The sequence below is a fragment of the Hyperoodon ampullatus genome, assembly GCF_949752795.1.
Source record: "Hyperoodon ampullatus genome assembly, chromosome: 10".
Taxonomy (NCBI): domain Eukaryota; kingdom Metazoa; phylum Chordata; class Mammalia; order Artiodactyla; family Ziphiidae; genus Hyperoodon; species Hyperoodon ampullatus.
Window position 1 is genome coordinate 72,710,267 of NC_136923.1, and position 71,675 is coordinate 72,781,941.

General features: G+C 49.1%; 2 protein-coding genes across 2 annotated transcripts; both read right to left on the bottom strand.

Moving 5' to 3' along the window:
- Positions 1 to 7,976: 7,976 nt before the first annotated feature.
- On the bottom strand, positions 7,977 to 15,428 carry LOC307059075 (trem-like transcript 2 protein; the record flags this gene model as incomplete). Its single annotated transcript, XM_079712782.1, has 5 exons — positions 7,977 to 8,071; positions 8,356 to 8,462; positions 9,540 to 9,960; positions 12,719 to 13,039; positions 15,368 to 15,428. 5 exons carry the CDS (start codon positions 15,426 to 15,428, stop codon positions 7,977 to 7,979), a joined length of 1,005 nt encoding a protein of 334 aa, XP_079568908.1.
- A 17,527-nt stretch (positions 15,429 to 32,955) lies between these two features.
- Positions 32,956 to 39,079, bottom strand: TREM1 (triggering receptor expressed on myeloid cells 1; the record flags this gene model as incomplete). The annotated part of the gene is given in 9 exon segments (XM_079712642.1): positions 32,956 to 32,982; positions 33,121 to 33,234; positions 33,238 to 33,323; positions 34,587 to 34,594; positions 34,596 to 34,654; positions 34,658 to 34,803; positions 34,806 to 34,940; positions 37,968 to 38,026; positions 38,943 to 39,079. Coding segments are annotated over 9 exon segments (771 nt in total).
- Between the last annotated feature and the right edge of the window lie 32,596 nt (positions 39,080 to 71,675).

A 71,675-nucleotide genomic window follows, 5' to 3' on the forward strand; every position in this document is an offset into this window, starting at 1 on the left:
CTCCAGGCCATGTGGGCAGAAGGGTGATGTCCTGCCACATCATGGGAAAGATTACTTGGAACTGCAGATTCATCACTTCTCCAGGGTGACGTAAAAGCTCATCGAATCCAGCTGCCAACCAGATGCTAGAGCCCCCTGGGCAAAATCCCAGTGAGTCACGCAGCCTCTGCTGCAATCTCACTGCCTCCTGCTCAGACAGCTCGTTTGGGAATGTTTTTATTAGACAGGACCTTGCTTGCCCTCAGCCATAATGAGATGTCCGCCTTGCCCATAGGACCTGTGTCATGGCCAGAAATGGAGTGAGGGGTTGGAGAGGAGAAGGGAGGGTGGTCTGAGGTCTGGTGGGCAGGTGTGTAAGGATGAGGTCTTCCTCCAGGAGGAAGGCGGGGTGAGTGGCTCTCACTTGTGCCACCTCTGCTGTCATCATCCCCCTGGAAACCATCAGGCGGGGTTAGAGAAGAAATCTGGTCATGGGTGGTGGTAACCGCAGAGTGTGCCCTTTCCCTAGACCCCTGCGGCTCCGGGATAGCTCCCCTGCTTGTATTGAAAGGTAGAGAAGGGCTGGAATGGGGAGGAGGAGAAAGAAGCAGCCCTGATCACATGCCTGGCACTGGGCCCTCTGAGTCCATGATCTCATTTAATCTTCACAACAACCCTGTCAAATGGTGGTTCCCAACTGGGAGAGGTTGTGTCCCCCAAGACAAACTTGCCAATGTCTGGAGACATTTTTGGTTGCCACAACTGTGCGGTCTAGGGGTATTTGTGCTATTGCGATCTAACGGGTAGAGGCCAGGGATGCTGCTAAATATCCTACGATGTACAGGATGGGCCCTCACAACAAAGAAATGTTCAGAATCATATCCAAATGTCAATAGTGCCAAAGGTAAGAGCCCCAGATGAAGGTGGGAATGTTATTGGTCCCATTTTGCAGATGAGAAAACTGAGGCTCAAAGAGGTGAAGTGACCGGAAGTGAACTGTCGGACTCCATTTCATCCCAAGAGCCAGGTATCTGTGGGAATGTGGTAGTTGGAGGCATTTGGCACAGTCAGCAGTGTGTGGGAGGAAATGAAGGGCTGAGAGGACAGGGGTGAGGGGACAGTGCCTGTCAATGACAGGGCTGATGGCACCAGTGGTCCTTCTGGTGCTCCTGGTGGTGAGCAGTGTTGAAGCTGGAGGAGGTGACAGGGAGGGGAGCATTCCTATCTATTTGCCCCACACTCCAGGGCTCCCCACTTCTAGCCCCCAGGCCTGGGTAAGAGGAGGCCACACATGGCCCTGCAGATGAATGGAGGTGTTATGCTCAGTAGTGTTGGATTTCCTTCACTGTGAAGTGCCACAATTTTAGATTAGGCATCACACTGCCACTTGTATATTGGATGTGTTCTATAGTCTCTTCTGTTTTCATTTGAACATGTCATACACTTTCAATGTTTAATGGCTCCCTCCACCCTCCCAACCTGTGTTGTCTCCCCTGGATAAATTCCTGCTCATCCAACAAGGCCCAGGTGGTGTCACCTCCTCTGGGGAGTCACCCAGGAGAGTCCAAACCCTGGCTTTCTCCATCAACCTGTTCCTCTCTTCACTGGACCTCCACCCAACATGCTTCTATGATGTTACCTACCACCCTGCATCATAATTCTTTATTTACTTGTCTGTCTTCCTGGCTGGGCTGTGGGCTCCTCCAGCTGAGGATGGGGTCTCAAGGTTTTTGATTCCCCTCCCGGAGCCTAGCCCCATGCCCTACATGGAGAAGGAAATGAGCCAAGGCTTGGGCAGTGAATGACCCAGCCGCTGATCTGGGTCCTCAGGCATCCAAACGGCTGGACAGGCTCCCATAGGGCAGGAGTCTGGGAAGGTGTCATTCAAGCCCTGACCATTGCAGAGAATGCAGGGGATGCTTTGCAACTCTGAAGTTTGCAGGAGGAATACTGAGGGCCTTGGGTTAGGGATGACCCCAAAGTTCCCATTCTGACATGTAAGGTCTCTTACTATCAGGGGCCAGTCCAGGCCCTCTGGGGCCTCGGCTGCTACGCCTCTCAGCTCCACCCCCAGGGCCTCATGTCTGCCTCACTACCTGGCTGTCTCCTGTCTGTCCACATTTTTTTTTTTTTTTTTTTTTTTTTTTTGCGGTACGCGGGCCTCTCACTGTTGTGGCCTCTCCTGTTGCGGAGCACAGGCTCCGGACGCACAGGCTCAGCGGCCATGGCTCACGGGCCCAGCTGCTCCGCGGCATGTGGGATCTTCCCGGACCGGGGCACGAACCCGTGTCCCCTGCATCAGCAGGCAGACTCTCAACCACTGCACCACCAGGGAAGCCCCTGTCCACATTTCTTGACCCTCACCCAGTTACCTGTGACCCATCTCGAGCACAGCCCTTTGAGAGAAAGTTGGGGGTCAGGGTCGGGGTAGGGATGCCTGGGAATGGACCAATAAGCCAGTCTTGTTCAAGCCTGAGGAAGCTCTGCAGCCATCACACATCAATGGAGGAGTCCTGTTGGTAGCAACAAAAAGGCCCAGAGAAATGTGTGTGACGGGAAAAGAAGAACCTACCGAAAGCTAGCAGGCCTGAATTCTGGTGCTGGTTCTGCCCCCGACCAACCAAAGACCTTGCGGAAGGGGCCCTAGTTTTCAGCTATGAAACAGTTGAAGGAAGTGATTTTTAGGGTCCTTTCCAGCCCTAACATCTTGTGATTCAGGAAGTCTGAGAGTCACACAAAAGGAGGAAAGGAACTCACCCTGGGATACACCAGACAGATGGTTCTGAGACCAGAGTTCCTGGAAGACTCATAGATTCCACACCAATAGAACCCCCAGTCCTTTGCCCTGAGTTCAGCCATGATGAAGAAGCCCAAGCTGAGGTCATCCTGGCTAGAGAATCAAAGCTACTGGGGCTTGTCCAGAGCCTGGAACGGTGGTTAATACAGTACAACTATGTGTTGATATTTCCCTGCGTGGGTTTTCATCTTTAAGCCTTGCTGAGGTGGATACCAGCATCTCACAGAGTTGTCTTGTCCTCTAGTTTACACAGCAACTCTGGCTTCTGTTCCCAGGAGCCTGAGAATAAACCCTCAGGTCAGGGAGCCCCGCAAACCGCCACTGCAGGGCTGTGAGATGAGGGCTTCCCCCCTGCAGGGGGCCACCCTCTGTATGTCTACACTCAGAATGAGCCCCAGAGCCGGCCTCTGGCCACAGTGCCACCCTGTCCCTGCCCTCTCCTCCCCATAGCCCCCCTCATACCTATCTCACTTAGCCATCTCCCCCTCCTCTTGTGCTGCTCCCTCTGCCCTCCTCTCCTGCCCCTCATCTGAGGCCAAGAGCACCAGCAGGACAGGTGGCAGCAGGTATGTGGCCTCCCAGGCCATGGGCCCTCTTCTTGAGTTGGGATGCGGGGAGGGAAGCAAGGGAGCAGGGAGGCCCCTGAGGAGAGAAACCCAGAGCCAGGGGGATTCAGCCCATCCACCAAAGCCTGCCTGGACAAGAGGGGAAGACCTTGGCCTATAGGTGGGACCCTCAGCTGCAGGTGCTACATCTGAGACTAGATCGAGGCTCCAGGGGACTCTGGCTCTCTTGTGCCCAGCCTCTTCCCCGTCAGCCTGTCTCCCTCCCTCTGGGGTGGAGAAAGCCATAAAAGCCCAGGAGGAAACCATGGTGAAACTGTAATACAGAAGAACAAATCTGACTCCATATTGGACCTGTTTCTTTTACTTTCACCTTTGTATTCTATTGCTTTTGCTTGGAATTAAGAATGTTGTCTATAGGTTTTCCCTGGTGGCACAGTGGTTGAGAGTCCTTCTGCCAATGCAGGGGACACGGGTTCGTGCCCCAGTCCAGGAGGATCCTACATGCCACGGAGCGGCTGGGCCCGTGAGCCATCGCCGCTGAGCCTGCGCGTCCGGAGCCTGTGCTCCACAACGGGAGAGGCCACAACAGTGAGAGGCTGGGGTACCGCAAAAAAAAAAAAAAAAAAAAAAAAAAAAAGAATGTTGTCTATAGCCTGAAATATACATAATAGCCCATTCTCAAGGCTCTGACCTTTAAAGGTATAACACTTTTCCATTCATATAGAGATACAAAGGTGCACAACAGAGAACCACATTTGTCTTGGAGATTTACAGGAACATGGTGACCTGACCTGCGAGGACACCTACAAGAACAAAGGATTATCACATCCCCTCCAGGGTCTGGCTGGCACCAAGAAGTTTGCAGCCACCAGCCACACCCCCTCCCCTTTTAGTGTAAAGCAAGCCTGAATTCTAACTCGGCTAGGATGGTTCTTCGAGACACTAATCCACCATCTTCTCTGTCTGCTGGCTTTCCAAATGAAATCGCTCTTCCTTGTCCCAACAACTTGTCTCTCCATGGATTGGCCTGTCGTATCGCAAGGAGTACAAGCTTGGACTTGGTAACAAATTAAGAACCTATCTTTCCTCCTTCTTTCTCCCTTCTCTCCTACCACTTCCTCCCAAGCCTCAACTTTCTCCTCCCCACCGAAGAAAAGCAGGGGCTAAAGGTGAATGACAGAGTTAGGGGACACTTCCAAGGTCCCCAGGGGTCAGGAACTTCCCACCCAGGCCTGCCTGGGAATTGGGAAGTTCCGTGGGGACTGAGGGAAGAGGGGAAGGGAGATGGAGAGTCATTTCCAGGGATGGAGGTGCAGGGAGGGTCCCTGGCAAGGGTGGGAGAGAACAAAGCTGGGGGCAGGAACATCAGAGGGGAGGGGAAGGGGGAGATGGGTGCAGAAGGAGGGGGAGGGAGAGAGGAGGAGAAAGGATCTCTGCCCCTCAGGTCATCCCTGTGGCCCAGCTCCCAGCCTGCCGTAGTCACTCCATAGTGTTTGTTGAAAGGCCACACTAATCAAACACATTTTTAAAAATTGTCTTTATATGAGCTACAGAAGAACAATTGTCACAGGCCGTTTATGGTTAATAGAGAAACAATAAAGAGAAGAGACAACCCTGTCAACAAGCAGAGGGGCCGATTGGGCTTGTGGGTAGCAGACTCTGAGGCAGCGATTAGCACCAGGAAGTTTAAAGTGCTCGGGGACCAGGCTGGGGAAGAGAAGGGCAGGGGAAGCAGGACAGGCAGGAGAAGTGAGGCTGCCCTTGGGCCACAGGAAGCTCAGGTCACTTTGGGAGCCATTCTGGAGATGGGATACTCTTTAGAACTTGCCAAGGTGGCAGGGGGTGCCGGGGCTTCAGACCCCCTGCGTCAATCGGTGGGGGTAGGGGGGCTGCCCTGGGAAGGGTCTGCCCCAGGCGCGAGGCTGCCTTCCGCCCTCACTACTCCCAGCACAGGGGCAAGAAGCCCATCAGCCCGAAGGAGGAGCCGGGCTGCACAGAGCGGCGTCCAGCCCCGCAGGGTGATGCAGAGTGAAAAGCACATTTGCAGCCATTGGGACTGTGAACCTCAGGCTTGCCTGCTGGCCTCACAGCAAGAACACGTGTGTCCTGTGGGATCAGAGCAGGGCTCACAGAGTGAACATCCCGTGGGTGCTGGGCTTCCTGTATTCGTTCCTTCCCTTGGCCACGACAGGAAGCCCTTCGCAGGTATGTCCCGTAGTCTCAGTCCATTGCTCAGGAAGGATCCTCGTCTCGTCCACCAAAGGCAATGGCAGCCCTGGCCTGACACCCGCCCCTGCCCTGCACCTGCCCGCCCTGGATCTGCTGGGGATCTGGATACCCCTGGTAGCTCCGGGGAGAAGGGCAAACAGAAGGAGGATGTAAGGGGCCAGGGTTTGGGTAAAATGTCCTGGAGCCTGGAGGTCCAAAGAAGCCACCCTGGCCCATAAGAGCTGGGAAGCTGGGTACAGAGTCTCCACCTCCTTCTCAGCACCCTGTGTCCTTCCTTACCATGGATTCACATGGGAGCAGGCTCCACGGGTGGGAGGTGTGCCTGGTTCCAGGAGCCCCTCATCCTGGGCAAATAAGGATGGTCAGGCCACCTAACAGCTACCCAGCATGACATCAGGTAACAAAGGCCTCTGCCTGGGCCCAGACCCACCTCCTGGCACCAGACCATGTCCCCCTACACCCTCCCTAGCCCCTTCCCATCAAGTATAAAACAGAGAAATAGGATCCGATGGTTTTAAAAGTAGAATGTGACAAGCATTAGACCTGGAGAAGAACTGGAGGACCAAGCAGCATGAGGCTTTTACTCAGTGTATGAGGTTCGTGTTAATTCATTTTATCCTGAAAACAGTCTTGAGAGGTAGGAATTAGTGTCCCCTTGCACAAGAGAGGAAAAATGAGGCCCAATACGGTTAGTGACTTGCACAGGGTCCCACAGTGACAAGTGGCATCCCTGGGTCCCGGTCCTGAGCCTCTGCACCCACTAACATCCCGCTCTCCGCCAGGGCAGGGTTGTCAGCATGTGGTTTTAGGGTGGAGAATAAACACCATCCTAGTTACACACCGGGATCAGGAGGACGGTTATCACCGTGTGTGTGTGTGTGTGTGTGTGTGTGTGTGTGTGTGTGTGTGTGTGTGTGTGTGTGTCCTGGCACCAGGCCTGTCTGTTCCTCAGTCTGAGTCTCCCCTCTAGTGCCTTCTCCTGGACATAGGAAAGAGGTGCTGCCTCCCTGCTGTCCCCCAGGATTGCCCCCTGCCCCTTCCTCTCTCCCCACTTCCATCCTGCAGTGGCACCTGCAGGCTGGCTGCCCACCAAGGCCCCAGCTGTGTCACTCCCCTGACTATGACATTTGATCTCTCACCTGGGAGGGCTATGTCCCACGGCCAAGGGTGGAGAGGCCACATCTCCCCCCCCAGTCTCTCATTCCAGTGGCTCCAGGCTGGTGGATACCCCTCCCTAGGGGAGGAATCCAGTCCATAGTCTTCAGCCTTCGCCGCAGAAGAAGCCAACTCTGAGGCACAAGCCAGTGAGTCAGGGGCAGACGCCCCCGGCCACTGGGCCCCTGGCCCAGGCTCCTTGGCTCCATTCTCCCTGCCCCTCCCGGCCCAGGCAGTCCTCCAGGCTGTGGTCAGCTCTGAGTTGTCTTTGCTGTGTCACCAGTGGGTCCTCTCTTCCCAGGGGACAATGAGTCCCCAGAGCGAAGGTGACCCCCCTTTCTCTGAGCCATGGCCTCCCCTCCAGTGGACCCTCAAGGGCCCCCTGTTCTCTTCAGGAGCTCAGACCCGGAGCCAGGGTGTGGGAACTGGGGGAGAGAGCCCTGATCAGCCTCTGCATGCAAGTCTAGGGACAGGCTGGTCCTGCGGGTGAGGGGCTCTCAGCTGCCTGGTCACAGCTTTCCCTGGAGGGGCCGGCCAGCAGGCAGCAGCAGCGGGAGTGTGGGCTCTGCTGGCTCCCGGGACTCGACCGTCAAGCAGCCACAGTCAGGTCAGAGCCCATCCAGAGGCCCCGTAGAGGACACTCGGCCGAGGGGGTGGGGGGCTTGGACAGCTCTGGGATCCCCAACACCTCTGTTGACCCCCAACTCTTAGTCACTGTTCCTTCTTCTCCTCCAGGGTGGGACCCTTGGGACACAGGCTGTTTCTGGACTCTTTCTTCCCCCAAGGGCATGGAGACGCTTGAAAAGAGCAGAGGGAAACTGAGGACACAGCCCCGGGTGGGGAGAGGGCAGCCCTAGCTGTCACCCCTCCCCCATCAGCTTGATAGTAAGAGGTTCCAAGGCCGATGGGAGATGAGGTCTCTGTCTGCAAACAGCACACCTGGGGCTTCTCTGCCATCCAGCCAGGGCCCAGGAGTCTGTGGCTCTCAGCAGAATCACCTCAGTGGCTCCCCCCTACCCCCAGGGACTTCCCGCCTGGTGCCCCCTGCTCTGCCCTCTGTCCCCCGCCATGTTCCAGGCAGCCGAGGGGAACTGAGAGGATGCAGTGCAGCCTCCGGTTCTGGGAAGGCCTGAGTCCAGCATTGCACAGTCCTCATCCCCAGCCTGGCTCCAATCCAGACAGGTCCCCATCTTCACTCCTCCTCTGGTCTCCCGGGACCCCTCTGGGAGAAGCTCCCCCCCACCGTACAGTTAAGTGGCTTCAGACCAAGCAGGCTTCCACGGAGGCTCCGGTCTTGTGGATGGGTCCCTCCAGGATCTGGCAGGATCACGGCATATGCTGTAGCCTGCGAGGATGGGGACGGAGATGAAAAAGCCGGTCCTCCTGCTCACCACCCACAGCTCCTGGGCCAGTGCAGCCCCTCTGCCTCTGCCCTCCGCTTCCTGCCGGCTCAGCCCCAGAAGGCTACGCTGAGCTGTCGCTGCCTGCCCACCCACCTCCCTCACCTGGGTGCTGTACAGTCCTCCTGACACACCGTCTGGGGACCGAGGGCAGTCGGGCACTTTGGAAAGGGTTTCAAACCCCCCAGCGCTCTGTCCTCGGGGGGCCAGGAGGGTGGGCTCTACTCACTTCCCATGTGTCGCTTCTTCCAGAACCCATAGACCACAATCAGCATCACAGGCACTGGGAGTAAGGCCAGCACCGCCACGAGCACAGCAGGATAGAAGTCCTGGTGCCTGCGGAGACAGGACAGCGTGCGCAGGAGGTGAGTACCAGGGTGCCCCACCCTGGCCCACGTCTTTCTGCACACCATGGGGGAGGAGTGGGACCAGGGGGAACCTGCCAGTCCCCGCGGGGAGTGATGGCCTCTCTTCCTTGGGGACCCACCTGTGGGAGAAGGAAGTGAGGTGCTCAGAGGTCAGGGGATGAAGCCCCCTGCCCCCCCCCCAGAGAAGGGAAGCACCTCTCCACTTTAGTACCTCTCCTCCATTACTCCCCCAAATCTGCTGAGGACAAGGGCTCTAAGAGACCCCCATTTGTGACAGAAGAGACCAACGTTCTTACTCTCCTCGTGGTGACTGAGGATGGCACTTCCCACCTTTGTCCTCTGGAACAGATGCTATAGGTGCCCTGCCTATATTCCCTTGCTGTATCACTTCCATGTACACCAGTCCTCAGCAACTCCATTTAAAAATTTTGGGGCCTGAAGGCTTTCTCTTGTCACTGGCACCCTCCATGCCACACATGGCAGGCAGCCCTCTACCAATAACCAACAGAGTGGGTGTATAAATACCCCAGCTCCCTTGCCCTCCAGGTGGCTGCTAGGCACTGGACCCTAGAGTCTCCCGAATGGGATTGAGCTCTTGCTGCCCCCAGTGAGAACCAGCCTCAGTAAGGTCTCTATCTGCTGCCTTCCCTTCCCTGTCTCACTTCCCCATGCTCTTTCCAGTGTTCCAAATACAATGTGAATCCTGGCCTCAGAGTCCACTCCTCAGGGAACCCAAATTAAAGTGTCCCCATTTCCCACTTCCTACTCCCCAGGCTGCTCCCCTTGTCTGGTCCCTACCCTCTCCTCTTCATCCACAGACTCTTACGCTGACCCAGCCCCTGCCCTCCTTTCCCACTGCCATCATTTCTGTCCCATGTCCATCCCAGCTTCCCTCTCCCACCTCCTGTTCAGTAACAGGCCAAACTGAGTTCCCGGTGGGTGAAAGGGGCTGGTCTGCTGCAACATTTCACCTTGGGGTCTGTTCAGGCACCAAGAACTGTTGCCATGTCTGGGAAATGGCATTCAACCCAGGCCCCCCGGGTACCTGCTGGGGGATAATAGGTTGAGGAGAGACCTGCCAGTGGGGCACATTCCCGTGGTGGGCGATCCCATGGTGCACAGGTGCCCAGCCTTAGTGGGGGTGGAGGCTGGGCCAACAGCAGAGGCTCCGGCATTGCTGGGAGACGCAGTCACTGTCTGGGACCCCATAGTCCTCCTGGGCCCCATGGTAGAGGGGCTGGTGCCAGTGAAGCCGTAGCCTGTCACAGAGGTCAGTCTGATGCTCCCTGAGGCAGGGAAGGGCAAGAGTCTAGCCAAGGTGAGGAGTCCAGGTGTGAACACCGTCGTGCTGGTGGTGAAAGGGGCATCAGGGCCTGAGGTGAGGGCTGGGCCTGCTGTGACAACAGTTCCACTCTGGAGGATGGTGGGCAGCTTCGTAAGAGGAGTGTTTCTCTTGGTTGTGGAGGCTGAGGGACCAGAGAGGGAGGAAGGTGAGACTGAGTCAGGGGCCTTGGTGCTGGAAGCAGCTCCCAGCAGCCCACACACTTGTCTGGGTAGGACCTGTCCTTGTCTTGCTCCTTGACCTTGGACCTAGGATTCTGCTCTGCTGAGGGACCAGGTGCGTGCTTGTTCAGAGGGTGAGGTCAGGGAGGAGGAAGTAGGCACAGGAAAGAAGGAAGAGTCTTTCACAAAATTTTTAGTGTCCCCTGTCAGGCCACCTGGGCCAAGAGGACACTTCCCTCCCCACCCCCATCTCTCTTGTCACTTCCTGAACCTTCCTCATTCCTGTAAGTCAGAGATTTCTCTGCTTTGATGTTGAACATGAACTTTCCCAGTTGCTCCATGATTGGCGACTGGGATCCAGAGATGAAGACAAGGAAGCATCAAAGGCCCAGATCCCAAAGAACGCCATGAGCAGCGGGGCCAGGTGCCTTCCTTGGGGGCTTATTAAGAGACACAGGAACTGGTCCTGCCACCTTCATGTATCAGTTCAGGCCTTTATCATCCCATTCTCTAGAAGGAGGTTGGACTTTGGATGGTGGAAGAGGAGGGAGTGGTAGGAGCTGTGAGGGCTCAGTCTAGAAGGCAGTGTTGAGTCTTTCTCATCAGGGAACAGGAAAATAAAGAGAGAGGGATGGTGAGGGCGAGAGGGCTGCTGCGGGCTGCTGCTGCATCCCACTACTATGCATGCAAGGATGCACTCCTGAGGGCCAGATGGTCACCGTGGAAGGCACCCATTTTTCTGGGCAAGGGAACCAGAACAAGTGGCATTGGTGAGGGTGGGGATGGGGGAAGGGGCTGATCTGGAGCCAGATCTCCCACATCATCCTACTCAGCAGTGTGAAGAGACCCCCAAAGGACCTTTCAAAGAATTCATACGCAGGTGCCTTGGGAGAGCCAGCATTTGGCCACAGAGGATCTAAGAGTGGGCAGAAAAGGAGTGACATCCAACAGAGAGAGACCTCCTACAAGGGTCAGTGAAGTCACACAACCGTTTCCCTCTCCTTCATCCTTGCCTCAATATACCAAGGCGTTGGGAGGGGCAGGGCCAGGAGGAGGTGATGGAGAGTGGTACCCCTTCCCTACCTCCTGAGATCAAGGAGGGGGACTTGGACAGCAGCAGTCCCCCTTCTCCACTTCAAGTGCCTGGGACCATAAACCTGGTTTTCAAGGGGGACTGGAAGAGCATATATTGCTAGAAGATTCGCATTTTTAATTGCCTGTGCATTTTAAATTTCCTAATAATTGAAAAGGTCTGCAAAGTTGGAATCGCCCCAAACTGTGGTTAAGAGATGGAAAGTGAGATCTGACATAGTACAACAGAGGGATACACTAAGGGAAAAATAAAACCATTTCATGTTTATATCCCTACAAATTAAGACTTCAATAAATTGGTTTCGACTACTTCCGTGGGGCTAAATCAGAACCGGAGAGGGAAGGAATGAGATTTGCTCCATATTTTAGAGATAGCAGTTACCCTAGCTCAGACCCAACAGAAGATGGGGATGCAGTTGGGTTAGGGGAACAGGGAAGGGTGAATAATAAGTTTCACAGTCACTGGCTGCTCTTTGCAGGCTCTTTGTCTGGCTCCTCACCCTTTCCCATCTTATAAATGTGGCAGGAGCACAGGGCTACCTTCTTGGCCCTCCTCTCTTTTTCTACACTCAAGGGAGAGTTTTGATAACCTTAAAGACAAGGCACAGTATCACCACCTCTAAACTCTCCCATAGCTTCCTATTCTACCTAGGATAAAACTCAAACCCCAAATCATGGACTTTAGGGCTGCTGTTTGCCTGACCCACCTCATCTTCTGTCACTCTGCCCCACATTCAGTATGGACCAGCTTCTTCTCACCTCAGGGACTTTGCACATGCAGTTCTCCCCACCTGGAAAGCCCTTTGAATCGCCCACTTTCAACAGGGCTAGAAAGCTCTCATCACACGCAGGCTTTGCTTGATGTCATCTGCTCAAGGAGGTCTTCTCTGATTCCCCACTAATTCAGTAGCTCCCCCCGCCCCACTGAACTTTCTAGGTCATCACATTGTTTTATTTTCTTAAGAACATTTATTGCTATCTGCAACTGTTTATCTGACAATGTGCTATTGCCTGTCACCTCCCATAGGATAGGAATGGGTCCCGTTTTGCTCACCACTGTATCCTCAGAGCCTAGAATAGTGCCTGGCACAGAATCAGGGCTCAGTGAATATATATTGAACAGATGATTGAATAAAACAAGCACAGAGAGTCCTGAGTTCTAATCTCATCTTGTCCACTTGCTAGTTCTGTGACCCTGGACAAAGTCAGAGCCGCGAGGACTTTTTAGATCTCATTTCCTTCATCTGTAAAAGGGTGACAAGAATGCCCATGAAGGTGTCTGTAAAGGAATTGTGAAAACCCCACTGTACATCATGCCTATTGATGGATTTTTTTTTTTTTTTTGCGGTACGCGGGCCTCTCACTGATGCGGCCTCTCCCATTGCGGAGCACAGGCTCCGGACGCGCAGGCTCAGCGGCCATGGCTCACGGGCCTAGCCGCTCCGCAGCATGTGGGATCTTCCCGGACCGGGGCACGAACCCGTGTCCCCTGCATCGGCAGGCGGACTCTCAACCACTGCGCCACCAGGGAAGCCCGGATTATTATTATCGTTATATTTGATGTCAGTGGAGTACAGGGTGGGGAGGACACCCCCCCCAGCATCCCAGTGCCCCAGCAGGCCTGCTCACCTGGAGACACTTCCAGCAGGAAGCCCATCAGAGGGTAGAGGATGCCAGAGCTGTTGCGCATGCACCAGTACCGGCCCGAGTCCTGGCGCCTCAGGGCCGCCATGGTGATACTGACCACCTTGGCCTGGGTATCGTCCTGCAGCAAATAGCGCGGCCCCTGCACCCCAACACGGGTGAACACAGTCTCGCACTTCTTCCTCCTGATTTTGCACCAAACCTTACCCTCTATGTGGTTTTTGCGGCTCTTGTAGGAGCACTGCACAGACAGAGTCTCCCCTTCAAAGTACCGCACTTTGGAGTACACGCTCTCGACAGGGGCACCTGGGGAGACACGACTTGTTGAGAAAGGAGGAAGGAAGCATCTTGAAACTCAAAGCTCGTGGTGAAGGGAGAGGAGGTGGATACTGCTCTGCTGTCATGGAACTCAAGAGTGTGGAAAAGAAATACAGCCCAACACCGATGGAGCGGGACACAGGCTCCTCCCCCAGGGAGCTCTTGGTCTGCTGGAGGAGACACTAGCCCCGCCCTGTAGTTCCCAGACTGATGGGGGGGACAGTAGTCCTGTGCCCTTGGGGAATCCTAAACTGATGAGGAAGATACAGGGCTAGCCCTACGGGGACTCCCAGTCTGATGGTGGAGACACAGGCCTAGCCCACAGGGAGTCCCTAGTCTAATGAAGGAAACTCAGCCCTTACACTCAGGGAACTTCAGCAGACGCAGCCGTTTTCTTTGCGGCATTTTCTAGTCTGATGGGAGAGTAATAAGCCCTGTCTTCAGGGTCTTGTGGGAAAGAGCCAGGTCCTGCCCTCAATAAGACAGAGACACAGACAAAAACGCAAGTCATCATTCTGAAATTCCAGAGCACAAAGAACTTAGGTAGATAAGAAAATTCAATCTTTGAAAATATTAAGAGTAGTTATTTGTTTCACAAACAGGTTTACTCTAGTCACCTTTTAAATAGCAAGTTGTCTGAGTTCATTCTAGGTGATGTTTAATCTTTTTTCTTTAGCGGTACGCGGGCCTCTCACTGTTGTGGCCTCTCCCGTGGCGGAGCACAGGCTCCGGACGCGCAGGCTCAGCGGTTATGGCTCACAGGCCCAGCCGCTCCGCAGCATGTGGGATCTTCCCGGACCGGGGCACGAACCCGTGTCCCCTGCATCGGCAGGCGGACTCTCAACCACTGCGCCACCAGGGAAGCCCGGTGATGTTTAATTTTAAAATATTCTAGTTACCTAAAACCCGTAGATCCGATATGCTCAGACATTTATATACACTCCCAATGGAGTGTAAACCAAAGAATTCTACAATTATTCACTGTTCATATGTTGCCTTCTATGCCTAGGAAGAAGATGTGGTCAGTGAGCTTCATAACCCGTGGTCTGATGGGGAGGGAGTAGAACTAAGGCTGGGGTGGTGAATCAGAGGACAGAGGGAGAGACAGCTGCAGTGAGGGCCCTCCAGGCCTCTACCCACCTCAGCTTGGCATTTCCTCCTCTAACACCCTCCGAGCCTTCTGCAAACACGCACACAGTTCTCCCCAGTAGGACAGAGTGGACAGCATTTTGGAGTCTAAATAAACATAGGTTAAAACTCGGGTTCTACCACTGACTAGCCATGTGAGCAGATCACTTAATGTCTCTGTTTCTTCTGTGTCTCTGGCTGGCTCTGAGAACTGTGCCCCAGGACAATGCCTTGAATGTAGTACATGCTCAGTGCACGTCTCCTTCTCCCAAAGGCAGGTTGCTCCAGACTTTCCCAATGGAACCCAGAGCTGTGATAGCCAAGGGCCCAGCACCCCAGACATCCACCTTAGTTTCCAACCCAGCTGCCACTAGAGTTGAGGCTTGGAGTAAGGTAACGCCCTCTCTCGTATCACTTTGTCCCATGCAAGTTAAACAGAATAATCCAACTCAATTATTTGGCAGGTGGCAGGTTTGGGGGACCCCAGGGGACACTCTTCTGCCCTGGAAAAGCGGGTCTCTCTGGGAGAGGCGTACAGATAGGGCGACCTTGGAACGGGTCTCCAGGGCACTGTGTTTATGTGTGCCCACCTTCCACCCCTCACACAGGAGGTGCCCAGAACTGAACAGGAAATGGTAACTTGGTTGTCATGGCAGCGAGCAAGGCAGGATTGGGTGAGGCCCCCTCAAGGAGCATTTAGTAGCTGTGGGGTGGGAGATATTGCTTCAGGGATTGCTTCCCTACCCCCACCCCAGGACAGGGGATAGGGACGGAGGTCGTGGCATCAACATTCCAAGAAAAAGCAAGTTCAAAGCGCACACACGTAAGGTAATGATTCCCATAGGAACCAAACAGGGTTCTTCCGACAGAGGCCACGGGACGAGGGCTTGTTGTGTGTAAGGAAGTGGGGTGGCCCTGGTCAGAGGTCCTGAGGAAGACAGGCAGATAAAGGGGCCCATGCAGAGAGGGTCCAGAGCTTTATCTTAGCTTGTGAGGCCTGGGTTAGCTTTGCCCGGGGCCAGATACTAGGAGGGCACCTTCTCACCGGTCTCTGCTGGGGAGCTACGAGGTCAGCCAGACCGTCTCCTCCTCCTCCAACCCCACAAGATCACTGAGCAAGGAAAAGCAGGAAGGGGGTCCAGGAGCAGACCATTCCCTCCCCCGTAAGCCACCCACCCACCCTCTCACCTGCGACAGGGCCCTGGAGCCACAGCAGCAGCAGCAGCAGCAGCAGGAAGGCGGGAGCCATGGCTCCGTGCAGTGGGGATGGGCACAAGTCCAGCAGGGGGCAGGGATCCAAGGTTAGGGCCCCAGGCCTATGCTGGACGTACCACTTGGGGCTGCCAGGGAAGACCTGGGGTTCTAAATATGAAGTTGCCCATTTAGGGAAGTGAGGAAGTTGTGGGACCCACTGTGACCAGCAGACCGCAGGGGCCGGCAGGGCCTGCGAGAGGGCGGTGCTGGTGCAGTTTCCACCCCCTCTTACTCAAAACTTCAAGCAGGTGTGGCTGCTCCACCCGGTCCGGGGCCTCCCAGCCCAGGGAGGGCTCTCGGGGTCAGAAGACTCCTCACCCTCTTTGGATTCCCTCCTGGAATCTGGTCCATTAGGAATGCCATCCTCTGAAGCCAGTTATTCATCTAGGGGGCTAGTGTGAAGTTTCTAGAACCTCAGGCACAGACTTCGTGGGAATTCTCTGGGCTCAGAGACCCAGAGATATAGGCTATGGGGCTTGGGTGGGGCATCTCAGACCCAACGTTTTTCACAAACCCACATTCACAGGGAGCTTCTTGTAAACTCCCATTTGTTTATTCATGCACCCATTCGTGCATGTGTGTGTTCGTTCTAGCACTCTGCCTCTCTCTCTCCCAGGCTCCTGGCTGGTCAGAACAGTCACTCATGCTCACACTTGCAAATGACCCCTTATATGCTCAAATGCAACCTTATTTTTGTCATGGTTAGGTGACAGGAGAAAAGAAGATGCAAATTGTAAGACTCGGAGCATAAAGTTTGGGTTCAGGGAGGAGCCCCTGTGCTTTCACGTATGCGTGCGTGCACATGCACACACACACACTCACACTCACACACACACAGACGCATACACTCACACTCTCATACACACACACACACACACACACACACTCACGCACTGTCTCATACTTACACAAGCGGCAGCTGCCTCTCCTTTTCAATGCTCACATCTCCTTACCCTCATCCCTCTCTCTGCCTCTCCTACCAACACCTCTAACCACCCACCAGCTCTGTCCAGAATCCGGCTCCCTGCTGCAGCCTTCCTAAAGCAGCCCCGATACTTCCCCTCCCCCACCTCTTCTCCAGAAACCACGCCCCCTGCCCCTTCTTCCCCTGCTCCAGCCCCCAGCCAGCACACAGGCATGCGCACTCAACTTCCTCTCAACCAACCCTATCTCTCCTATACAGCCGCCCAGCTCCAGCTAAAATGACCCAGCATTTGGCCCAATACCCCACCCTTCACTCAGTCCCCAGGGCTGAGAATCAGAAGGATAGACTTCTGACATCCAGGAGTTGTGCCGTAGGCTCCTATGCGTGTGGGGACCCAGGTGGACCCTCGTGACTGTGTGCCATCCCCCTACTCACCTATGCCGACTTTCTTCTCCTTTGATAGAACTCAGAGTAAAACGTCCTCAAGTTTGCATGGCCACAGTCTTAAACTGAGCTTGAACCCCCATATCCCAAAGCAAGGAAGTTTTATCTTTGCTGATCCCCAATTTTAGTCTCAACATTCATTCATTCACTCATCAGTTTGTTTGTTCTTACAGTCTTATGTGCTATGCCTGGTGCTGGGCATTTGGGGTATAGAAATGAGATACAGTTGTCACTTCAGACCCCTCAGCCCCCATAAGACATAGTATGCTTTCCTTATTCACCCTTCCTTTTTCATATTCTCCCCCAGTTTAACACCGCTCCTCAGACCCCTGAGTTCAGAGGCTGTCTCTCCTCCCAACACACATGGTATCTTCCTTCCTTTCTTTTCTCCATCAGAACAGTAAATGGCTTCAGGACTCAGGGAAAAACTCATTTATCTCTTGTGGGGACTTCATGTGCTTGGAATAAATGCTTCTATTAAATCCCTGCTGTGTCCCTAGCCCTGAGTGAGGCCTTGTGAAAAGTGCAATCGCTGATAGCTGTGTTGATAAGGATATAAAAACCCAAATGCTCTCATTCCATTGACAGAGAGGTATAAACTGGATCCAGTGTTTCCGAGGGAAATTTGGAAGGATTTATCAAAATCTCTAAAAATGTGTATATGTTAATTAGGCTTTTATGTACAAAATAATTTAACATAGCAGGATATTTTTGTGTCTTTCTATTTTGGATTTTAAAAAATTAAGGCCTAATTTACATAGAGTAAAATTCACCCTTTTCAGTAGAAAGTTCTGGGAGTTTGAGAAACCCATGGGAACTTGTAACCACCACCATAATCAAGATGTGGAAGTGTTTCATTACCCGCCAAAGTTCCCTTGTTTCCTTTTTTAGTCCTCCCCTTGCTCCACCCTCAGTTCCTAGGAAACTGATCTGTTTATTTTTTTTTTCCCTCTATAGTTTTGCCCTTTCCAGAATGTTATAAAAATGGACTGGTAAAGTGTGTAGCATATTTTTTTATTGAAGTATAGTTGATTTACAATGTTGTGTTAATTTCTGCTGTACAGCAAAGTGATTCAGTTATACATATATACATTTTTAATATTCTTTTCCATTATGGTTTATCACAGGATATTGAATATAGTTCCCTGTGCTATACAGTAGGGCCTTGTTGTTTATCCATCCTATATGTAATAGTTTACATCTGCTCATCCCAAACTCCCAGTCCTTCCCTCCCCCAACCCCCTCTCCCTTGGCAACCACAAGTCTGTTCTCTGTCTGTGAGTCTGTTTCTGTTTGGTTGATAAGTTCATTTGTGTCATATTTTAGATTCCACATATAAGTGATATATGATATTTGTCTTTCTGACTTACTTCACTTAGTATGATAATCTCTAGTTCCATCCATGTTGCTGCAAATGGCATTATTTCATTCTTTTTTATGGCTGAGTAATATTCTATTTCATATATGTACCACACCTGCTTTATCCATTCATCTGTCAATGGACATTTAGGTTGTTTCCATGTCCTGGCTATTGTAAATAGTACTACTATGAACATAAGGGTGCATGTATCTTTTTGAATTAAAGTTTTGTCCAGATATATGCCCAGGAGTGGGATTGCTGGATCATGTAGCAACTCTATTTTTAGTTTTCTGAGGACCCTCCATACTGTTTTGCATAATGGCTGCACCAACTTACATTCCCACCAACAGTGTAGGAGGGTTCCCTTTTCTCCAGCCAAGCATATTAAGTTGGCTTCTTTCACTTAGTATGACACATTTGAGATGTTGTGTGTTGAGTATATCAGTACTTTGTTTCTTTTTACTTAAAAGCAGGACCCCATTGTATGGATGTATCACAATTGTTTATACATATCCCTCCCAGTTCAGGGACAATCAGATTTGGTTTCCAGTTTGGGGTTATTCCAAATAAGTCAGAAAGAGAAAAATAAATATCGTATATTAATGCATATATGTGGAATCTAGAAAAATGGTACAGATGAACTGGTTTGCAAGGCAGAAGTAGAGACACAGATGTAGAGAACAAATGTATGGACACCAAGGGGGGAAAGCAGGGGGGTGGGGGTAGGATGAATTTGGAGACTTGGATTGACACTAATATGTATAAAATACATAACTAATAAGAACCTGCTGTATAAGAAATAAATAAATAAAAATTTAAAACTACTACAAATATTTATACACAGGTTTTTGGTTTTTTTGTGGTACGCGGGCCTCTTACTGTTGTGGCCTCTCCCGTTGCGGCGCGCAGGCTCCAGACGCGCAGGCTCAGCGTCCATGGCTCATGGACCTAGCCACTCTGCAGCATGTGGGATCTTCGCGGACCGGGGCACGAACCCGTGTCTCCTGCATCGGCAGGCGGACTCTCAACCACTGCGCCACCAGGGAAGCCTCTTACACACACGTTTTTGTGTGAACGTAGGTTTACATTTCACTTGGGTAAATACCTAGAGTGAAATTGCTGAGTTGTATGGTAAGATTATGTTTAATTTTTTTTTTTGTGTGTGGTACGCGGGCCTCTCACCACTATCGGCAGGCGGACTCCCAACCACCACGCCACCAGGAAAGCCCTATGTTTAATTTTAAAGAAACTGACTGGGCTTCCCTGGTGGCGCAGTGGTTGAGAGTCCCCCTGCCAATGCAGAGGACACAGGTTTGTGCCCCGGTCCGGGAAGATTCCACATGCCGCAGAGTGGCTGGGACCGTGAGCCGTGGCCGCTGAGCCTGCGCGTCTGGAGCCTGTGCTCCGCAACGGTAGAGGCCACAACGGTGAGAGGCCCGCACACGGGGGAAAAAAAAAAACTAATTGTTTTTCAAACTGGCTGCACCGTTTTGCATTTGCATTGATGTTCCTGTTGCTCCCTATCCTTCCTAGCATTTTATTGTTGTCAGGTATTTTTTCTCCCATTCTAATAGTGTGTAGTAGTATTCATTGTGATTTTATTTTGCATTTCTCCAATAACTAATGATACTGAGTATATTTTATTGTATCTATTTGCCATCAACATATCTTCTTTGAGATGGGTCTCTTCAGATTTTTTCATTTTTATTTGTTTGTTTTCTTCTTTTTTTTTTTTTTTTTTTTTGCGGTACGCGGGCCTTTCACTATTGTGGCCTCTCCCGTTGCGGAGCGCAGGCTCCAGACGCACAGGCTCAGCGGCCATGGCTCATGGACCTAGCCACTCTGCAGCATGTGGGATCTTCGTGGACCGGGGCACGAACCCGTGTCCCCTGCATCGGCAGGCGGACTCTCAACCACTGCGCCATCAGGGAAGCCCTGTTTTCTTCTTAATGAGGTTGAGGGCTCTTTAGTCTAATATGTCTTTTTTTAATAAATTTATTTATTTAATTTATTTATTTTTGGCTGCATTGGGTCTTCGTTGCTGCACGCAGGCTTTCTCTACTTGCGGTGCGTGGGCTTCTCATTGCAGTGGCTTCTCTTGTAGAGCATGGGCTCTAGGCGCACGGGCTTAGTAGTTGTGGCTTGTGGGCTCTAGAGCACAGGCTCAGTAGCTGTGGTACACAGGCTTAGTTGCTCTGCGGCATGTGGGATCTTCTCGGACCAGGGATCGAACCCGTGTCCCCTGAATTGGCAGGCGGTTTCTTAACCCCTGCACCACCAGGGAAGTCCCCACAAACATCGTATATCAGTCTTATTGAGATATAATTCACATAATATAAAATTGACCCATTTAAAGTATACACTTCAGTGGTTTTTAGTATATTCACTGAGTTGTACAACCATCACCACAGTCCAGTTTTAGAACATTTCATCACCCCAAAATGAAGCCCCACGCCCATTAGCAGTCACATCCTGTATTAGTTTCCTACTACTGCAAATGTGGTGGCTTAAAACAATAGAAATGTATTCTCTCACAGTTCTGGAGGCCAGAAGTCTGAAGTCAGTATCACTGATCCAAGATCAAGGTATTAGCAAGGCTGTGATCCCTTCAGAGACTCTAGGGAAGAATCTAGCCCTTGCTTCCTCCAGCTTCCAGTGGGTGCCAACATTCTTTGGCTTGTGACTGTATCACTCCTGTCTTCAAAACCAGCATCTTCAAATCTCTCTGTTCCATCTCCTCATCACCTTCTCTCCTGTGTGTGTTCAAACCTCCCTCTGTCTCCCTGTTATAAGGATACATGTGATTGCATTTAGTGCCAGCCACATAATCCAGCATAATCTTCCCATCTCAAAATCCTTATCTTACCACATCTGCAAAGACCCTTGGTTTGCCATATGAGGTAACATTCACAGGTTCTGGGGATTAGGACGTGGATATCCTTGGGGAGGCCATTTTCCAGCTTATCACTCTCCCTTTTCCTGCCTCTCCCCACACTGCAGCCCCAGGCGACCACTACTTTCTATCTTTATAGATTTGCCTATTCTGGACAATTCAAGAAAACAAAATCATACAGTATTGGTGCTTTGTGATCGGCTCCTTTAGGGTAGTGTTTTCAGATTCGGCCATGTCGTAGCAGTACTTTCTGCAACGTTATATCAGTACTTCATTCCTTTAAATAGCTGAATAATATTCCATTGTATGGATATACATTTTGTTTACCCACTCATCAGTCAATAGACATTTTATTTGTTGAAATTGACAATATGATCCTAAAATTTATACAGAGGTGCAAAGGTTATGGAATAGCCAAAACAATCTTGAAAAAGAAAAACAAGTTGAAGTACTTACATTATCTGATGTAAATATTTGCTACAGTAATCAAGACAGCGTGGTATTCGTGTAAGGACAAATAGATCAATAGAATAAAATAGAGGATCCAGAAATAGGCCCACATATACAGTAAATCAATGTTTGCTAAAGGTAATTAAATAAGAAAAAAAGTCTTTTTAAAAAATTGATGCTTAAACAACTGGATCAAGGACAAAAGTGAACCTCAAGTCTTGCCTCATATAATATATGAAAATTAGTTCAAAATGGACCATAAACCTAAATGTAAAGATTAAAACTATAAAGCTTCTAGAATGTCATTCTAGAAGAAAATAAGAGGCTGTTCCTCTTTTTAAAAATTTAAAAAAGGAAAAAAGCCTCACATTAGAGAATATCTTCATGACTTTGGGCTAGTCAAATGTTTTCTAGATAGGACACAAAAAATACTAAGCACAAAAATTTAAATTTTGATTAGCTAGACAATGAGAAATTAAAATTTTGCCCATCAAACACATATTTAAGGAAACAAAAAGGCAAGCTATGGATTGGGAGAAAGAACTTGAATCCAGCATATATAAATAACTTTGCTGTATACCTGAAACTAACACAACATTGCAAATCAACTATACTTCAAAAAAATATGCTTTTAAAGAAAAAAGCTGGGCCTTCCCTGGAGGTCCAGAGATTAAGACTCCACGCTTCCACTGCAGGGAGTGCAGTTTCAATCCCTGGTTGGGGAGCTAAGATCTCACATGCCACGTGGCGTGACCAAAAAATTTAAAAAAAGAAAAAAGCCTTGCTTGCTCCCTGTGGCCCAACTCCTCCCCATCTCCACAGCTCACACCTTTCACCCCATCACACTCCTTCACTGTTGCTGGGGGAGCCTGAGGATGCCCAAAATGAAACCGTGGTGAAATAAGAGGCTGTTCCTCTTTTCTTTCACTTTGTGCTCTGCCTGTGAGTGATCAGGGGGCCCTTGGTGGTCTGAGCTGGGTCCTGAGTCCCTCTGGTCCCCGAGGCAATACAGGGATCCCCAGTTCCAGGCATGGGGGAGGTCAATGATGTGTTTCCACCCTGGGAGGTTTGGGGGGGGCAAAGTTTTCATTCGAGGAACTGTAAAGATGGTTCCTAGGAAATGATTGAATAAATAAATAAATGGGGGAGAACAGACAAATCTCCCATGCAGAAGAATTCCAAATAATTTATGTAGATACTCTGCCCTCAAGGAGGGAAAAGCGTAACTCCCCACCCCCTAAGTGTGGGCCATCCATAGTGTCCAAAGAGGACAGCATGGAGAAGGGGGGAAGAGAGACTGACAGTCACCACCTCAGCCTGGTGGTCAAGGTTAAGATCAACAGTGATAATCACATTGATAACATGAACCCTTGATACGATGTGATGAGAACGGCATTTTACCCCTACAGTCTTCCTCCCCCAAACCCCTAACCCCGGGCTTCCCTGGTGGCACAGTGGTTAAGAATCTGCCTGCGAATGCAGGGGATGCAGGTTCGAGCCCTGGTCCGGGAAAATTCCACATGCCACAGAGCGGCTGGGCCCGTGAGCCATGGCCGCTGAGCCTGCGCGTCCGGAGCCTGTGCTCAGCAATGGGAGAGGCCACAACAGTGAGAGGCCCGCGTACCGCAAAAAACAAAACAAAACAAAAACAAACAAACCCCTAACCCCATGAGAAAAAACATCAAACAACTCTCAAATGAAAGACTTTATGAAATACCTGACCAGTACTCCTCAAACTGTCAAAACCATCAAAAATAAGGAAATTTTAAGAAATGGTCACAGCCAAGAAGAATCTAAGGAGACATGCAGACTCAATGTGATGGGGTGTCCTGGGTGGGACCCTGGAACAGAAAAAGGACATTAGGTAAAAGCTAAGGAAATATGAATGAAGTACGAACTTTAGTCAATAATAATATATCATTATTGGTTCAGTAATTATGACAAATGTACTATATTAATGTAAGATATTAGCAATAAGGGAAACTGGGTGTGGGGTACATGGGAACTCTGCGTAATATCCTCATTTTTCTGAAACCTAAAACTGCTCTAAAACAAAAAATTTCACTTAAAAAGGGAGAGAGACTATTTGTACAAAATATGTATAAGTACTTGATAACTAACAAAGAAAACATTTTTAAAACACTTAGTTTGATTAGGCTTAAAGAACACTGATTAGGGTCATTTTAAGTGACTAGTTTACCTGAGGTGGGTTTGCTGCACTGCACACGGGTCAGGCATACATTCCAGTGGGTGTTGAATTCACTGTTTTTCCCAGTAGGTTATAACCCAGCTCTCCCTGGGTGTGTTTGGTATTCACAGTGTCCTGTTCAGGTAACGTAATTATCTCAGCTCCCTAAAATGAGCAGAAGTCTCCCTGCCCTGGTCCTGCTGTGGAGCTGGGCCTCCAGGAGCCCCAGGGAGAAGGGTGACAACAGTAGAGAGGAGGTGGGAAGCTGGAGTTTCTGAAGAAAATAACGAGGAGACCTGGAGGCCAAGTGGTCACTAGGCAGCCCAGAGAAGAGGGGACAATGTGGGGAGGGGTCTACAGCTACTTGTCCCTGACTGTGTGTCTTGCTTACTTATCTCACGAGAGTGCTCAGCTGCCCTGCATTAACTGGACTTCTCTGCTCAGTTAGAGGCCTGGGTCTGCGTTAAGACCCCATTATCTGTGCCCACCCTGTCTCTAGCCCCCGGGGTGTCCAGTCCCCTTATGGTCCCACTCCATGCTGGTCGTGCCTCAGGCTGCTGGAGCTTGTCCCCTTCTCCAGCCCCTGGAATGCCTCCAGGGGCTACTCCCCAACTAGCCTCACTTGTGTTGGGCCACAAGGGGGCCCTCTTGCAAGAAGCTGGTGCAGGGGACTCCAGCCTGCAGCCACCATCCGACCCTGCCCTGAGCACGTAGTCTGGCTGCACTCTGGCCCTGATTCTGTGCTGTGTTCCGTCACCACCCTGTTCTGGACATTCTTCCATCCTCTCTAGACAGCCTGCGAGTCCCCCGAGGGCCAAGGGGGCTTAACTTAACCGCGTGAGCCCTGCTTTGCTCAACTCTGCATCGCTGTTCACGCATGTGCCTTGATCGCATGCAGAGGGGACCTCAGAGCGGGTCTCCAGCCTTTTTTCTTGTGGAGGCTGAGCTGAAGAGCAGGCCAGTGACTTGCCCACGTTTCACAGACTTCACAGACAGATATCGAAGCCGAGCTGGGCATTTGGACCCTGTCCTCCGACACCCGGCCCCCCAGCACTTTGCCCACTGCCGAGCAGCCCCCATGCACCCTGGCTTCCAGCAGTGTATCCCCCTCATCCATCCAAATGGGCCGCACTTGCACTTGCTTTGTGCGAGGGCAGGAAGGCTTTGGAGGAGACTTGGGGGGAATAGGGCAAAAGGATTGAAGCACCAAAATAATATAAACCCTTTCTCTGAGAAAGGAAAGTAAAAAATCAGAAGTGTGATTCTCTAAGAGGAAAATCTGCTTTAGTTAAATGGAAACACTAAAGCAAACTACCCAGGTGTGAAAGTACAGTGTGCTATAAAAAGTTTTAATCTGTATTAATAAGACACTAAATTTATAACAAGGAACTGAAAGCTTTGTTAGCTGGCCAGTTATGTTGAAACAGAAATACAGAAAGCAGTGCTGTCTGACACAATTTCCTGCAATAATGGAGATGTTCTGTACCTGCCCACCCAGCACAGTAGCACAGCTCACCACGTGTGGTTGTTCAGCTCTGACATGAGGCAAGTGCCACTGAGGAACTGAATTCTTATTTTTCGTTTAATGTTAATTAACTTAAATGCAAATAGGCACATGAGGTTAATGGCTAGAGTACTAGCACAGCTCTAAATGACGGAGGTGGACTTTAACAAGACCCTGCCACCATCCTAAGGGGCAGATTTCTTTGTTGTGTCCTGTTTGTGTCAAAACTGTAAAGCTAATAGAAGATAATGTGTGAGAATATCTTCATACATTGTCTAAAAGACAATACTCAGAATAGTATTGTGCTTGAGATCGGGAAGAACATCTTAAATAAGATCCCAAAGCATAAGTCATAAGGGGGAAATGGATGGATTTAATTACATTGTCCAATGCTGGCTTCTCAAATATCCCCAGCACAACGTGTTGAGAAGAAAAAGCTGAACTTATTGAGGTCAAGGAGAACTCAGCCTCAACAGAGCTCTGAGAGCGTCTTAGATAAGGCAAGTTCCGAATGTACTGGGAAGTTTGGTTCAAGGCAGGTCTTTCAAAGACGGGGCTGGATTAAGATTGAGGAAGGATCAGAGTATAATAGCCCCAATTGGTAGAAACAGCAACCCCTACCCCAAAAGACCTGCACTTGGTTCCTAAAGTACTCATTTCTGATTTTATGGAGTTCTGAAAACTCTCAATTTACAGGATGCTAAAGTGGAACTATTTTTACTTTTGTGACTGCCGTGGAAGCTGAATTTCCCAAATGTCACTGCACAATGAGTGATCATGTCAGTATCCCAGGAATAGCATAAAGTAGATTGAAGGGAAATAGGATTCATTTTTTAGAACACACTGAAGTTTCCAAGAAAAGTACCATAAATTTTGGAATTTATCCTCTGGGTCTGTATCTTTTTATGGCTTGAGGGTGATATATAGCATATAATAATATCCAAAATATTATTTTTGGTGAATAGGAACTTGCTGTTATAACATAACTCTATAATAGATCAAAGAATGTATTTGCCATAACACAACAAAGAGTGGGTGTTTGTTTTCCACTCAATTTGTCTTTCATTGACAGCAAGAAAGAAAATCTTTAAAATTTGAACTATTTTCATCTCAGTTTTTGCTGAGATTGTTTGGGCAGATGCTGTGGAATTAAATTCCATTCCCACCTCCTTCTCGTGGGCCTCTTTATTATGAAAGGTCTGCACAATCATTTCTCAGGTTTTCTGGCAGCTAGGGCTCCAGAGATAATTTAGGCTTTACCAATCAAAGGCATTTGTATAAAACAAATTTGGAACTCAGTTAAGTAGGAAAAAAGGTATCCATTTTGGTGGTATAGAGTGTGGCTGACATGGGGTGGGTCTGGAGAAACTATGCCAGTAGCTTCCTGATTTGCTAAGTTTGCTGATTCTTCAGAGTCCTGACTGTGGGAAGAGCAGTGACCCCTTAATCTCCCCACCCTGTAGTGTGGCTTTGACAGTCATTCCCGGAAGCTCAGAGTAGGATCTGATTTCGTAAGCCATTTAATATTCTATTTTAAAAGGATCCCTTTCTACTTAACATAGGTACATTGGATTTTGTTGTCTGCAACCGAACCTTGACTAATGCAAGTCCCAAGGAAACAGATGCCACATTCCAGAGTGAGCTGGGAGACCAGAGTAACACACGCAAAAAGGTATCTAAACCTTACCCACATCAAGGATATAAAGTTGTGGGGATTTTGAAGATTAGGAGAGGACTTTTGGAGACAGTTTTGGTGTCCTGTGACCCTGGGGACAGAAGGGAGTGGACACCAGCCCACCACAAGCTTAGGGAGAGGGGCTTCAGGGTCACAACTTGGGGAGCTTGTTAAGCGTCCCTGGAGTTTGAGGAACACAGCAGACTGGAGTCTGACTCAAACCTGAGAACTACAATGGGCAGAGACTGCCAATGGCTAACTGTCCCCATGGTAGAGTGGAGAAAAGATGGCTGTATGGGTATCCACCAGGGCTCCATGAGTTTGCTGGGGTGAATGAAATGGGTACGTCCCATGGACCAGATGTGGGCTGCACCTATGTGAAACCACCAGCCTAGGTTTCATAGATCTGGTCCAAAAAGGCTGCCTGAAGTTGGAGAGACCTCAGTGGAGGAAGGAAGCTAGAGGTTGACAGATGTAGGGGAGGAAAAATTATTTTCCCTCTACCCTTCTGAGTTCTCAGCTGAGATCCCTGTAATAAAATAAGATTAATAAGAGAAAAACAAACAGAAGCTTTTAAATGTGTATACCTCATGTATATGTGGGAAATACCCAGGGTAAAATGAGGAGCTCCCCAAGGTAGTTTAGAACTCTGGCTTAAATACCATCTTCAGCTACAGACAAAAGAAAAGCATGGGGAGTCTACCTGCACAGGTCCGCTGGCACTTATCTCTTTCTCCTCTCAACCCTCAATACCACTGATCCCCCTACACCTGGGTACATCATCATCATCCACTATAACTTTTACTAGGCACCTACTGTGCTATAAATCCTGAGCCAGTAGTTTACATCAGTCTGCTTTTAAACTCTCAGGACACCCTCTGAAGTAGGTACCATTTACAAATGAATACTTCTGAGTAGGTACTCTTTACAAATGATGAAAATGAAGCTCAAAGAGGAGAGAGGACTTCCTAAGGTCACATATGTAGAAAATGGCAGAGATAGGATTTGAGCCCAGCTCTGTCTGCCCTTACCTTCTTTCCACATGCCCTCTCTGTGGCTTGCTAGAGTGACTTCCATCGTAGTTTTGCCTTCATGTTGCTGCTTGACCCTTTTGTCGTTATTTACCTTTTCCTCTATTAATGCTCCTATGCCTTAGCGCCTGATTCCTTTAGGGGGAGATTGCCTTACACTTCTTTACATCTCCCAGGATATCAGCACAGCGATGAGAGATTGTTTGTTTGACTTCACCTAATTTTCTCAACCTCAAGATGCTCTAGAAGAACCTCCACTTCTATTTCATCATCCAGTCCCTGATGGGACAGGGTCAGTCATCACAGTCTGCGTTCATGACCTTCCTTTCTTGCTTTCCTGTCTCTAACACATACATACCCTGATCTCATTCCAGTCCCTCCTTAAGAAATGAGAGAAAACCCCTCTTAGTAGGTACCTCCCCTTGGCCGTCTACATCCCTCTCCCTGCCTCTCCTTACCTGAGACCTAGAGTAGCAGCAGCAGTAGCCATGGCCACCCCCAGAGCCCTTCCCCTCCACTCCATCCTGCCCCCTGGACCCACTGTATGCCAGTCGCTTCAGTGCCTTTTCCATTTACTGGAGGATGTTGCCCCACTTGGGTGTTTTCCATCTTCCCTGAGAGGCTTCGTTGTCAGTTTGCAGCTGAGAAACGCTGAGGAAAATGTGATGAGAGGGGGCAGCTCGGGAAAATGCAGAAGAAGAAGGAGAAAGGAGAGATCACTGCCCTTGTGACATCTTCCCTCCTGCTTTCATTTGGTCACAGCCCAATTGGGCAACACTCTGTAGCTCCCCATTCTCCACCAGAGCAGGTCTAGACCCACCCACCTGATGTCCCACCTCTGCTCCACGCACTTCCTCAGGCCACCAAGACATTCGCATCATTGACCACTGACCACTGCATTCCACAACCCCTCCTACCATTACCCCTGCCTGCCTGACACTGTGCATCCAGATTTGACTTGCCTTTTGAGGCCCGAGTCAAGCATTCCTGACGACCCACCATCTTTCATGTTATGCCACACCACAATTCCCAAGGATGGGCGTGTGGCTGAATCACTCGGGAAGCTTAGCAAACATACACGTGCCTGGGCTCCACCCCAGACATACTGATTTGGTAAGTCTGGAGAGGGCCCAGGAACCTGCACTTTAACAAGCAGCCCAGGTGATTCTGAAGCAAGTGGTTCAAACAGAGGATACCTGTAAAAGCTCTGTATGAGTCACGTGGGCCCCAAAGCATTCCTCAGGTGCTCTCCCTGTGTCTGAGGTGTGTGCTTCCCTGAGCTCCTAGTCTAAGCATGAGCTTGGAGACCACAGTTATAACAGCACTAGGAGTGACCTCCATGGATTGAAGTTCTACTGTGTGCCAGGTGCTTTACTCAGGTTATCTCATTTAATTCTGTCAGCTTTGGGCTTGTGTAATGAATACTTGTCATCTTTTGGCTCTCCAGCACCCAATACCTTTCCCGTTTGGGGGATATGCCCCAATGTGTGGGGCTCACGAGGACACAGAGCTCTACTTCCCCTTCTACTGAGCATGGAGGCAGATATTCTCCTGCCCCTTCTCCCTGGCACCTATGGTACAGACATGTGACTTGACCTAAGTACGGCTGAATGCATGATTCTGCCCAGGATTCTGGCTCCTAGGGGTGTGATACAAGATGCAGGGCCAGTTGTAAGTGACTTACTCAGAGGCAATTTAAGCACTGAGAGTCCAGGAATGGTATGGTGGCAAGTACTTGGTGGCTTCAAGTGTACAGGGACAGTGACAACAGCAACACCACTGGACTGTCTCAAGTTATAATTTGGTTTCTGCCATTTTCTAAAACAGGTCCTTCAGCCTTCTCATTGACTCTGTGAGCTACCAATATCTTTCTAAATTCCTTTGCTAGACAGGATTGGATTCAGTTGGTAGCATCAAGAATCATGACTCGTCGGGCTTCCCTGGTGGCGCAGTGGTTGAGAGTCCGCCTGCCGATGCAGGGGACGCGGGTTCGTGCCCCGGTCTGGGAAGACCCCACATGCCGCGGAGCGGCTGGGCCCGTGAGCCACGGCCGCTGAGCCTGCACGTCCGGATCCTGTGCTCCGCAACGGGAGAGGCCACAACAGTGAGAGGCCCACGTACCGAAAAAAAAAAAAAGATGAAGATAAAGGCATTTGTTCTATAATTTATACCATAAAGTAAAATAACACCCCCCCATGGATTAAGATTAAAATAAAGTGGAAAAAATAGAGAAGTAACCAGGAAATAGAATCAAGCACAATTAAGGAATAAAAACAATAATTTAATAATTTGCCTATGCAAAACTTAAAACTGAATGTGCAAACCAGCAAAGGGAGAAATGACAGAATGGCAATAGAAAGCAGCAAAGGTCCTTTTGTGCTAAAATCCACCCCCAGCGGCGCTGCCTTGCATCTCCGGGAACTAGATGTCTGAGGCAGCCCAGCCAAGTTCAGCCGCTGACAGCACTGGCTGGGGACTGGGACAGGGCCTGGAAGGCAGCGCCTCTCTGGACCCTCAAGCTTGCAGCCGTGCCCTCTGCATTGCCAGCCTGTGCCCAGTTCCAGCCCTGCTGCCCGAAGGTCCCAGCCCCGCTAACTCCATCCTCTCCGAGTCTCTCCTGCCGGTGCCCTGCCTTATCCCCTCCCAGCCCTTGAACATTTTCTTGCACGGAGCTCCTAGAACGTGTCCACTCTTGAGGGCCAGAACTGCATCCCTTTCTGAGGTTGCACGCAGGTGGCCAGACACCCCCATTCCATCCCACCCCATCCCACCTCTACCCCAGCCACAGTGCCTGGGAATTCCTGTGCCGCTGGGATGGCCCCTCACTGAGTTCTGGGAGTACAAACACTCCAGCTCCCCAGCCCGCCCCCATACAGACAACTCCCGTGATCCCCAGAACCCCCTGTAGGACTGAACAAAGGTTCTTCCTGTGTGACTCGCCTTGGTTATGACACCCTTTGCTAGGTTTCCTTCCCTCCCCGGTCCCACTTCCTGAATGGCTTTACCTGGGATCACTTCCTAAACCATTTGCACAAGATTTTCCCCATGGCCTGCCTCAGCAGCATCCTCCTAAGACAGGGAGACAGTGGCTTCCTCAGGGGCACCACACCCTCCATACCCTGATTGCTGTCTCAGCTCTTCCATCACCTGGACAAATGGCTCCCTCCACTACATTCTCTCTTTTTCAAACAGCTCAGTGGCTTCTGCTTCCCTGACTGGACTCTGACTCATAGAATGGTGCCTGTTAGTTAACAGATAAATAGATGAAGGAGATGCAGCCTTTAGTAGGAATGTAGGCAAAGGTTTGCGCTCTCAATTTACATGCTGGAAAATTAGTGAAGAAAGAAAAACTTTGACTCTCACTAGATCATTTATTTTAAAGATTTAATGAGCACCTTCTAGGTAGCAGGCACTTGGGCACAACATAAGGGGGAAAGGGTGCTGCCTCTACGCTATGGAGCTCAGAGTCCACAGTAATAGAGAGATTAAAGCAGGTCTCAGTCCACATCTTTTTTTTTTTTTTTTTTTTGCGGTACGCAGGCCTCTCACTGTTGTGGCCTCTCCCGTTGCGGAGCACAGGCTCCGGACGCGCAGGCTCAGTGGCCATGGCTCACGGGCCCAGCCGCTCCGCAGCACGTGGGATCTTCCCGGACCGGGGCACGAACCCGTGTCCCCTGCATCGGCAGGCGGACTCTCGACCACTGCGCCACCAGGGAAGCCCCACATCTATTTTGACAGGTGTATTTTTTAAATACCAAATCCCTGTAGACAAGCCTGCAGTGATGTTGCTTCCCTTATGCATTAGGGATCCCACTGCAAACTGTTTCCAATCTTTGGAAAACCATTTGGCAATATGTATACAGAACAATGTAAATGTTCAAATTCTCTTAAGGGAATTTCTTTTGAATAAACAATTTAAAAGGAGAAAAAGAGGGGACTTCCCTGGTGGTCCAGTGGGTAAGACTCTGAGCTCCCAATGCAGGGGACCCGGGTTCGACCCCTGGTCAGGGAACTAGATCCTGCATGCAGGCCGCAACAAAGAGTTTGCATACTGCAACTGAGAAGTCCTCATGCCGCAACTAAAGATCCCACATGCTGCAACTAAAGATCCCGCGTGTCGCCACAAAGACACGGGGCAGCCAAAATAAATAAATATTTTAAAAAAGAAAAAAGGAAAAGACATCTGCAAATATATGTTCATCTCAGAGTTATCAATGCTACAAAAAATGAAAATAATCTCAATGTCTAAAAACAGGCAAATGATTATATATGGCTTTCTATTGATAAAAAATTATGCGGAAATTCTAATTACAAAGACTAGGTAGCAACATTGGAGAACAGTTTTAGCACAGAAAAGTAATGAAAGTGTGTATAATTAGAATTATTGCTATGTTAAAATATGTATAAGCATGAATAAAAACTAGAAGAGAAGACGGAGAAAAAAAAACATGATAGATTAGTGGGAATATGGAAGAATATTTCTTTCTCTGTTAATTCAATATTTAATGGTAAATATGTTCTAACATAAATCAACATTTAATAATAAACTGTATAGAGGGGTGTGCATGCAAAGGTAGTGATTCTTAGCTTTGCCTGCACATTAAAAATGTCTCCTGAAGATCTCAGAAAAAATACTAAGACCGGCCCCACCTCCAGAAATTCTAATTCTGTTGGTCTGCAGTAGGTCACATGCATCAGTATTTAAAAAAAAAAAAAAAAGCTAACAGTCCAGGAAATCTTAATATGTAGCAGCTGCTCAGAGCTGTTTGGCTAGATTGTCGCTTCCAGCTCTGGTTTTTCTAGCTCCACCCCACCCTACTGCAGAGACAAGGAAACTGAAGCCAGAGAGGGCTCCTGACTGGCCCAGAGGTACACTTTCACTTGGTCTGACTGACATTAGAATCCAGGATCTCTTTTTCCACTACACCATCAGGGGTTGGCTGAGCCACTGGAATTCAGCAAAGATGCTATTTTCCTCTCTTACTCCTCTGGTGTGCAAGAAGCAAAACAGAGGGGAACCATGGGGAGAGTGGCAGCCTCACCATTGCCTCCTCACTCCAGCACCACCTCCTTCCTCCCCTGGGAAGGTCCACCCAACTGAGGTGACTCAAGTCCACCCCTGCCTTGCACCCTTCCCATCCCTCACTCTCAGCACATGGACTGGGAATCAAAGGGCTTGGTGTCCAAACCAGGGGCCCAGAGACCTGGAAACCATACCGGGTGACATCTGTCACATTTGTGGGGGGGGACTTTGAGGCCAGGAGAGGAGACGCTGGTAGCTGACATGGGGAAAGGTTGGGTCACAGTCCTGGGGCTGGGATGGAGCTTGCTTCAGTACTTGGTGGTGATAGGAGGAAGGGTGGGAACCTGAGCCAAGTTCTGGGTAGGATTCTCACCTGAGCCAGGGGTTCCTGAAGGATCTGTAAGAAGGCACATTGGGTGGTTGGATAAATGGGTGGATGAGTGGTAGTGTAAATGGAACTCAGGAGGGAAATGAACATGGTCATTCATGAAGCAAGGTTTCCTTTTGTTAAAATTAAAGAAATAGTGTGGCATCTGTCTGGGTCAGAGACAGTAAAAAAGAAAGAAGGAAGAGAGGGAGAGAAGGAGAGAGGGAAGAAGGGAAGAAGAGTGGGAAAGAGGGAGGGAGGGGGATAAGGAACAAGAAAGGAATTTCCAGGCTATTCATGTCCTTAGAAATGCACTTGCCTACTATTCTTCACCAATCCATATGCCCTCACCTTCTTCAAGAATAATTCCCTGATTACCTTATACCATTCTCTCTGCCTTGCACTCACCTGTACCTGTGGCATATTGCTTTACAAGTTATCTTTATTAATATATTGCATATATATCTTGTCTTCCTTAGGCTTAGAATTCCACAGGTGCTAGGAATTTGAACCCGCCTCCCTCTAATCTGCTTTCCTTAATTCATCCAATCAACATCTATGGAGGCCCTACTGTGTGCCAGGCACTTCATTAGTTGCTAGGGCTATAGAGCCGAACAAGGCACAGGTCTTGCCCTCAATGTTCTCAGATATGAATAGGGGAGACAGATAAGGAAACTGGCCACTACTAAACCCAGTGAAATAGTGCTGTCTATGAAAGGGGGCACAAAGTGAGCTCCGGAGCTTTGCTACCCAAAACGGGAGCCATGGACCAGCAGCATCAGCATTGTCTGCAAAGAGATCGGAAATGCAGAATCTAGGTCCCACCCAAGACCTATTGCATCAGGGTCTGCTTTTGAAATAAGATCCCCAGGTGATTCATGCCCACAGTAAGGTCTGGGGAGCACTGCTTTGGAAGCACACAGGAGGGCCCTCAGATGCATCCTTAGGAGGGGGAGGGGACTCACAGAGGCTTCCCAAGGAATTGACTTCTACATGAAGACCTGAAGAAGGAGACTAAATTGTCCCAAGTCCACCGCTCAACTTTCACCCTCTTCCTACAACAGCACAGCACGTTAGGCTCTCCTCCCCAAGAGGAATCCCATACAAAGAAGCCCCTTCTTACTGTTGGACCAGATGTCTCTCAAGGACCTCAAACGAGAGACAAGGAGCTTCTGGGGGAGCACAGGCTTCTAGAAATCCTGAGCCACAGCTCCGTTGGTGCTCCCACCACTGCTCCACCCCCACCCGTCCTGGCTCTCCCCACCCTCAACCCCCCACCCCCAGGTTACTCACTCTTGGTCCACCAGGTGGACAGGGTAGAACAGGATGATGGGGTCCTTGGGAGGCTGGTAGATCACACATCAGTACAGTCCTGTGTCCTCCACTCGAAGGTTGGTCATTTGGACGTGCAGCATGCTGTCACTGGGGACGTGTTTTAGGAAGTACCTCCCCACCTGGATTTGACTGAACTCCCCCGAGACTCTCTCTGTGATTGCCAGCGTCTGGACCCCCCTTTATCTTTCAGACTCTGCCAAGCCTTCCGGCTGTTGGAATCCGTGTCGTGGGTGACAGGACAGTCCACTTTCAAGGTCTGCCCCTCTGCTAGAGTACACTTTTCCTCGGGTAGTTCAGATGCAGCTTGGATTTCTGTAAGCAGAGAATTAGAGTTAGGCTCTGTGAGGAATAGCTTATCTCTCTTGGAAAAAATAAAGAGGAGCCACCTCTTTTACTTGTTCAATCACCCAATTTTCAGACAAGATCCTCAAGGTGTCCCGAGAAGATGCAACTTTCCCTGCAAGTTAGCACTAGACCCCAGATCTTATCACTGTGAGTAGTTTTATGGAGTTTTGTTTGTTTGTTTGTTTTTACTACAAGAGCTAGACTGCATATGGTTTGTGCAAATCAACTTTTATAAATGATTGCTTTTGAGAGGAAGAAATCGCCTGAATAAAGGCAGAGCTTGGGATGCATGCTAAGACCATGAGTAACAGGGGCATGATGGGAGGGAAAGATTATAGAGAGGATGTGCAGGGTGCAGAGTGGATGTGAAGACATGCTACTAGCAGAGAGTGATTCCACTGAACAGCTAGAGGAACTTCATCTAAGTCAGGGGAGAGAGATCAGTTCGAGAGACTATTGGAAAAACGGTGAGGAAGCCATCTCAAGGACATGGTGGACATTGATGTCTGGCTGTGTGGTTCTCCCCTCTCCCTTCCTTGGGTAGCAGAGCACGTCTTTCTCAGGGTGCTCATCTTTCTCATCCTGTGTAGCTTTACTGATGGGGCTGACCCTATTCTCCAGGATGGACACACAGACACAGGTTTAGCCAATCAAAGAAGTTCATCATCCTGGCCATGCTGATTGGCCTAGAAATGGGCACATGACTGAGGCTGGGCCAATCAGAATCCTCCCTGAGACTGCTGCCACTATTGAGAAAAAAACTCTTTCTGGCTGTGTTGATTGGTCAGTGGGATGTGAAACTTCAATTGCTACACTTCCACTGTGAGGAAATAGTCTGCCTGAGAATGAGGCCAAGCAGAGGCAAAGAAAGAAAGGGAAAAAGAGAGAGAGAAAGACAGAGACCTGGCAACATTATCTGAGGCAGGAACTCAGCTGTGCTCCAAACCAGCACCCCTCATACTTCCTAGCTGTCTGAGCCAAGAAATCCCCCCTCCTATTTTTACTTTAGTTGGGTTTATGTTGCTTGCATCCAAAAGAGTTCTAAATATTATAGGATGTCAAGGAGTCACAGCAGTGGTCCTCTACTGGGGACAATTTTCCCCCTGGGGACATGGGGCAATGCTTGGAGACATTTTCTGTTGTTATAACTGGGAGCAGGGGGGTGCTAATGGCATCGGATGGGTAGAGGCCAGGGATGCTGGTGAACATCCTCCAATGCACAGGATGGCCGCCATGACAAAAGTGTATCCCACCCAAAATGTCAATAGTGCTGAGGCTGAGAACCCTTGGATTACAGGGACAGAAGTTTTAATCACACTCTAGGATGTTGAACCTAGAATTGGAATGACTTTCTGGTCTGGTCTAATGGAGCCTTGCTGATGGGAGGGCCAAGTAAAATGGGAGTAAGAAGATCCAGGTCTGTGTTTTCAGCAGGACACATCAGGGCTCTATAACTTTACTGAGAGACTACAGTATATCCACCCAGGCCTGGGATACCTTCCTCCATGGAATACCAAATAATGGGCTAGACAGTAATGCTGGGTCAAACTACCTACCACTACCAAGGTCAGGCTACCACTACCTACAACTATTGCTGCTATTATTAACCTGAATATTTGTGTCCCCCCAAAATTCATATGTTGAAATCCTAATCTCCAAGGTGATGGTATTAGGAGGTGGGGGTCTTTGGGAGATGATTAAGTCATGAGGGCTCTGCCCTCAGGAATGGGATTAGTGCCTTTTTTTTTTTTTTTTGAATGCTCAAGAATTTTATTTTATTTATTTTTCTATACAGCAGGTTCTTATTAGTTATCCATTTTATACATATTATTGTATACATGTCAATTCCAATCTCCCAATTCAGCACACCACCACCACCACCCCCCGCTGCTTTCCCCCCTTGATGTCCATACGTTTGTTCTCTACATCTGTGTCTCAGTTTCTGCCCTGCAAACCGGTTCATCTGTACCATCTTTCTAGGTTCCACGTATATGCGTTAATATATGATATTTGTTTTTCTCTTTCTGACTTACTTCACTCTGTATGACAGTCTCTAGATTCATCCACGTCTCTACAAATGACCCAATTCCGTTTCTTTTTATGGCTGAGTAATATTCTGTTGTATATATGTGCCACATCTTCTTTATCCATTCATCTGTCAATGCACATTTAGGTTGGTTCCACGTCCTGGCTATTGTAAATAGTGCTGCAATGAACATTGTGGTACATGTCTCTTTTTGAATTATGGTTTTCTCAGGATATATGCCCAGTAGTGGGATTGCTGGGTCATATGGTAGTTCTATTTTTAGTTTTTTAAGTAACCTCCATACTATTCTCCATAGTGGCTGTATCAATTTACATTCCCACCAACAGTGCAGAAGGGTTCCCTGTTCACCACACCCTTTCCAGCCTTTATTGTTTCTAGATATTTTGATAATGGCCATTCTGACCAGCGTGAGGTGATACCTCATTGTAGTTTTGATTTGCATTTCTCTAATAATTAGTGATGTTGAGCATCTTTTCATGTGCCTTTTGGCCATCTGTATGTCTTCCTTGGTGAAATGTCTATTTAGGTCTTCTGCCCATTTTTTAACTGGACTGTTTGTTTTTTTGATATTGAGCTCCATGGGCTGTTTGTATATTTTGGAGATAATCCTTTGTCTGTTGTTTCATTTGCAAATATTTTCTCCCATTCTGAGGGTTGTCTTTTTGTCTTGTTTGTAGTATCTTTGCTTTGCAAAAGCTTTTAAGTTTCATTAGGTCTCATTTGTTTATTTTTGAGCAGGGGAAGGAGGGAATTCAGGATGTGAAGTTCATTCACTCCCTGTTCCATGCCTTTTCCTCCATCACACCCTCTTCCTGGCCCAGGTTCCTTTTCATTCCTTGAAGTCTCTCCTTCCCACTAGAGTCTGTCATCTTTCTCAGCAGCAGGTTGTCCCAGATAAAATATGAGAGTTCTGAGCCATTTCCTGGGGCCTGGAGCTGGTGACTAACCTGGAACAATGACCTGGAACCACTTCTTTACCCCGGGTTTTGTTCTTATACTCGCCTTCCTGGGAAGAAACTGGTATTTCACAACTATCTGGCCCTGCACTCCCCCACACCACCCAGGAGCCTAGGAAACAAGCCCTCAGCTCAGGCTAACTAATGAGTTCATGTGTCTTTACATCACAGGTTTATTTACATCATAGGTGGTAGGAGTGCATAGTTGAGTGATTTGAGTTCAGATTGTTAGGGAAATCTACATTTTCCATTTCGAGAGGTTATGCAAGAGCTAGGAAGATAAAAAGAGAGAGAAGATGGAATTTGAATTTTATGAAAACAAGGTAGTAAAAAAAGGGATCTTAGGAGAAAGAGTTAAAAACAAACTTTCAACTTAGAGTTTCCAAAGCCTGGTCACCTGAGTATCTAACTCTGGAATTCCCAAACTAATCTTCACCTTAGAATCACCTGGGCGGTGTGAGAAGATGCCAATGCCCACGCCAGACCCAGACCAATGAAATGATCCCAGTGGGGTGGGACCAGGCATCAGTGTTTTTTGTTTTTGTTTCTGTTTTTGTTGTTTTTTGTTTTTCTAAACATCTTTATTGGAGTATAATTGCTTTACAATGGTGTGTTAGTTTCTGCTTTATAACAAAGTGAATCAGTTATACATATACATATGTCCCCATATTTCTTCCCTCTTGCGTCTCCCTCCTTCCCACCCTCCCTATCCCACCCTTCTAGGTGGTCGCAAAGCACCGAGCTGATCTCCCTGTGCTATTCGGCAGCTTCCCACTAGCTATCTATTTTTACCACTGGTCCAATCTGATTTCCACAAAATCCTTGTGAAGCAGTTGTCACTATCCCCTTTCACGGTGGAAACTGAGGCACGAGGAGTCTCGTTGATTCTCTTAAGGTTTCCCAGTGAATTAGTGGAATCACCAGGGTCCAGGCCTCCGAGCTCAGAGCTCCTTCTCATGCCGGTACCTCCCCGGGCCGAACAGGGAGCTCAGCCGGGGCTGGTCTGCAGCAGAGCAGGGGAGCGCCAGGGTGCCTGGGGTGCGCTTGGCGTGATGGACGGGCTGCCCTGCCCCCTGCTGGCCAAAGCGCGCTACGACAGCCATCGCGCGTGTGTGCGCGTGTGTGTGTGTGTGTGTGTGTGTGTGTGTGTGTGTGTGTGTGTGAACAGCGCCGCAGCTTCCCACCGATCCCTCCTCCCAGCAGGGTCCCAAGATCACCTTCTCCCCACACCCTACTCCCTGTGGCCCTCCGTCCTTCCGACTTGCTCTTTGCTATGTGACAAGGGGTCCGCCCTTCGCCACAGACAGTGAGCGCTTGGAAGGTGGGGTCACCATTTCTCTGAGCTGTGGTCTCCCCACCAGTGTCAATGGGGTGAGCATCCTTCATGCAGAGCCGAGGTGTCAGAGCCCCCATGGGTGCAGACTCTGTTGAATATCTGTGCCTTTGTTGGAAGCTCCGTGGGATCTCTGGGAATAGAAGCTGCAGAAAGAGAACGCCCAAAATCAGTCTCTGTCCCCAATTCTGAGATCCATCTCCTCTTCACAGGTGCAGCTCCCCCAGGAGGAGCTGGGGGCAGGTGGCTCTGTGGGAACTGGGCTCTGGGAGGTGCCTGGGAAATGGGGGCACTCAGGGTCACTGCCAGGAGTGGCATCGTCTGTGGCCCTGTTAGAGGAAACAGCCCAGGATGGCCCCCGTACCCACTCTGTTGACCTAGGGAGTACCTGTAACTTCTTCCTCCAAGATTCAGGACATGAGAGGAATCTGGGAGAAGCTGAGACCACAGTAGTCCCAGGAGGGCTGAGGAAAGGCAGCTCCACCTGCCGTTCCTCCCTCTTAGTAAGGCTGCAGGGACAGAGGGGACTCAATTTCCCTGTAAAAAGAGGAATATTACACTGTCTCTCCCATCAAGTCCGTGAGGTCCATACCTCTGGCTAGACTTCCAGTGGCCTTCCCTTAGATGTTTTTTTTCTGGAGTCTTCCTGCCTGGGGCCGTCTGCTCTGGTCCCCCACAGAGGAGTGTGCTCAGGACCAGATCTTCTGAACTTCTTCTTTCTCAATACCTCTCCACCCCCAAACACACACACACACACACACACACACACACACAATCAGACTGAGTCAGGGCTCTTTCCACTCCTCCATGCTCCTTCTAAAGCTCACCATTAATTCTGTGACCTCCAGAGACCAGGTACAGGAGGTACAGCCCACACTGCAGGGAGGGAGTCCAGTTGGGTGACTCTTGCTGTCAACCAGGTGGAAGGAGATAAGACCTGGGCAAGGCAGCAAGGATTCCAGAAACTGGGAAGACCGAAAAAAGGATTCTAGAAACTGAAAAAGATTTCCTTAAGGAAACTGAGTATTTGAAAGCAATTTTGAAGTTTGACACAAATTGGGACAGACCTGAAGCTCTAACACAATTGATTCAAATTGCATATTTATCAGAGTTTTCCACTATTCTACGACAGAGGAACATACAAGTACTTGAAGGGGGTTTTTCTTTAATTAGATAATTTTATTTGTTTTTTTTTTTTATTTTTCCATCTTGACCATTGCAAGGGTTTAAACCATTTGCATGGGGAACCCTGAGCAGTCATTTAAAAAACCAGAATTGCCCGTGACTTTGACTCCAACAAGCACGTGAGTTCCTTGTCTCTCAAGGCTGCCATCTGCTGAGGGGCACTGTCCCCTCTGGTCCCAGATTGTGGACCTTGTGCCCCCCGTGCCCCCACTGTCACCTCCTCTCACTCAGGATACCTGGACAGCACAGGACGCACCTAAGGACTCGGGATACCTGGACAGCACAGGACGCACCTGAGGACTCGGGACAAGGCCAGGCTCAAGTCAGAGGCTCTTCAAGGTACTTGGAAAGATTCCCCAGGGCCTGGGGCAGGGCCTAGTGACACTCCTGCTCCACTGTGGAGATCCTGGCTGCAGACTTCTCTTCCTCTGCCAGGCAGAATCCAGCAGACCACTGTAGGGGAGGAAGAATTTTCCTCTACCCTTCTAGGTTCTTTTTGGCTGATCTAATAATTAAATTGACAGAAGCCAGATCAACAAGAGAAAACAATCAAATTTGATTTCATACGTATGGGAACTCCAAAGACATGAGGTTCAAAGAAGTGACCAAAGCAGGCAGCTTTTATACCTTTTAGACAAAGAAACAATTAGTTGTGAAGGTTTGACAAAACAAAGGGGTTTGGGCTTGAGGTTGCAAATAATGAAGAAGTAACAAAGTTTGTTTCTACAGCTTTCTCAGCCTTGAACTCCCTGTCTCTGGCAGTAAGCATGCTTCCTATCCTCCTGCTACAGGGAGGGTACCTTCACATGGGAGATTAATTTCCTGCTGTCAGGGAGACAAAGGCCAGTCAGAGTGTTCTTCTTGTACCAGCTGTTTCCCAAGTAACTTTCATTCAAAAAGATCATACCAAAGTGGCATATTTTGGGGTGGCCTGCCCTGAACCCCATCACTACTGACCGTGCCCTTCACCAGCCCCTCTTCTGGTCATCAAGGGCTCCAGTCCCCATGACACTTCCTGGTCTCAAGTTTGTCTAAAGCCCCTCTCTGCTGGCTATCTCCTGAGCACTGTGTTCTCACTGGTTTTTCTGTGCTTTTGTTCAATTTATACCTTCTTGTTGGACTTTCAGACAAGCCTGTCACCTTGGCGGGGTGTCCTGCCCTGGGGCTGTCACCACCCACCCCTCCTGCACTGGCCTCCAGGAGCACAGGCTCCTGGGTCCTCTGCAAATGCCCATTTTCCCCATCCCACCTCCTTTACCATTTAAAATATAACACAATATAACATTTAAAACATTATCTTCATTACACAGTGACATATGAAATTATGTACATAAAGATTCTTTTTTTTTTTTTTTTTTTGGCTGTATTGGGTCTTCGTTGCCACACATGGGCTTTCTCTAGTTGCGGCCAGCGGGGGCTACTCTTCGTTGCAGTGCACGGGCTTCTCATTGCAGTGGCTTCTCTTGTTGCAGAGCACGGGCTCTAGGTGCGCGAGCTTCAGTCGTTGCAGCACGCGGGCTCTGTAGTTGTGGCTCACAGGCTCTAGGCGCAGACTCTAGAGCGCAGTCTCAGTAGTTGTGGCTCACGGGCTTACTTGCTCCGTGGCATGTGGGATCTTCCTGGACCAGGGATCGAAACTATGTCCCCTGCATTGGCAGGTGGATCCTCAACCACTGCACTACCAGGGAAGTCCCCATGTACATAAAGATTCTTTCTTAAAAACAAGCACCACAGTAGTAAACAGATGAAGTTCCCTTCTCCACTCCTTCCCCCAACACTAACCAAGCTCCTTCCCTCAAAAGGTACCCCCATTGTTTGATGAATGTATAGCTTTCCAGACAATTTCTGGGTTTCTACAGCTACAGGCTTGCATGAGCAAATAAATATGAACAGTCTGAGTTGATTCTACTTTACAGATATGGGATTATACTATCCATGCCATTCTGCAACAACCATTAAATCCAACACGAGGTTTAGAGATGGAGCTATGTTCACATCTTAGGTGAACCCCATTCTTTTTGAACTGCTCCGTGGTACCAAATGGAAGAGGTGCACCACAGGTTATCTTATTACTGCCCCATGGGGCTGCTGTGACTTTGTTAAATTAACAATTGTTAAGGATGCTGGATAGTGAGTTAGTGTTCAACAAAAGGCCACGAGGGAAATTGAAATAGAGAAGTTATCACTCACAGGTGCCTCGAGTGGCCACACAGGGAGGTCAAGGCAGAGCACAGACCTTGGGGCCCAATCCTTTATTAGGGCCTGTGGATGGAATGCTTTGGGGCACCCAGGCTGAGCCCGAACCAAAATGAGTGGGGTTTTGGTAAAGGGAAAGCCCAGGGCTGCAGGGGAGGCTCTTGACCACAGGGCTATTAGGGAAGTCAGATGGGGAACTTAGGTTTGTTTGTGACTCTGTGGACTGCTTTCTAGGAGGGGCTGGTGTCAGTTTAAGGCCCCTACAGGCCTCCTGGCCAAACAACATGGGTGTCCAGGCAGCAAGGCCACCAGGGAGTTTAGCTAAACCCTCGACAGGGGCTCACAATTACTAAAATCAATGTGTGATGAACATCTTTGTCCAGGTCCTTCTGTGCCCGTGTGTGTGTGTGTGTGTGTGTGTGTGTGTGTGTGTGTGTATTTCTCAGGGATGAAGACCCAGAAGTAGAATCGGCAAGCCAAAGAAATGCACATTAAACTTCATAGATCCTTCCTATTCACCTTCAAAAATGCTGAACAACTTATATTCCACTATAAATATAGATAATAGGTGCTTCTCCACACCCTCGCTGACACTGGGTGTGAGAATCTTTTTTAACAATTCGTCAAATTAATAAATAAAAGCAATATTGCCATTTGCTTTCATTTGTCAGTGCCTGAGTAGTAAGAAGGTACAATGTCTTTGTAAATATCTCTGAGGATATTTATTTCAATTTTTTGAAGTTTCTCTCCCATCCCATGAATTACTGCCATTAATTCTAAATTCAGGCATTCTGTGTGCTTGTGTTAAATCTTTACCTTCGTACTGTAGTAGGGAAGAACAAATCTGACTCCGTATTGGATCTGTTTCTTTTACTTTCACCTTTGTATTCAACTGCTTTTGTTTCGAGTTAAGATTTCCTACAGCCTGAAATATACAGGATAGCCCATTCTTAAGGCTCTGACTTTTAAGGGTATAACACTTTTCCATTCATATAGAGATAAAAAGTTACAGAACAAGATGACATGATACTATACATAGAGAATCCTAAAGATGCTACCAGAAAACTGCTAGAGCTAATCAATGAATTTGGAAAAGTAGCAGGATACAAATTTAATGCACAGAAATCTCTTGCATTCCTATACACTAATGATGAAAAACCTGAAGGAGAGATTAAGGAAACACTCCCATTTACCATGGCAACAAAAAGAATAAAGTACCTAGGAATAAACCTACCTAGGGAGACAAAAGACCTGTATGCAGAAAACTATAAGACACTGATGAAAGAAATTAAAGACGATACAAAGAGATGGAGAGATATACAATGTTCTTGGATTGGAAGAATCAACATTGTGAAAATGACTATACTACCCAAAGCAATCTACAGATTCAGTGTGATCCCTATCAAACTACCAATGGCATTTTTCACAGAACTAGAACAAAAAATTTTGCAATTTGTGTGGAAAAACAAAAGACCCCGAATAGCCAAAGCAATCTTGAGAAAGAAAAGCGGAGCTGGAGGAATCAGTCGCCCTGACTTCAAACTATACTACAAAGCTACAGTAATCAAGACAGTATGGTACTGGCACAAAAACAGAAATATAGATCAATGGAACAGGATAAAAAGCCCAGAGATAAACCCATACACATATGGTAACCCTATCTTTGATAAAGGAGGCAAGAGTATACAATGGAGAAACGACAGTCTCTTCAATAAGTGATGCTGGGAAAACAGGACAGCTACATGTAAAAGACTGACATTAGAACCCTCCCTAACACCATACACAAAAATAAACTCAAAATGGATTAAAGACTTAAATGAAGGCCAGACACTATAAAAATCTTAGAGGAAAACATAGGCAGAACACTCTATGACATAAATCACAGCAAGATTCTTTTTGACCCACCTCCTAGAGAAATGGAAATGAAAACAAAAATAAACAAATGGACCTAATGAAACTTAAAAGCTTTTGCACAGCAAAGGAAACCATAAACAAGACAAAAAGACAACCCTCAGAATGGGAGAAAATATTTGCAAATGAAGCAACTGACAAAGGATTAATCTCCAAAATATACAAGCAGCTCATGAAGCTCAATATCAAAACAAACAAACAAACAAACAAACAAAAAATCCAAAGTTGGGCAGAAGACCTAAATAGACATTTCTCCAAAGAAGATATATAGATTGCCAGCAAACACATGAAAGGATGCTCAACATCACTAATCATTAGAGAAATGCAAATCAAAACTACAATGAAGTATCACCTCACACTGGTCAGAATGGCCATCCTCAAAAAAATCTACAAACAAAATCTGTGTGGGCGTGGCTACATTTGGACAAGAGAACTGAGAGTTTGGAGGTAAAGGACCTTGGTGGCTTATGACAAGCAAACAAGCAGGCAGAGGTGGGCGGAGCCCTGGGATATTCAAATCAGGATCTAAAACGATGTGAAACCTCACCTCTGTGACTGCAGCCTCGCTCCCTCCTGCCGACTGTCTTTCCCAGCAGGGCCATCACCCTGCCCTCTGCGCCCAAGCCAAACCCACGCCACTCACCCGACAGCCGCAGCACAGGAGCACAAACAGAGCTGACAGCAGCAGGCTCTTGGCACGGCGACCTGGTGTCTGGGGGCAGCCAAGCCAGAGGAGAGGGAGTCTTGGATCCATGGAGAGAGGAAGGAGAAGAAGCAGGGAGGACCCAGGCTGGGACGATTGCTGCCGTCCTGGGATAGCTCATTTCTGAGATACCCACATTCCAACCAGCGCCTGTCTCCCTAGCTCAGTCCTGTTAGCCTGATCCAGTGCCCCTTCCTCACCACGGGATCGTGATCCACTAGCCCTGCCACCTTATCCCTCTCCCTCACCCCACTCATGCTTTCCCTCCCCTTGGATCCCATGATCCAGCCATATAATCACGCTTTAGCACACAGTCTCCATTTCTTTGTCTGTCTCCCCTCTCACTGAACACCCCCAGCAAAACTCCAACCCTGGTTGAATCCAGCTTCCCACTTACTCTGTCCTGCATCCTTTCCCAAAGCTGAATGGGGCTGGAAACCCAATCTATCACGCTGAAACACCTCACTGTGAACCGTGGTCTCCAGGCTAAACCTCTAGTTCCCACCATCCCCTGGCCCCCCGAACCCCGCTGCCCATCCCTCTCCTCGCGCCCGGCTGGTGCCCGTGTCTCCTGCCTCACTGAAAACAGTGCAACCCTGAGAAAGAAATGTCCATTCGGTCCAACCGCACCTGTCAATCACCTCTGTACCCACCACACACACACTCTTCTTCCCGTCACTCTCCTGCTCCCACCTCAGGCTGACTTCTCTGCGTCAGCCCCCAATCCCCTCTTCTCTTGCCCATGGGAGAAAATTACTCTAGAAGTTCTCCCGTCTCCTGCATCATCTTTTTCTCCCTCTCTCACGTGTCGTCATGATCAGAATACAATAGGTTGTCATCAGTTGTCTATTTTATACCTAGTAGTGAGAGCACAGGGAACTCTACGCAGTGCTCTGTGGGGACCTAAATGGGAAGGAAACTTAAAAAAGAGTGGATATATGTATACGTATAACTGATTCACTTTGCTGTGCAGCAGAAATTAACACAACATTGTAAAGCAACTATACTCCAATTAAAAAAAAAAAAAAAGAATACGACGGGCTATGACACAGTAAAAACCTTCTCCTGGCCCCATGGCACCTCCAGTTACTGCTTCACATTCTATTGCCCTTCACAGCAAAACCCCCTGAAAGGGCTGCATACACTCTCAGCCTCCAGTATTGCTCTTTCTGTTCTCTCTTGAGCCCACACCAATTTGTTTGTACCACTCCCTGAAACATCTTGTCACAGTCTCCAATGGCTTCCACACTGCTGAATCCAGTGGCCAATACTCAAACATCATCATATTGGAAAGATGAGCGACAGTGGGTATGGTTCACCTCTCCTTCATTCTTTTTTTTTTTTTTTTTTGCGGTACGCGGGCCTCTCACTGTTGTGGCCTCTCCTGTTGTGGAGCACAAGCTCCGGAAGCGCAGGCTCAGTGGCCATGGCTCACGGGCCCAGCCGCTCCGCAGCATGTGGGATCTTCCCGGACCAGGGCATGAGCCCGTGTCCCCTGCATCGGCAGGCGGACTCTCAACCACTGCGCCACCAGGGAAGCCCATCTCCTTCCTTCTTGAAATGCTTTCTTCTCGTGGCTTCCAGTGAAAAGGAAAGGAGAGGAGAGGAGAGGGGAGGGGAGGGGAGGGGAGGGGAGGGGAGGAGAGGGGAGGGGAGGAGAGGGGAGGGGAGGGGAGGAGAGGGGAGGGGAGGGGAGGGGAGGGGAGGGGAGGGGAGGGGAGGAGAGGGGAGGGGAGGGGAGGGGAGGAGAGGGGAGGGGAGGGGAGGAGAGGGGAGGGGAGGGGAGGGGAGGGGAGGGGAGGGGAGGAGAGGGGAGGGGAGGAGAGGGGAGGGGAGGGGAGGGGAGGAGAGGGGAGGGGAGGGGAGGGGAGGAGAGGGGAGGGGAGGGGAGGGGAGGGGAGGGGAGGGGAGGAGAGGGAGGGGAGGGGGAGGAGAGGGGAGGGGAGGGGAGGGGAGGAGAGGGGAGGAGAGGGGAGGGGAGGGGAGGAGAGGAGAGGAGAGGAAGGCAAAGGAAAGGAAAGCAAAGGAAAGACTCGTGGTTTTCCTCCTAACTCATTTGATGCTGCATAATAAGTTGCCCCCAAATTTAGAAGCTTAAAACAATAAATGACATATTTATTATCTCACAGAGTGCTCTGGAGGAGTCTGGAATTTGGGAATATCTTAACTGGGTGTTCCTGGTTCAGAATCTCTCCTGTGGTTGCAGTCAGGGTGTCAACAAGAGCTGCAGTCACCTGAAAGCTTGGCAGTGCCCGGAGGACCACTTCCGGGGCGGCTCACCCACACGATAGCTGGAACAAGGTCTCGGCTCCTTGCCCAGAGTGGCTGATCCCAGAGAAGGTGAAGAGGAAGTCATGGTGCCTTTTACAGCCTAGTCTCTGCAGTCACACACCACTACCTCTGCTATATTCTATTCATCAGAAGCTGGTCACTGGGTCCAGCTCACACTCAGAGGGAGAGGGGTTCGGCTACGTATATCAAAGAATTCGTGGACATGCTCTAAAACTACCACAGTACATACTCTGGCCACAAATTATTTACATTTCTCCCACATGCAAAATATGCTCATCTACTTGAAAGGCCTCCAAAAGTTTCATCCCTTTATGGCATCAGCATGAGGTCCAGGAAATTGTTATTTGAATCCAGCCCAGGTGTGGATGAGGCTCCTCAGGTACAGTTCTCGACATGCAGACCTGTGAGCTAGAGGGACAAGTTATCAGACACACACCCAACAGACAAAGTGGTACCAACATAAGATAACCCTGATAGATGTACCTGTTCAAAAGAGCGGGAAATAAGGGCTAAAAGGAGTCACGGCTCCATGGAAAAGCTAAAATCCAGCTTTGGCAAATGCTGGAAATTCCTTGATGAGGACTCTGCCCTGCTCCTACCTGGGATTAATTTCCCATGGCTCTTGGCTCCTCCCTCTGGGTTCTGATTCTGCCCACTTTCCAGGAAAGGCAGACAGTGCTTACACCTTCATAGCTTTCTCAGCCTGCTTCCTGCTTCTCTTTGGGGGATACAAAGGCCTTTATATTTTATTTTATTTTAATTTATTTTTTAACATCTTTATTGGAGTATAATTGCTTTCCAATGGTGTGTTAGTTTCTGCTGTATAACAAAGTGAATCAGCTATACATATACATATGTTCCCATATCTCCTCCTTCTTGTGTCTCCCTCCCACCCTCCCTATCCCACCCCTCTAGGTGGTCACAAAGCACCGAGCTGATCTCCCTGTGCTATGCAGCTGCTTCCCACTAGCTATCTAATTTACATTTGGCAGTATATATAAGTCCATGCCACTCTCTCACTTCGTCCCAGCTTACCCTTCCCCCCCACCATGTCCTCAAGTCCATTCTCTACATCTGCATCTTTATTCCTGTCCTGCCCCTAGGTTCTTCATAACCATTATTTTTTTTAGATTCGGTATATATGTGTTAGCATACGGTATTTGTTTTTCTCTTTCTGACTTACTTCACTCTGTATGACAGACTCTAGGTCCAGCCACCTCACTACAAATAACTCAATTCCGTTTCTTTTTATGGCTGAGTAATATTCCATTGTATATATGTGCCACATCTTCTTTATCCATTCATCTGTTGATGGACACTTAGTTGCTTCCATGTCCTGGTTATTGTAAATAGAGCTGCAATGAACATTGTGGTACATGACTCTTTTTGAATTATGGTCTTCTCAGGGTATATGCCCAGTAGTGGGATTGCTGGGTCGTATGGTAGTTCTATTTTTAGTGTTTTAAGGAACCTCCATACTGTTCTCCATAGTGGCTGTATCAATTTACATTCCCTCCAACGGTGCAAGAGGGTTCCCTTTTCTCCACACCCTCTCCAGCATTTATTGTTTGTAGATTTTTTGATGATGGCCATTCTGACTGGTGTGAGGTGATACCTCATTGTAATTTTGATTTGCATTTCTCTAATGATTAGTGATGTTGAGCATTCCTTCATGTGTTTGTTGGCAATCTGTATATCTTCACAAAGGTCTTTTTAAATGTTATGCTCCCTCGTGCCTTTCAGTCCAAGCTGGCAGTGTTCTGTGAATGTTATTCTCCTGGGTCTCCTGTGTATCTTACTGGGATTCACTCAATTAGACAAAAGCCACCCCCACAAATCTCTTCAAGATAAGATCTCTTCTGTACCTTGGGCTTCTGCTGCTGAGGAATAGTGCTTTTCTTTCTTTTTTTAATTGAAGTATAGTTGATGAACAATATTATATAAGTTACAGGTGTACAATATAGTGATTCACAATATTTAAAGGTTATACTCCATTTATAGTTATTATAAAATATTGGCTATATTCCCTATGTTGTGTAATATCATTGTAGCTTATTTTGTACTGAATAATTTGTACCTCTTACTCCCCTACCCCTATGTTGCCCTTCCTCCTTTCCCTCTCCCCTCTGGTAACCACTAGTTTGTTCTCTATATCTGTGACTTTGCTTTTTTGTCATATTCACTACTTTGTTGTGTTTTTCAGATTCCACATATAAGTGATGTTATACAGTATTTGTCTTTCTCTGTCTGACTTATTTCACTTAGCATAATGCCCTCCAAGTCCGTCCATGTTGCAAATGGTAAAATTCATTCTTTTTTATGGCTGAGTAGTATCCCATTGTATGTATGTGTATATATATGTATATATCTGTCCATTTGTTGATGGACACTTAGGTTGCTTCCATATCTTGGCAATTCTAAATACTGCTGCTATGAACTTTGGGGTGCATGTATCTTTTCAAATTAGTGTTTTTGTTTTTTTCAGATATATACCCAGGAGTGGAACTGCTGGGTCATAGGGCAGTTTTATTTTTAGTTTTTTAGAAACCTCCATACTGTCTTTAAGCTTCTTAGAAGACCTCATGTTTGATTGAAAGAATCTGTGAGGCACATGCACTTAAACTCATTAAGGGCCTTCGGTCTGAGGCACTGTCTTTGATCTTTCTGAGGTCTTCACAAAGGATTTTACAATCATAGCCTTGGTTTCATCTTTAGACCATATTTTCCTGAGAGTGCTCTGGATTTGATTTTAGCAACATTTACTATCTGGAGAGGCTGAGAATTTTCGAAGCCATCAAGTCCCAGCTCCCTTCACATTTAATAGCCCTGCCTGTAGTTTCTCTCTCTCCTCTCACATTTCATAATAAGCCACAAGAAAAACGAGGCAGCACCCTCATCACTTTGTCTGGAGATCTCAGCTATACCACCCAGTTCATTAGGTACATTTTCCACTTTCCACATTACTGCAGGTGGCAGTGCTACCAAACTTTTTGCCACCACATGACAGGGACCACTTTCCTCCTCACCTACTGGCTAAGTGAACCTGGTCTACGTTCTTATGGTCTCTATCTCCAATCTCCTCATTGCTTAAAAACAGAACTGAAAATATCCACATTGCCAAGCTATTTGGATTACTAAGTAGGATCATCTATTCATGAAGCATCAGAACAAATGCAGAGCTTTAGAGAGAGTGAGGTGTAGTAGAGAGAGGACTGGCCTGTGACACAGCAGAGACAAAAGAGCTGATCTCGGGGCTTCCCTGGTGGCGCAGTGGTTGGGAGTCTGCCTGCCGATGCAGGGGACGCGGGTTCGTGCCCCGGTCCAGGAGGATCCCACATGCCGCAGAGCAGCTGGGCCCGTGAGCCATGGCCGCTGAGCCTGCGCGTCCGGAGCCTGTGCTCCACAACGGGAGAGGCCACAACAGTGAGAGGTCCGCGTAACACAAAAAAGAAAAAAAAAAAAAGAGCTGATCTCAGCTGGAGGGACAGATAATGTGTGGGCAGACGGTGAACTTGCAGACCTACAGGAAGTCAGCTCCTCTTCTCTGTGGATAGCAGAGGGGACATTGGAAAGAATCAGGGTGAGAAACTGACCAACCTGGGCCTAAAGCACACGCATCCTCACCGATACCCCTTTCTGGTCAGCAGGAGCCAGGGGCAGCCTTCCTCCTCACCAGGAGGCTGGGGCCACCAACCTGATATACAATTGGATGGGGACGGGGTTGCCTCTGCGTCTGTGTGCCATTCTGCAGCAGCCCATGACCCCCTCCTGGCTTCCTGTTCTGACTGCAGGGGGAGGTGCAATGGAAAATCCTGATGGCACTCAGGAGTCTCTGACGCCAATAAAGCCACCTGCCACTTTCAGCAGGTCACTGACCTTCTCTGGACCTGTTTCCTCACCCGTAGGGAGATGCGTATTACCTCCACACTGTTGTGAGGATTAAGATAAACAGTGCAAATGAACAAGCCTTGTAGATTACAAAATTATGTGAATGTATATTTTTTCCTACATTTCCTTCAAGCTCTAAAACTCTGCCCTGTATTCCCATCTTTGGTCTCTAGGGGGCCACCTTCTCCACTTTGCCCTCTGTTTTTCCATCATCGCCCTTTGAGATCCTCAGTTCTCTTGTGGGCCAACCGGAAGCCTGGGAGCCCCTTGGGTGCTGTTGGAAGCAGGGAAGGGCTCTGCACATAAGCCCAGTGAGTGGAGGGGTCCAGGGTGAACAAGGCTTGGAACCAAGACCCGGGTTAGTTTCTCCCTGTGTGGGCTTGAGTAGGTCACTGCCCCTCTCTGAACCTCTGTTTCTTTCTCTAGAAAATGGAGGGGATGGGGGCTTCCCTGGTGGCGCAGTGGTTGAGAGTCCGCCTGCCGATACAGGGGACACGGCTTCGTGCCCCGGTCCGGGAGGATCCCACATGCCGCGGAGCGGCTGGGCCCGTGAGCCATGGCCGCTGGGCCTGCGCGTCCGGAGCCTGTGCTCCGCAATGGGAGAGGCCACAACCGTGAGAGGCCCGCGTACCGAAAAAAAAAAAAAAAGAAAAAGAAAATGGAGGGGATGAAGATGAGTCAGAATAGCCATGACTTCACATGAGCTCTGTTAAAACAAGACAACAGACCCAAAATGGAGTCACTTATGCTAAGCCCCACGTCACCAAACCAAAACTTAATCTACAGTTTCAGCTCTCCCAAAAATGAAATCTTAAGCCAGTCAATCAGGAATCACCTGATCACCCCTAGTTAAGCTATCTGCCTGATAGACCCCTGCCATCCCCTAAAGGAAAACAACTTTGCAATAACCAACCTGCTTTTTTGCCAGTATAACTTCCTTGTTTCCACTCCCCTATAAAAGTCTTTCATTTTATGAAAAGCTCAGAGCTCTTCTTTATCTGCTAGATTGGATGCTGCCCAATTCAAATTTGTTTTTGTTCAAATAAACTCTTAAACACTGTAATAGGTCTCTTTTTTTCTTTTAACAGTTTCCTGGAGAGGGTACATAGTCCCAGGAAGGTACCAAAGCCCCCATTCCATTGACACTCACCTCTAAGAGTCTGGCAATATGCTGGTGTCCTTGGGCTCCCAGCTTTGGGGTCTTTTCCTTAGAAACCCCAGTCTTCCACTTCCTCTTTCCAGTCCTCTGCCTTCTTTCTGGGCTCCTCTGGGGACCAGGTTCTGCTCCAGGTCCAAGGCAGGGGATTCTGGAGAAGCCAGAGGTCTCAGGCAGATGGGTTCCTGCTCAAAGTTAAAGTGCTGAATTTACTGGGGAAACCTGAATATGGACTAGTGAACGCAGGCTACTAAGAAATGATTTTTAATTGCATTGGCTGTGATAATATTAATTTCCTATGTAGCAAGAAGCTCTTTTTTTAGAGATGCCTACTGAATTATTTAAAGGTGAAATGTCAGGATATCTGCAATTTATTTTTAAATACTTCCTCATAAAAAATACAGTGAGTTAAAAATAAAGAAACGGAGTGGCATATCTGGGCCCTGAGCTCCGATGACAGTGCCAACAGCAGGCACATCGTGCTCCTCTCTGGAAATAAGACACATGGTCCCCCCTTCCTGTGGGGAGGTTACAAAAAGGCACCTGTCTGGGCCTGCTGATTAGAAAACTGCATCCTCTTCTTAGGGGGTTACTCAGGCAGCACCTTGTGGTATTCCAGTCTCATCTGTGCCCCCTGGACAGGTCCGATGACTGGCACAGCTGGGGAGTCCTACCTGGTATCAACAGATGATGGCAGTAAATGCAGCCACCATCACAGCCACAGTCCTAGCAACGTGCCCCGTTTCAGTGAAGCCCTGAACTTGGCACTGGTCGGCTGCTGTCTGCAATGGCCACACCTCGAATTGCACCTACCTCACTAGGTTTTTTGGGTTTTTTCTCTTTTCTTTGTAAATTACATATAAACACCAATGTTTTCCTGATTCTAAAATTCCTCAGCTTCATTAAAGGAAAGTAGGTTAGATTCTTTCGTCTGCTTATTTTTTCAAGCAGCATTTCACCAACCTCATGTCCTCTGGCGGGGTAGCTGGGGTTCAGTGGTACCCCCAGCACCCAGGCTGCCTCTCCCCTCCTCCCAGCCTTCCTCCTGAGCCAGCCCCAGCCCCCCTGGGGACCCCTGCTCAGCACGCCCCCCCTCCTTTGCTCCCAGCTCTTTTCTCCCCTCCAGTACCCACAAAACCTCCCAGGGTGGAAACACATCACTGACCCACCAGTTAGACCTGAGTGTGAGGCCTCTGAGGTCCAATGGGGCTTAGGACAGTGGTCAGGATCCAAATGATGCTCTGACCTTGTCAACTGTCTTTAGCCCAACTTTCGGGGGGTGGGGGGGATAAAACCAGGACCCAGGAAATGAGAGACACTGTGTAAAAAGTGCCGGGGGCGGGGGAGAGCGGACAGCCTTGAGATGACCACAGTGTCCTCGGGGGACTTCTCAACTCCTCCCCTGCCTGCCCACCCCACCCCTGCCCCACCTGAATGGGGGGAGGGGGTAGCTGGGCAAGGAGAGCCAAGAGCACAACAGTTTCCTGTGGCTGCTGTGGTGGAGGGGTGGGGGGTAGGGCGGGCAGAGCTGAGGTCTCTAAGGGCCCTGAGATGTTCTGTGCACCTGGGGGACAGGGGCTTCTCCTGGCTCTGCTTCCTTTCTCTCCTGTGCCCTTAGAGCCCATCACCCCAGGCCTCCCACTTTCTTAAGGAGGCCTTTATCCTTCTCAATTCTTTCTTCTCAGAGGTGCTGGGGAAGCCCCGCTGAATCAGGCCCCTTCCCCAGGGACCACATCATTCCTCCAACCCTCCAACCCCACCCAAGGCCTAAGGCAGGGGGCGGATTGGCTGGGAGGACCCCTTCTGCTAACACCACCTCCACCTGGCCTGCACGTGCCCTTGACTTCAGATGAGGGGTTGAGGAGGAGGATGGGAGAGATGGTAGGAGATGGAAGGGGTGGACCTGAGAGATGAGGCCCTGCGGCCAGAGGGCCAGCCAGGAGGTGTGTTTCAGTGTGGCACGTGGGAGGCCACTCCCCTCCCCCAGTCTGAGGGCCCTCTGGACCTGAGGCCATGTAGCTATCCCAGGCTCCTGGGGAGAGACACCCAAGCCTGAGGGAATGGGAAGGGTTTCTCTGGGCAGGGCCATGCCTACCCCAGGAAGAAGGGCTGCTGAACTTAAAGAAAAACACACAACATAAGAGTTGTGAGTTTAAGTTTTATTCAGGGACACTTACTGAGGGCTATAGCCCGAGAGACAGCTGCTCAGTAGCCCTGAGGAAACTGTTCCAAAGAGGTAGAGGAGAAGCCAGTTTATACGTGATTTTTTGTGTGTGTGGTACGTGGGCCTCTCACTGCTGTGGCCTCTCCCGTTGCAGAGCACAGGCTCCAGACGCGCAGGCTCAGCGGCCATGGCTCACGGGCCCAGCTGCTCCGCGGCATGTGGGATCTTCCCGGACCGGGGCACGAACCCGTGTCCCCTGCATCAGCAGGCGGACTCCCAACCACTGCGCCACCAGGGAAGCCCTATATGTGATTTGTTTTGGCCAGGGAATATGTGCAGTCAAGCTTACATCTTGGTAAAAGATCACTGCTTATCACAAAGAACAGATATTTTGAGTTAATGATTTTAGTGCTTTCCTGTGAATGGGAAGATGCCAGAATCTGGGGTCACTGGACTCCTCCCTGGGATGTGCGTCTAACTCTCTAGGGGCCCGTTTATCCAAAGCTCATTGTGCCCTATGCTGTTTTTCACCCCGAATTCCTCTCAGGGTACAGTCATGGGCAACTGCAATGGGTTATGACTTACCCCTTGTAGAACTGGATGGTGAGCAAAGTTCTTTGTTCTTTGTTCACGGGGTAAAGGAGGGAGTCTCAGCAAATCACTGGGACCTGCCAGTCACTGGGCCCAGGTATAAAGCAAGACTGTGTCCTCCCCACATTCAGCCCAGGTCTGGCTTCACTGTCACCCTAACTGGGCTCCAAGAGGCGAGCTCAGGCACACTGGTGGGAAACACAGGGCTCCCTGCAGCTGCCAAAATTCCATAATCGCCCACGGTGTCCCTAGTGAAGTCCTTCCCTGAGGAAATGGGTCTCCGCTTGCATGAGGCTTCCAGGAGAAATGCCCCTCACCCTTTCCACAGAGGACTGGCCCCCTCCATGCAAACAACTCCCCACACAGAAGCCAGGAAGGAAAAGCCTTACAGATTTTCTACTTAGAAAACCAATTCTTACGTATGACAAAAGATGCTATAAACACTGTCTTTAAAAAGTGGCAGGATAGAAAAATAATATATGTTATACTAAAAATAAATATCCAAGGACTTCCCTGGTGGTCCAGTGGGTAAGACTCTGCACTCCCAATGCAGGAGGCCCGGGTTCGATCCCTGGTCGGGGAACTAGATCCCACATGCCTGCTGCAAATTAAGAGTCTGCATGCCACAACTAAAAGATCCCGCATGCCACATCGAAGACCTGGCGCAGCCTAAATAAATAAATAAATAAATCTTAAAAAAAAACAAAAACAAAAAATATCCAGAATGTATAAGGAACTCATAAAATCAGTAAGTAAAGGGTGTTAAAGAGAAAAACCACAGGCCCAAAATGGCACCACTTGTGCTAAAGCCCATGACAACTAACCTAGACTTACTACCTGACCTAATTGCAGTCTCAACCTCCCCCAGGAACAATCAGTCAACCAGTCTGGAATGTTCTGGTCAGCACTAATGAGCTAATCCCTCAGAGGAAGAAGAGGCCGCCTGCATGATAAAACCCTTTCTCCCCTCCCCCCAAAAAAGATGCCCAGGACTTAAGATAATACTTTATTTTCTTTTGCTAACAGCTCCCTTGCCCCCCACCCTTCTTCCTATAACAACCTTCCATTCTGTACAGCCCCTTGGAGTGCCCTTCTAGATGGAATGCTGACAATTCATGAATCCCTGAATAAAGCCAATTACATCTGCAAATTTACTGGTCTGAATTACTTTATAAGTAGGGCAACAACTCTACAGAAGAAACAGAAAAGGACAGACATTGCAATCCAAAAAAACACCCATGGAAAAGTTATACAGAAGACAGGATCCATTTTATTGGTAAATAGGAAAATGCAAATTAAAACAATTGAGAGAGGGGATCATTTTTCCACCCATGAAATTAATAAGAATTTGAGAGATTGGTCATTTCCAGTGGTGATAAGGTTGTGAGAAAATGGGCAGCCTCAAAAGCTGTTGGCAGACATATAAATTAGCGCATCCTTTTAGGAAATCAATTTGTCCAGATTTATCAACTATTAAACAGGCATCCCCTTCCTGCAAACAATTCAGTCATTCCTGGGGTCTACATGAGAGAACATAGTCACGTGTGCACAGCGAGGTAAATAAAAGGCTATGTGTCACAACATGTTACATAACAATGAAACTGAGAAATAAATCAACTGACCATGACAAGGAAAGGAACTAAGTAAGTGCTTTTTCCTCACTAGTACAGGGCACTGTGCAGCAGGTTGGAAAGAATGAGGCAGATCTGTGTGTGCTGATGGACATAGATCAGCTCATTTAGGTGCAAAAAAAGTCAAGCTGCTGAACGACACATATAGTCATAGCACCTCATTAATATGAGTTAAAATGAAGATAAATCTATATCCATAGATACACTGTGTGTGTGTGTGTGTGTAAAAACGGGAGAGTGTGTAAGGATTGCCTCATGATGCTAACAGGAGTTAAGTCTGGGTAGGGGTGGGGGTGTGTGTGAAGGGGGGCTTTCACATTTTACCCTGTGTTCTGCATTGTTTGAATATTTTTACAATAAAATGCACTTGGGTAAAATAAGATGGCAATATTTTCATGACTGTAGAAGTGAGTGGATTGTGAGGAGGTCAGAGGTCCCAGCAGCCTTGTTCCCTCCACCCCTCCCCCTGCCCCAGGGCAGCAGTGGAAGGCTGTGTGTGTCTGGTCCTGACTTAGTCTCCTGGTGGCAGGAAGTCTCAGTGTCCTCTCTGGAGGCTCATCTTCTGTGTGGTGTGTTCTCATTGGCAACCTAACACTTTAATTACACATATGTTCTGTCCCCCCTCCATCGTCCAGTGAGCTTAGCATGACCAGCTGACGCCCTGCTCCACAGCCACCCCTGACTTATCACTCACTACTCAACCCAGCAAGTAGATTGACTTTACATTCATTAAAAGAAAAAAAAAAAAGACATGATGCTCTTAGTGCCCTTATGCATGACTGCCAGAAACTGGAAACAACCCAACTGGCAAATGGCTAAACAAACTGTGGTCCATTCATACAAGGGAATACTACTCAGCAATGCAAAGGGACAAACTACCAATACACACAAATCAATTGTATTTCTATATACTAGCAATAAACACGTGGAAATCGTTTTTTAAAATACAACACCATTTACAATCACTCACTAAAAATAAAATACTTAGATATAAATCTAACAAAACACGTGCAGGAATTGTATGCTGAAAGCTACAAAATACTAATGAAAGAAAGCAAAGATCTAAATAAACGGAGTGTTCATGGATTGGAAGATTTAACATAGTAATCAGTTTTGCCAAATTGATACACAAGTTTAATGAAATTCCTATCAAAATCCCAGCCAGATTTTTTTTTGCTGGGAAAGGAAAGGCAGAGGAACTAGAAGAACGAAAACAATTCTGAAAAAGAAGAATAGAGTGGAAGGAATCACACACACACACACACACACACACACACACATATAGTAATCAAAGCTGTGCGATACTGGTAGAGGGGATCAATGCAACAGAGTAGAGAACCTAGAAATAACATCACACAAGCCAACTGATTTTTGACAAACATGCAAAAGCAATTCTATGAAGGAAGTATAGTCTTTTCAACAGACGATGCTGGAGCAATTGGCTATCCATAAGAAAAAAAAATGGATTTGATTTAAACCTCACATCTGATACAAAAGTTGACTCAAAATGAAGTACAGAGGGCTTCCCTGGTGGCGCAGTGGTTGAGAGTCCGCCTGCCGATTCAGGGGACACAGGTTCGTGCCCCGGTCCGGGAAGATCCCACATGCCGCGGAGCGGCTGGGCCCGTGAGCCATGGCCGCTGAGCCTGCGCGTCCAGAGCCTGTGCTCTGCAACGGGAGAGGCCACAACAGTGAGAGGCCCACGTACCGCCAAAAAAAAAAAAAAAAAAAAAATGAAGCACAGATGTAAATGTAAGACATAAAACTATAAAAGTTCAGAAGGTAACCTAGGAGAAAATCTTTGGGACCTGGAGCTTAGTGAAGAGTTCTTAGACATGACACCAAAAGCACAATTCAATACATAAAAGAAAAAAATTGATAAAAGGACTTCATCAAAACTGAAAACTTTTGCTCTGCAAAAGCCTCTGTTAAGAGAATGTCAAGAAAGCTAGAGTTGGCAGTTTCTTTAAAAAGGTCAACATACACTTGCCATAAGAAACAATTATAGTAAGAAACCATAAGCAATTGCACTCTTGGGCATTTATCTGAGAGAAATAAAAATTTATGTCCACATAAAAACCTGTACGTGACTGTTCAGAGCAGTTTTATTTGTAAAAACCCCAAACTGAAAACAACCAGATGTCCTTCAATGGATGAACAGTTAAACAAACTGTTTATGTGTACCTCCATGGAATACTACTCATCAGTAAAAAGGAATGAACTGTTGATATATGCCACAAGTTGGATGGATCTCAATATTTTTTTCTGAGTGAAAAAAAGTCTCAAGAAGTCACATACTGTGTTATTCCATTTATATAACATTCTCAAAATGACAAAATTACAGAGATGGAAAACACATCAGTTGTCAGTGCTTAAGAATGTTGAGAGAGGGAGGAGTGAGTGTGGCTATAAAGGGGTAGCATGGGGGCGATTTTTGTGGTGCTGGAATAGTTCTGCCTCTTGATTGCAGTGATGGTTACAAGAATCTACATGTGCTCTAGAACGGTACTCAGGACCTCTCTGTACTATCTTTGAACTTCCTTTGAATCTACAATTATTTAAAAGTTAAAAGCTGGTGTGACCACCTAGAGGGGTAGGATAGGGAGGGTGGGAGGGAGACGCAAGAGGGAGGGGATATGGGGATATATGTATATGTATAGCTGATTCACTTTGTTATAAAGCAGAAACTAACACACCATTGTAAAGCAATTATACTCCAATAAAGATGTTAAAAAAAAAAAAAGCTAAAATCTGGGACTTAGCTAGCGGTCCAGTGGTTAAGACTCCCCACTTCCACTGCAGGGAGCACAGGTTCAATCCCTGGTCAGGGATCTAAGATCCCACATGCCGCACAGCGTGCCCCCCCCAAAAAAAGAATTGTTTTAATAAATAAATAAAGTTAAAAGCTAAAAAAAAATTAATAATAATAAAGACTGTAGGAGTCATTTGGGGTTTGTCTTCTCTTAAACTGTGAGCCCTGGGAGGGTAGTGCACCGTAGCCTCTTCTTAAACATTTGTTGGGGGTAATAATCCTGGTGTTCTGTGGACACAGCTCGGGGATGTTGTGCAGACTAACCTTCCCAGAAATTTCACATCTCTCTCCCAGCATACCTTTGGCTTCTGGGAAGGAGCCTTTGTTTGTCCAGGCAAGGAAGGTGAGAAGACGAGAAGGTTGTTCCGCTGGGTGGGCAGGAGGCTGGAGGCGGCAGCCATATCCTAGCCCACCAGGGGGCAGCAGAGGATGGAGAACGGCGCCCACGTCCGCGCTGAAGCGGCAGCCTCTCTCTGCACAGGCGTCCTCTCCCCACCGGTTGCAGGTGCAAAACCAGCCTGAGCAGTCCCAGGGCCTGATAAGAGGGACCCCTAATGCCAATCAGAGATCTCCCGACCTTGGGACTCAAGATAGAAAAGGAGCACTGAGTGGGCTCAGTGCGGTCACCCTCTGCCTTCCCTTCCATCGTGCTATCTAAGGTTCAAGAACTCCCCACTCAGTGCACCTTGCTCTTGCCCGTGAGGGACAAGGGTGCTCGACCAGCCTGAATCTCAGAGAGGGGACAGAGACCCTGACCACCACCCAGTCATGCAGCAGGCAAGACAGAGTTGTGCGGCTGTGCCTGAACTGATCTCAACCTGCAGACTATGGACCCATCTGAAATGGGCTCGGAGGGAGAAGGTGAAAAGACCTTGGGACATTCCCAGGGACGGATCTAGAAGCTCAGTGCACCTGCTAAAGACATTTTCTAGCTGATTCTTCAAGGCCAAAGGGAGGGAGAGCTTCCTAGGATGGAGGCCAATATTTGCCCCTTCTCACACACCCTATGTGCACCAAGAGACAGTGCAAAAGTGGGTAAATCACTCTGCCATTTACTAGCTATATGTTCTCAGCCAAAGCACACTGCCTGTCTTGGCCTCAATTTCCTTGACTGTAGAGTGAGGGAAATGCTAGCTCTCTCTCCCGGGGTTACTCTGATGGTTAAATAGAGTAAGCGAAGCGCCTTGCACAACACCTGGCACCTGGTAGGCCATCAGTAAGCCTGTTCCGGCGCCCCCTGCGGTCTCTGGTTACTATTCTGCACCCTATACCGACGCCGGCTGCAGTATCCCTGTTGGCCACCCGGAGGCGGTGTGGGACCACGGTGCTGGCTGTGCGCAAAGGCAGACTCACTCGCTCCGGGAGAAAGATTTCTGCAGCCGGAGCAGTGGAATTGGAGCGTCGCAGAGAGACCGGATCTTACCTTCTCGCGCCAGAGTGGCCCTCGCAGTCTCCACAGCCCGGAAAACGCCCAGGGTAGGCAGAGCAGAGGCAACAGGTGGGGTGGGGAGTCAGGAATCCTCAAGCTGGAGGCCCGGGAGTCCTCGCCCACAGCCCAGATTCCCGGGCTGGCAGATTTAGAGACCCTACCCACTGCCCCACTCTGGATACCTTCCTAAAAGTATGTGTGGGAGGAACGGAGTACCGTTCAAGATGTCTCCTGGGCTCCTTCTGGGGCAGTGTTGCCTAGGCATGCATCTCTGACATGTTGGACTGAGACAAAGCTGGAGGTCTGGGTTAAGAAACTCACAAACCTGGAAACCATGGACAAGGTAGTTAAATTCTGTCTTTGTTTATAATTTTATAAAACACAAGTTGTGTCAGTCCTTTCTTAAAAAACTTCTCAAGTGGCTTCCCAATCACACCAAGTATATATAATCCCAAACTCCCCTCCAAGACCTACAAAGCCAGGCCTGACCTTCCATCTCACCTCCTTCCTCTCCCCTCCCTGTCAGGCTGCACCCCAGGCACTTTCCAACTCTCCATCTCTGCACTGGCAGGTCCCTCTGCCTGGACCCTCTCCCTCCAGACGTCTGCATGGCTCACTTCCTGACTTCATTCAGGTCTCTGTCTTCTCCCCAGAGAGGCCCTCTCTAACCCACCTTAATCTTTCCTTCACAGCACACAGGGCTACCCAGCCTAATACCCAGTCGTATCATGTGTCTGAGTTTTTTACTGTCTTTCTGTCCCAGGAGAATGTAAGTGCCGGGAGGGCCAGGTTCTTGGCATTCTGTTTCTCTGTCACTTAGTAGGAGCTCACTAAATATTTGTTGAATGAATGCATGACTTAATTAATCTACAAAATGTGGAGGCTCAGGAAGAATCATGATGGTTAACAGCTCTATGTAAATTTAATTCAATATATATTATTGTGAGCCGAGTTTGTGCCTGTCGTACAGGCTTTAGGCATCATTGTTGTTATTTTCATAAAAAGAATATGCAGTGGGAAATCAATCCGATGCAGGCCCAAAGCTCCGACTGTGGGTGCCGTCCAGTCCACCCTCCTTCTTGCTCTCTTCACGTTCTTGGAGCGACGGGTACCCACCGTGCCAGCGGAGAGCAAAGCGCCCCGGGCTCCACAGAGGCGCTTCGGGCTGCGGTCCTTCTGCACTGTGCCCTGCCCCACTTTCAGCCCTCTGGGCCTGGAGCACGAAGAAAGAAGGGAGAGCTAACCCCCTCTCCCCTCCCCCATACCGGACTGCCCCACACTGGTCCCCCTTTCCCTGAGAGCCAGGTTGCCCGGGACTTGTGCCTCGGTTCCGGCCCAGGACAGACCGAGGCTCCGGAGATTCCCGGTTGGGGTCACAGGGCAGCGCGCAGGGAAACACCGGCCTGGAGCATCGCGCTCCCCCAGTGGCTGGTGGAAAGCGGAGAGCCAGAGGGGCTGGAGGACGGTGGTAGTGAGTGTCAGCGAGACCGGGGAGGCGGGCTGCGTGGAGAAAGGACGCGGGGCCGGAGTCGCGCGGCACGAGGACAGCGGAGAGCAGCCCGCTCCGGGACGTTGGATTCCGATCCCCGCAGGGCGTCACCGGGAGCCCCGGAGGTTGTGCGCGGGAGTAACAAGTGTGCGACTGCAGTGCAATTGGCGTGTGCGCGGGAGCACTGATCTGCTCCTGAGGAGGCTGGGCGTCAGGCGCTTCACCGTCCACACAAAGAGCGCTTAGATGAGGACCATTTAAATTAGGGGGTTGGGGGGAAGGAGAGAAAGGTGTTGGGAGTCTGGGGAGGAGGATGCGGGGGTTAAAGGCACGATCTCGCCTCAGTCTGGGGCGCCGCTGCTCGGCGAAGGGACCCGCCGGGCGGGAAGCGTTGGGAGGGCGAGCGCCTGGGCCCGCTTCGTGCCCATTCTCCGCAGAACTTTTCCCCCTCCCGCTTCCCTCGCTCAGCCTCTCTCGGGGCGGTCTCCAGGGACTGTCTCTCACATCCATTCTCCTTTCCTCCTTGATTTATGCTGCAGAGTGGAACGACCTTCCCTGACCTCATTTTCATGACGGCGCGAGCACACCCGGAGCCGGCTACGCACATTCCGGAGCAGGCGCGCGCCGACACACACACACACACACACACACACACACACACACACACACACACACACACACACGAGCCCCGGGCTGCTGGACCCTGTCCATCTCTGAGTTCACACCAGCTCCGCCACTGTTCTGGGCACTGCCGGGGCTGTGGACGCTCAAAGCATAGATCCTCATTAGCATCTGTCTTGGAATATCATTTGCATTTTATTCATTTCATGTCAAAACGCTCAGAACTCTCCCTAGCCCGCACCTCTCCCGGGGCTTGAGAGCCGTGGGCCTCCAGCTCGAGCCTCTTCCCGGTGGGCCGCACATTTGCTGGTGGCCCCCACCCCACTCACCCTCGCGTGGCCCGAGAACCAACAACCATCCGCAGCCCCGACGAGAGGGGCTAACGTCTCCTGAGCTCCTGGCAAGTTCCAGGCCCAGCGCTAAGGGTTTATGTGAAGGAGCTCATTTAGTCCTTACAACAACGCAAAGAGCTAAGTAAGCACTACGTTATACCCATTTGAAAACTGAGGAAACTGAGGCACAAAGACGGCTTGCTCAAGGTCACGGAGGTTAAAAAAAAAAAAAAAAGGGAGGCAGCGGAATTGAAATCCAAGGCGGCGGGACGCCCAAGCCAGAAAGCTTAACCACTTCGCCGCCCCGCCTCGAGCAAGGTCAAAGCTAAGGTAACTGCGACAGGAGAAAGTAGGTTTTCCTACATGGAAGAAAGTCGTTCTCTGCTCTACCGCGACCCTTCCCCCAATCGGGCCGCGAGGGGACCCGGGCGCATTCCCCGGGCGGGGGCTCACAGCGCCCCCCTCGTCGGGCCGCCTGCGGTCCTGACCCCCTTCCCAGCGAGGGCTCGGCCGGGTCCGGCCGCTGTGCTTTCGGGGTCGTCTGTCGGCGCTGGCTAGTTAAGAAAAATAAACAACGTTCCAAATGGAGGCGATTCCTTTCAACCCAAGCTCCGCCGCCTGCCAGAGAAATGCAAACAGCGGGGGACGGCCCGAGTCCGCCCGGGCCCCCGCGCCCGAGCTGCGGGTGGGAGGGCCGGGCCGCGTAACCCGAGACGCAGCGCCGGCTCCCCGCGCGCTGCCCTCCGCCTGCCCCTTCGCCCCTGACCCCGCCGGCGGCGCGCCCGGCCCTCGCCCGCCTTCCCCGGCGCCCCCCACCGGGCCAGGACCCCGGCCCGCAGTCCTCGGCGCCCCGAACTAGCCCCCGCCCCCAGAGCCAACGGCTCGGTCCCCAGTGCCGACCCGCCACCCGGGGAATCCCAACCGAGTCCCCCGCCCTCGCGGCCGCATGGCTCCCGTCAGCCACGCTCCCCTGCGGCGGCCGCGCGCCAGGCCTCTGTCGTATAGGATCATTGAACACCAAGAAAAAAAAAATGGGCAGGGGTGTCAGAAACCCGCCTAGCAAAGTATTCACTAGTGAGTGGAGCAGGGTTGGGGGGCTGCTTCCAGATACGTCCCCTCTCCATCCTCCGGTGCGCGGCGGGAGAAGCTAGGGTCGCCACAGCAGGGTAAGGCCCCCCTGGGCCCGACAAAGCCGAAGGGGCAGCATAAGCTGGGGCGGGTGCTCAGCTCGAACCAACCAGGTGAGCATCGCTTCTCTCTTTCTCGGGTGCCTGGTTCTCCCCAAATCCTCCGCGGCCAGGGAAATCTGCGTCCCGGGCCGCCAGGGGGAGCCGTCTTGCGAATGAGGGTGACCCCGCTCGCGTACAAACCGCACTTTAAGGATACGCAGCCAGGTGTGCTGTCCACGCAGGACACGACAGTGCCAACCTCATTTTTACTGCCGCGCGAATGACTCTAGGGAGTCGCTGTGGCTGATGTGCGACAAGGGGTCGCGAACAGTCCTCGGGGCCGGGCGCGAGGATCGGAGGGAATCCTGGGACCCCGGCCCCACGGCCTCATCAACTCGAGAAGGGGTCGAGGCGCCTCTGGGCCTACCGGCCCCGCCCATCAGAGTGGCCCAGGGATTCGCCGGAGCCTCACCCCTTGCGACCACATGGCCGGCGTCCCCTCGGCCACTCTTCGAGGGGCCTGGAGTGTTGGGGAGAGGTGGTGGCGCACCCGCTTCCTCCGAATTCTTTCAGCGCAAAACTGGGCGGCGCCGAGATCGGCGGGAAATACCCAGGGTAAATCTCCCGTCTGCTTTGAGAGTCGCGGACAAGCGAAGACAGGGACCCCACGGGCTTCTGGTCCCCTTTAGCCCTGACTCCTTTTCTCGGGACAGGAGTGTCAGTATGTCGGTGTGTCTTTAGTGCGTCCCTGCGTTCGATCTCTGGCTCCAACTATTGGCTGGGTTGGGAGCGGAGAGCTCTCCTGGAAGCAGTGCTCACCCACGTGCGCACTTGCTCGCACAGACGCTCGCCCACACGTCCAAGTCGGGGCCCCGGGTCGCTCGGCGCCGCTGTGCCGCTGAGCTCGTTGGCTGCCGCGGCTCAAACACCTCTCGCGCTTCTGGCATTGACTCTCCCCCGGTCTCTTGACCCGAACTGCAATCAATACTCTCTAACTGTGCTGGGCCGGTCGTTTGCCTCCTCCCCACCCACCCGGCACACACGTATACACCGAATTAGAGATTTTCTTTCTCGCACTTTCTTGAAGGGGCGAGATGTGAAACCGAGAAAATCCCTCTTTCTTCAAGGATTTCCTATCTGGGCTTCAAAGGAGTATTTTTCTCCCGTTATAGTAAAGGGGAGTAAAAAAGTTTGTTTAGAGTGTAGGAAAAAGGAGAAGGTAGGCATGAACAGCACCACTGCCATCTCTCCCCAGTTTCCTAATTCGGTTCCTTTCCGCCAGCTGAAACCGAGCAATTCTGCCAGGAAGGAATCTGTTCCTTTGGGGTCCTTCAGAAAGGGCTACTTTGGACACGGGCGATAGATAAATCTGAGCTTCCTGAATTACCACCACGACCAGCGCCCCGCCCAATCATTGCTGCACCGGAACCCTACCGTGTAAACGTGACCTTAAAGAGACCACTAAGGGAGCGGGTTTGACAGCCCAGCTCGCAGTTCCAGGGGGCAGCGTTTGACAGGTCAGCCCTCGTTCTCCTTCCCCCTCCTCCTAGTCCGGTCTTCCTCTTCCACCCCACCCCCGATCCTCGCGTGGGACTCAGAGCCGATCCTGGGGTGAAGACGCGGCTGACAGTTAAATTGTAATGTAGGCCGAGGGGGGAAAAAGGACCGTGTCTCTTTAACGGGCCCTGCAGACAAAGCGTCTCCCCTCGGAGCGAGCGGAGTCGGGCGCAGCCGCGCGCAGACCTGTCAGTGCGTCTCCCGCGCTTGGGAGAGAGTTTGCAAAGTCATAATTATATCTCTTAACCTGTCTTGCTCTCTGCAGAAGAAGGTCCCATTATATTGAAATGAGATTATTAGCCATCAAATACTTTCTTTCTCGGGAGTTTTTTTTTTTTTAATTCAAATACCTTAACGACTTGGCAATTGCATTTTGATCAGATTTAGCTGGCGCCCCAGCCTGGCGCGGGAGCCAGGGCGGGAAGGCAGATGGGGAGGGAAGACGGGGTGCCAAAAGAATTTGCAAAGAGAAGCAACCCCTCTCTTTTTTCCTTCCCTTAGGTCTCATCTACCTGGTGGGGACCTCTGGATCTGGGAAGGAGGTGTGAGATAAGAGAAGTTGGGGCAAGGTAGGGGGACATCTTCTATTCCTTCCGGACGGTTGGCTTAAACCACTGTAATGAAAATGGAAAGTGAATTTCAGGCGGGGCGGATGTGGACCGTGGGGCGGGGACCTGGATGCGGAAGTTTGAGGACTGCAGGAATAGGGGTGGGTTTGGGGCGCCAGGTAAGGACTGAGGCTGCAGCTGGTGGTCTCGTGGGCTTAGCCGTTTCCGCTGGAAGTTGGCTCAAGGCTCTGGCCAGTTTCCTAGTGGATGGAACTTCAGTACGTAATAAGTGGGGCTTTGCTCTATGCCCAAAGTCTGTCTGGCTTTGCCGAAGACTGTGAGCCCCTTGAGGGGGAAGCCCATTTTGTTTCCAGACCTTGGAACCCCAGTCCCTACTGCCAGCAGAGCCCTCCCCCACCCCATCCTTTCCCTGGACTGGGGAGGGGAGAGGGAAGAGGGGAGGAGGCTGTGAGGTGGAAGATTTTCCAGGCTCTAATTGTAAAGCCCCTCACTTTGACTTCCCCTGGTGGGAGGAGCAGCCAGGCTTGTGTTTTCCTTGGCTTCAGCCCAGACTCAAGGGAAATGTAGGGAGCAAGACAAGTCCCCAGTCCCACCTCCCCACCCCCACCTCTCACGCATCACATGTAATCCTGGTGGGTCCAATCCAGCAGCTAGTTCCACCCCATCACCTTCCAGATGAGCAGTCTCTTCAAGTACTCAGATAGCAAAATGAGGATCTAGAATCCAGAAACTTGGCTTCTAGACCAGGCTAGAACCACACCACCTTGGACCAGTCAACCTTTGTCTCTGAGCCTCAGTTTTTCCCTGTGCATAATGAAAGCCTTGGACTTAAGATCTATATGGTCCTTTTCATCTCTGACATAATTTTCCTATAAAGTAAAGTACAGGCGTAGTCATCTGGAAGATTCCAGGGAGGTCATACTACTCCTCTCCTCCCATCTCTTCAGAAAAACACCCGGGGTGGGGGAAGGGCGCATCAATTATGCTTTAAAAGCCTCCAAATATAAAAACTTCGAGAACCTTTCAGTATCTACTAAAGCTGAAGCATGATGCATACCTATGGCCCAGCACTTCCATAGGTAAGCATTGCCCCCAACAGAAATGCATACTATGTTCACCAAAGGACATGTACACTGATGTTACCTAGCGCTCTTCACAATAGCTCCAAACTGGAAACTACCAAATGTCCATTAACAGTAAACAAACTGTGGTATAGTCACACAACGGAACACTCTAGAGAAAAGAGAAAGAATGAACTATTGCTACATACAACACCATGGATGATTCTCACAATGCTGGGCAAAACAAACCAGACACAAAGGAATACATGGTTCCACTTATTAAAAGTACAAAAAGAGGCAAAATGAACCTTTGTTATTAGAAGGCAAGATGGTAGATACTTCAAGAGAGGATGAATGGAAGGGAGTATGAGGGAGGGGTCTGGGCTAATGATGCTCTGATTCTTGATATGGTTACACAATGTGTTTAATTTGTGAAAATTCATTGAGATGTGCATTTCTGTTCAATGCATTTCGTGAATATATTTATTTAAGCCTAAAATTGAAAATTTCTTCTTCCCAATCCTCAGTCTCATCCACATACTCATGCCTTTTTTTTTTTTTTTTTTGGAGTACAGTTGCTTTACAATGTTGTGTTAGTTTCTGCTGTACAACAAAGTGAATCAGCTATACGTATACATATATCACCTCTTTTTTGGATATCCTTCCAATTTAGGTCACCACAGAGCATTGAGTAGAGTTCCCTGTGTTACATAGTAGGTTCTCATTAGTTATCTATTTTATACATAGTAGTGTATATATGTCAATCCCAATCTCCCAGTTCATCCCACCCCGCTTTCCCCCCTTGGTGTCTATGCGTTTGTTCTCTACATCTGTGTCTCTATCACATACTCATGGCTTCTAATGCGTCAGACTCCACACTGGCAAGAAATCAATCACTAAAGTTGTATTTGGCCCTCCTTCCCTGTGCTGAGCACAGCAGAAAATCCACAAATGTATTTTAATCCCCACCCTCAAAGCATTTGCTGTTGGGTTTGGAGGCAGATGAACACATAGGAAACAAATGAGGAAATATCCAGTGGCATAAAGTGAGTGGTTTATGATCGTTGTGAGTCAGAATTTGAATCCCAGATCCACCACTTACCAGCTGTGTGACCTTGGACAAGTGACTTCACCTCTCTGGGCTCCAGTATCTGAAATATGGAGCGAACCATACATGTATCTACTCATGGGTCTGTTGTGAGGATTCCATCAGATAGTCTGTGCAACAGCATGGGATAAGTGCTCCATAGATGTTAGACACTGTTCTCACCTGGGGTGGTGGCAGCTCTGGCTTGGGCTGCTCAGAGTTCCGAGAAGAGGGGGATGAGTTTAAGTTGGGGGAGGCAGGAAACGCCTACTGAGTAAGAGACAGTTTGAACTGGGAGAGGCTGATGAAAGGGGGGCTTTACAAAGATCATCTGGGGCAGTGGTTCTCAACAAGGGCCATTGGCATTGTCTGGAGACATTTTTAGTTGTCACAACTCACAGTGAGGTGGAGTGGGCAGTGTTCCTAGCATCTAGAAGGTAGAGGTCGGAGATGCCGCTAAATATCCTCCCATACACAGGGCAGCCCTCACAACAAAGAATGATCTGGTTCAAAATGTCAATGGCACCAATGTTGAGAAACCTTGATCTGGAGGATAGAGAGGATTTGGTGGCAATGGGAAAGCATTCCAGCAGGGAAAAGGAAGTCCTGATACAAACTGCGGCCAAGCAGCATTGGGGAATGTCCAGAGGTGCCCTTGTTCCAATCTTCATCTCTCAGGCTGCAAGTTCTTGTCCACCTCCCTGATTTCAGAACTTGCTGAGGGTTTAGAAGGCTCATCCTGGATCTGGTTTCTTTGCTGCTCTTAGGAGAGACTTGGATAAAGCAGAGCAGATTCTCAGGAGATTTGTGAGGCCACAAGTATCATGTCTCATTGGAACCACTATTGGAGGAAACCCCTAAGGTCTCAGGGGTCAGAGGGGGAGGGACTTGTCCACCATCATGTAGTGCAGCTGGGGATGCTGGGACTTGATCCTCAAGCTCTATTCTTGATGTACAACAAGTTAAGGGAGAAGGGATTGCAGAAATTGATTAAATAATCTAGAAGCAGAAAATATGAACTTTTTAAAAGCCAGAAGGAGAGTTGGGACTGAACTTTGGAAATGCCCAAAAAAATTATGTGATTCTCTAAGGACAAATATAATTCTGGGCTCTAAAACCATGCTTTATAGCCATAGGGTTCCAGAAAAGAGGAAATAGACATTGGTTAATCAAAAATTTTCTTTCCTGAAGCAATTTCTATATGCCAGGCATTGTTCTCAACACCAGGGATACAGCACTGAATAAGAGAGGCAAAACAAAGCTTCATGGGGCATACGTATGGGAGGGGGCTGGGGTGGGCAGGAGGATGATAAATAAAACAATATATAATGTAATGTTAGGTATTTAATTGAGCACCTACTATGGGTTGGGTGTTCTTCATAAATATTCTCAATTTCACAAGAAGTTTTGGGGTTTTTTTTTGCCACACCCACAGGCATGTGAGATCTTAGTTCCCCAACCAGGGATCAAACCCGTTCCCCCTGCAGTGGAAGCACGGAGTCTTAACCACTGGACTGCAAGAAGCCCCACAAGAAGCTTCAAGATAGGAATTCCTTCCCCCAATTTAAGATGGAGAAACTGTGTCTCAGAGAAAGTCAGTGATTTCCTCAGAGTAGAATGACTAATTAGTGGAAGATTCAGGATTTGAAACCAGGTGATCAATCCATGATTAAAAAAAACAAAACACTTAGTAAATTTATAGGAAACTTCCTTAATCTGATAAAGAATGTCTACAAACAAAACCTTATGGCAATCATCATGTTTAATGACAAAATAGTGAAAGTTTCCTCCTTTGGATCAGTAAAAGATACAGAGGTCCATTCACAACAATGTTCTATTCAACATTGTATTAGACGTCCTAGCCAAGACGAGACAACAAAAAGCAATAAAAGACTTAGAATTGAAAAGGGAAAGTTGAAATATTATTATTCATAAATGACATGTCATACATAGAAAATGCAAAACACTCTACAAACTATGAGAATTAATATTTGTACTTAGCCATAACTGAATACAAGTGATACACTTAGATAAATCTATACCAGTAACAAAAAATAGAAAATAATATTATAAAAGGAATACAATTGGCAGGTAAATAGCTAAAGAATATGAGAGGGTTTTTTAGTATTTATTTTTATTTATTTATTTGGCTGAGCCGGGTCTTAGTTGCAGCACGTGGGATCTTCATTGCAGCATCTAATTCCCCGACCAGGGATGGAACCCAGGCCGCCTGCATTGGGAGTGCAGAGTCTTAACCCCTGGACCACCAGGGAAGTCCTGAGGTTTCTTTTTGAAGTGGTAAAATGTTTTAAAGTTGATTGTGATGGTTACACATATTTATGAATATACTAAAAACCATTGAATTGTACACTTTAAATGGGTGAATGCAATATGTGAACTGTATCTCAATAAAGCTATTCTTTAAAAAAATTAAGAGCAGGTATTACAGAGGCTCCCCTTCCTATACTGCCCATCACCGATATTTAGAAAAATTCCGTATAAAGAATAAAATTTTCAACAGCA